This window comes from Talpa europaea (assembly GCF_964194135.1).
Source record: "Talpa europaea genome assembly, chromosome: 9".
Classification (NCBI taxonomy): domain Eukaryota; kingdom Metazoa; phylum Chordata; class Mammalia; order Eulipotyphla; family Talpidae; genus Talpa; species Talpa europaea.
The window spans coordinates 115,446,204-115,518,292 of NC_140076.1; the positions used below are offsets into that span (position 1 = coordinate 115,446,204).

Here is a 72,089-nt window from a genome sequence, read left to right on the forward strand (position 1 = left end):
CCTCAGACATCATATGGGTATTGTGTACTTGTTTGGAAAATTCTCCAGTTAACATGTCACGCTGGTCCTCAGTGCTGTCCGAGAACGTGTTTGAGTAATAGACCTGCTTGTGGGTCATCCCATGAGGCAGGCAAGAGCAGCCAGGAGCGAGAGTCTGGCACACTAGGCTGCATGACTAGGTTGGGCTGAAGTAACTACTCAACTTCTTTTTGTTTTTTCGTTTTTTTTTTAAAGATTTATTTATTTATTTATACAAGAACCAGGGTATAGGCCAGATGTGTGTAGGGTGAGAGGATTCACCAGAGACAGAGCGGGGAGCAGAACAGGCAGATGGACCAAAAGCACTGCTGAGGGGAGCAGCGGGCGCAACAGGAGAGGTCTGCTGCGCCATGTGGGACCCTCACCAGCCAGCCAGGATTGAACCCGCAGTGCAGAGGCTGCGGACAGTTTCACAGTGCAGGGCTCAACTGCCTGCGCCAACAGGGGAGGCTCTCAACTTCTTCTTTTTGATGTAATGGAATTGTTTCCTTAACATCAGTCGGTTCATTGTTACTGTACAGAAATAAAATTTATTTTGTATATTGATCTCATACCTTGCAACTTTGCTGAGTTCATCTATGCATTCCTATAGTTTTTCAGTTATTATTTTTAAAATTTTCTATATATGTTGTTGTCATCTGCAAAAACATAGTATCTTTTCCTTGTCAAATTTATGTCAAGTCTCAGGAAATCAAATCTCTAGTTTATAAATGTCAGGGTGAAGGACTATGTTCTTGGCATCCTTGGACAAACTTAGCTTTTCAGTGTTGTGAAGACGGTTAATGACTCATTCAGGCTTTTCAGCAGCAGAAGAGTTTGGTCAAGAGGATAGTGACCAGGGCCTCCCCGGTGGCGCAGCGGTTGAGCGCTGGGTTGCGAAGCTGCCCGCGGCCTCTGCGGCGCCGGTTCGATCCCTGGCTGCTCCCCAGCCACCGGAGGAGGGTCCCACATGGCGCGCAGACCTCTCCTGCCGCCCGCTGCTCCCCTCAGCAGTGTACTTCGGTCCTTCTGCCTGCTCTGCTCCCCACTCTGGCTCTGTTGAATTCTCTCGCCCGCCCGCGCTTCTGACTGTACCCAGTGCATGTATAAACAAAACAAACAAACAAATAAATAAATAAATAAAAACATGCCTCTATTAAAAAAAAAAAAAAAAAGAGGATAGTGACCAGATAGGCCTCTTTCAGTAAGTGTCACACTGGAGCGCTTAGGTCATTTGAGGCCCTGTGGGCCTCAGGAAGTCTGTTACCATAACTTAATGTATTTTTTTTAAAGATTTATTTTATTTATTTATACAAGAACTAGGGTACAGGCCAGATGCACGGGAGGGTAAAAGGATTCACCAGAGACAGAGTGGGGAACAGAACAGGCAGACTGACGAAATACACTGCTGAGGGGAGCAGCGGGCGACGCAGAAGAGGTCTGTCGTGCACATGAGGTCCTTCAGGATCTACCTCCAACCTACTTTTCCTCTTTTTTTTTTTAAATAATAAATTTTATTTTTATATTCCCCATACAATTGCAACCCCCCCATTTTGACCCCAATCCCTCCCCTCCCGCCCCCCACCCCCCAAAAAGTGTCTCTGGTTCATAGTTGTTTGTTGATTTTGATTTTCACTTTCTTATAGTTATTCATTTTCCTGGTCCCTTATTTAAGTTTTCTAGATTCCTGCTATGAGTGAGACCATCCGGTATTTTTCTTTTTCTTTCTGGCTTATTTCGCTGAGCATGATCCCTTCCAGCGCCATCCATGTTGCTGCAAATTGCATGTGTTTATCTTTTTTGAATGCTGAGTAATATTCCATGGTGTATATGGACCACATCTTCTTGATCCAGTCATCTATTTTTGGGCATTTGGGTTGTTTCCAAAGCTTAGCTATTGTAAACAGTGGTGCTATAAACATAGGGGTGCAGGTGCTCTTTGGAATTGATGTTTCTGTGTCCTTTGGGTAAATACCTAGAAGTGGAATTGCTGGATCCTATGGAAGCTCTATGTTTAGTAGGTCCAGACATCTCCACACAGCTCTCCATAGTGTCCAACCTACTTTTCTAACCTCAGCTCTGACATGTGTGCCGTTGCACCCTATACTGGAGCCACTCCAGCCCTCACCACCCCCCATCCCACACACACAGCCCTTTCTGTGCCTCTGTTTACCTAAAATCTTCAGTCTGATATCCCTCCTTGCCCCCCTTCCTCCCATTCATCATTTCTGCCCATTCAGATCTTTCAAAGCTCTTTTCTCAGGGAAGCCTTATCTAAAATCCCACTAAGAATTGCCATGTGGGGCCTGCCCTGGTGGCACAGCGGTTGAGCGCTGGGTTGCGAAGCTGCCCACAGCCTCTGCAGCACCAGTTCGATTCCCGGCCACCGGCGAGGGTCCCACATGGCACGCAGACCTCTCCTGCCGCACCCGCTGCTCCCCTCAGCAGTGTGCTTCGGTCCTTCTGCTTGCTCTGCTCCCCACTCTGCCTCTGGTGAATTCTCTCATCCTCCCACGCTTCTGACTGTACCCAGTGCTTGTATAAATAAATAAATAAATAAATCTTAAAAAAAAAAAAAAGAAGAAGAATTGTCATGTGGTTGGTGTTACAGGCTGCTCATAGGTCTGTCATTAGTCTAGAACATTCTTGAAGTCAGGATCAAGTCTTAGTATCTTCCTAGTCTTAAATGCAATACTTAATATGTGGTAACAAAAATTTACATGCAAAAAAACCCTTTTACATAGAATGAAATAAAATAGTACCTGATACATGGCAAACGTTCAATAAATGACATTATAGGTGCCCAACAAATATTTTGTGTAAATGCCCAAATAGCTTATACTGATTTATTATTAGCATGCTAAGTTCTTTTAGAATGAACACTGCTTGAAAACCATCACAAAGAGTTTCAACCTACTGTCTTGGTGACAGCAAAAGGTGAGGTTGTGGAGCCTCAGAAAGGGCCACAAGATATTTACAAAGACCCAGGTTCATGTGTCACTTAATCCAGCTTCCCTATGGGTAGATTTAAATATTGAAATCTCTTTATATCCATTTAACCCCTGAAACCTAGTACCGTCTTAGTACAGAGTAAGCACTTAACAAATAGGTTGAAGGAATTAAAAAAGGAATGAGTTAGGACAAACTGCTCCCGTGTCAGGCTTTCCAAATAAACTGTGAGCACAGCAAGAACAGGCTGCATGTTTCATTCCTCTTTTTGTCTCCAGCACATAAGAGTATCTGACACGAAATGAATGTTTACTAAACAGCTATTTATTAAATTATAGATAAGAGGTAAATATTTGGTTTACTTTAAAGATGCAAAGAAGGAAAAGGAAAACACATTTCTTGCTTCATATACTTGCACCAAAGATACATGAGTAACTTCATGAATTGGGGTGGAGAAGAGAAATCTTTGAGGATATCAAAGTGAACTTGGAGACTGAGGTCACCTGAGTCCTCCAGCATGGTGCGAGCTGGCCAGCCCCTGTGGCTGAGAGTCTAGCCCAGCTGAGATCTCCAGTCCCCAACTGTCAGCTCAGCCTCAGTCTCCAACAGGAGAAACACAGCCAGGGCAGGCTGTGGTCAGATCTCTTAGACCAAGAATCCGCACCTGTTAGGGAGATTGCCAGTGTGTCCACAGTGAAAAACAATGGTCTTATTTGGAAGGACAGCAGTGTCACCCAGAGCATAAACAAATGTGGGAATGGAACGGACAATCTCTGTATCACATCTGCTTCAAGAGAGGCACATGAGCTCCCTTCCAAAATACACTAGCACGTTGCATCACGGTGGAAAGAATGGAAAAGCCAGACTGGGTTTGCGGGTGAGGTCACATCTTGGGGAAGCTGGCCAGGTTGGCAATGCCACAGGTGTTGTTCTTATTCCGAGCCATGAGGATGTAGCCTTTGTTTCCCCAGTTCTCTCCCCAGCTGTGGAGGAATCAAGGGAAAATACTTAGTACCTTCATTTTACTTAGTCACCAAAACACTGAGTGCTGTGCTGGTTTATACAAAAATGAGTTTTTACTTAAAAATGTTTAAAGTCAGAAGTGGTGAGAGGCATAGGTGCTGTGGGTCTCCAAGGTGACAGAGATTGCTTCTGATCAAGGGGACTGAAACAGGCTTCATATAAGAGGCAGCACTTGAGCTGAGCACCAAGACTGGGCAGAATTAGGTCTTGTGGCCATGGGATGTTAGCAGCGGAGTGTGAAGTGAGTAACAGAGGCAGGAAGGCACTGGACATATGTTGGGGCCATGGGGCTAAATATAGGGTGTCTGAGCTATTTTTCATGTAGTGGGAGATGTGTCCGGAAAGTAGATTGAGGTCAAGTTGGATCATCTTTGCCGCCACTGTGGTGGGCCAGAGTGACCCGAGTGCCCATCAGTGCAGCAGCCACTGGCGTCTGAGCGTGCGAAGAGTTTACGAAGAGTAATCTTGAAAATATGAGTCTGGAGCATAAGTGGCCAGAGAGGCTGACCCTGGTGGTCGTGACTGGGGAGCACACCAGTAGACGCTCTGGCAGGGAGGAGAGCGCTAAGGAAACCAAGAGGGCAGAAGACTAGAGAGGGAGGGAGGGAGAGACTGGAGAGGAGAGGCTGGTGTACAGATCTTCTTAAGTTGTTTCCGTTAGTATCCCGGCCTTTGTCCCTGAGGAGCAAATTCTCCAATTCATTCCCCTTAGGACCGAGCAAGCTCTCCCCCTGCTTCCCTCCCTGGGGGGCCTCAATGACCAGCTCCCGCCTGGGGGCTTCCCTCCCTCCTCCCAGTCTCTTGGATGTGGATTCCACTCTTGGCACCTAACAGGGCAAGCTCGGGGCTGGGAGTGAGAAAGGAGGAGCCAGGACAGGAGCGGGGAAGGGGAGCACTGTCTCAGAGGGTGCTGGTGTCACCTGCAATTTGGGCTGTGATAGGAGAGGCTGCTTCGGGGCAACCTCACATTTGGTCCTGCCTGCCCTCCAGCAGCAGCCCAGCTGTTTCCACCATGTACCCGCCTGTCCACTCCCCAGAGAGCAGGACTGCAGCGCGGGGAGGAACCAAGTACGGGAAACTTAAGCAGTGCTCCAGCCAGATGGTGCTGCCCTACAAGGAAGAGTCTCATTCTTATGAATCTGCGCCCCCAGAGTCAGAGGAAACTGAAGAGAAATGGAGAGTCATGGCAACCTGTCATTACTGTCCCCAAGAACAGGGAAGGAAACGCTTCCAGACAGTGTTTCTCTTCACAGACCTCATGTCTTGGCGAGTTACTACATCTCTATCCAAAGTGCAGCCGGCGGAACCAAAAGCGGCCCAGGGGAATGCCAAGGGGGAACGGGAAAATGATATATGTATATTTCCCGAAGTTCCTGCTGGTTCTTTGTGCTACTTTACATTCCGGATAGCGAGGCCTGTCTTTCTTGGGCCGTGAGACCACAGAAGGCGGACCCCGCTCCTTCGTGTACAGGACTGAGCCTGCTCCAGGAGCAGCTCCTGGCACACTTGAGTACTGTTGTCTGGCTGTTAAACATCAGAATTCAGAGCCTCTGATGGGGTAAGCAGGACTGTGAAGTCTGAGACAATTTTCTGACGCGGTAGAGAAAGGAATATAGAGACACTGAAGATGAGGCTGAGTGCTAACAGGGTAGTTTGGAGGCGGAAAAAAAGTTCCCATTGTCACCTGTTTTTAATTATCCAGTGCTTGCTTCCCCTCTGGGCCCCGTACCCCACGGCCAGCACCGCGTGGTTCAGGTTATCGCTGTTGCAGTTTTCATCGTAATACACGCCTAGGAAACAAGCACCAGCATGAGCTTCGTGCAGCGCCGGGGAGGGCCTGCGGGGTCTCTGAGGAGGCTGCAGAGCTCTGTCCCCGTGGGGAGGCTGAGACAGAAGCGCCTGCACCGTGGCAGCTGCTAGTTTCTCCCCGGGCTACTCAGTCAGGACATGGACACCCTGAAAAGACTGAGCGCCCTTGCGGGCCGCCTGACTGAGCGCCACCGGAGCCCCTTACCTTTGCTGTAAAACTGGAAGGAGGTGAGACTCGCGTCAATGGCCACAGAGATGGGTCCTACCCGGGCCACTGCCCTCTTCAGGGCTTTCTCACTCCCCTCAGGGATCTCCCTGTACCCTCTGCATTTCGCTGCCTTGCCCGTCGGGGTGTACATACAGCTCTCGTCCTGCAAGACACAGGGTGAAACAGGACTAGGGAGAAACAGGACGAGGGCAAAGCCATGGGCAGTGGCTCCGTGAGTGATGCCAGGGAACTAAGAGGGGGCACACCACCTCTCGAGGGGGTGTCTTCTCTCCTCACCATTTTAGAAAATGATAAACAAGTAGAAAAGCGGGTATGTCGCGCCATATACAAAGCTAACCCCAGGGACTTTTCAGACTAAACTGGGGAAAGGAGTACTGTAAAACTTTGAAGAGCGAGAGAGAGCAAATATTGTAATTAACACAGGGTAGGAGGAGATTTCTGGGATAAACATTTTTATGAAGCACAAATGACTTTCGGTCATGTGGTCTAAATGAGCCTCCGAAGGCAGGAAGACAAGGGCTGCCGTGTGAGGAGGAGGCCGAGGCCCAGGCCCGCCCGGCATGCACACAGAGGGCAGTGAGCGCCAGGCAGTTCCATTGGACTTGTCTCTAGCCAGGGCGGGAGGTAAAGCACATAATGGGACACCGGAGCAAATTAATAAAGAACTTAGCAATTGACCACGTGAGCTTCACAATAAGCTTCACAGACTTAGTTAGCAATTATCTGTTTCATTGGCCACCCCAGGAAATGGAGCCAGGTCAAGGAGGTACTCTCCCTGGCAATGCGTTTTCCGAACCACTACCCCGTCAAAGCCCTAAAGTCGCATCCACGAGAACACATTACTGTAATGTTAACAATGGCAGCGTGTCCTAAAGTTACAGAGGTTGCCTGTCTTAGTTTCTCAAGCAGTTTGTTCTCTGCTACATGATCCAAACCCCTGATTGTGCCAAAACCTGCACAATCAACACGTGAAATAAAGGATCTTGGGAGTGACTTTAGAAATGCACCTGCACTAATACTTTACAGCAGAGTAACTTGCATTTTGGTGCTGTATTATCTGGAAGTAGCCAGAGATCAGTTTCTTCATTTTTAAATTTTATTTTTCTTTACCTCCCTTCATTTATTCATTCACATGTTTATATGAAAAACTCTTTCTGTTTCATACAATAGCTACTTTTTAAAAGTGTAAAGTAGATAAAAGAGAACAGCTGCCAGATTCAGAATGTTAAAAATCAAACATGCATTACATGGCTAATTCTTCTTTTTCATTAATTTTGAGAACAGAAACATTGCAGGTTGCTCTGAAATGATGAAGAGACCATTTGAGGGGGCAGGAAAGCAGAAATGAGAAGTCAAATGTTTCTTCTATTTTAAGAGTTTCAAATATTATGTGATTTTCATTTAAATTATTCAGAATCTCTGAACTATTGAACCCTCTACAAGGCTGGTAACTATAGTACTTTAAAAATGATATAAGCTATCGGTAGATGCATAATAAATGAATAGTTCTGTCATATTTAATTTATTTTTCTTTAATATACCTATGCAAGCCTTTAAATCAGCTACTTAGATTAATGAATATGAAATCATAAATATCTGTTTTTTTTTAATATACCATTGGAATTTGTTTCATTTTTTACTATTGTGCAACAACAGAAAGTTGTTGAAAGACTACATGACAATTTAAAAAACTCATTGCCATGTTCAGGTTATCTCAGTGATGGATCTGATGTTTTTAGAATTTTAAAGTGCAGAGTGGTGTCAGCACGCTCTGCCTTGGCAGCAGCCCCAGAAATGTTCGGACCCAACATTTCCAAAAATTGCACACAGATGAAGGGGATTTTTTTTCCAGATACCACCTCCTATTTCTTTCCCTTGTATACCTGACAGCTAAGAAGTCATAAGATGGAATAACAATGGGATGAAATTTACAAAGCAAATCCCTGTTTTGAAGTGACCCCTTGATGAGGGTGTGCTGAAGTAACCTGACCATGTGGGTTGCTGAACCCCGGATTGGTGGATCTGTGTGGTTGTGAACACTGATGAGCACTTTACTGTCGCAGGTATTTCAAGTGACTAAACAGGAATGAGCAAAACTCATTGCTGCCGGACTTTGAAGTCATCAAATGCAAAGGGAAAATAATTTTACATTGAAAAAATTTCTGGATTGAAAGATCACAAAAACAAACATTGGGGCCTCCCCCGGTGGCGCAGCAGGTTGAGCGCTGCGCTGTGAAGCTGTCTGCAGCCTCTGCAGCGCCGGTTCGATTCCCGGCCGGCCAGGGAGCGTCCCACATGGCATGGCAGACCTCTCCTGCCTTGCCCGCTGCTCCCCTCAGCAGTGTCTTCGGTCCGTCTGCCTGTTCTGTTCCCCACTCTGCCTACAGTGAATCCTCTCACCCTCCCACGCCTCTGACCTATACCCCCATTCTTGTATAAATAAATCTTTAAAAAAAAGACCCATAATGTAGAGTATCAACATCAAGCATCTTTAAAATTCTTAAAAATCCGTAAGAGAAAAACAACCTAGTTAAAAATGGACAAAAGACATAAACAATCAATTATCAATTCTATGAAGAACGACAGACGGCCAACACACAGATAAATCTATAGAATTTCTCATTCACAACAGGTGGGAGCATAAAATTCTCCAGATACAATGATGAACAACTTGACATCTAGAAAAGTTAGAGGTCACGTACCCTAAGACTCTGACCATCCTGTTCCAAGGCTTTGGTCTAGTAAAGAAATTCTTGCTCGTGAATCTTTGTAGCAGATAAACTACTTTGTAGGCAAATCTTGGCTCTGCCAAATAACTAGTGGTATTAATTTGAGTAGGTCTTATTTCCTGAAGTGTCAGTTCCCTTACATATAAAGTGGGGTAGCCAACAGGGCTAGTGAGGATTAAACAAGAAAAATCCACTTGGCACATAATAGCCATCATTTTTATCACTCAAACGTGCTATCCCTGTTTCACAGACCATCACTGTAAAGACCATAATATCTATTACCCCCATGCACATAGAAAGTCCTCAGATCGTCTTCCTTTTAAATAAGAATGATCTCTTTCCTATTAGTAAAGGATCACACGGGAGGAAATTACTTGATCTCTAAAAATCACAGTGTGAAGTATGAAGCAACGTGCTATTTTCTCTCATAGTATGTACATGTTAGCACATTAACTTACATAATTTGCTTAAACATGCCCAATACCCACATGGAGATCACACAAAACAAAGCCATGTGGTTTATGAAATCAGCAAGGCGGGCTGGGGTATGCTGCGAGTGGAGAAGTGTGTAGAGGGGTGTAGGGACCCCCACAAAGGCCCGTGGGCCAACCTGTGCTCTGCCTGTTCTGAGGGGCAGAGAGGAGCCAGCCTAAGCGCCCCAGATTGAGGGGCTCTTCATCTTTTGTGAGAGTTCACCCCATCAAGAAAGCAGGACAGGGTAACAGAAAATAAGATTTCTGTTACTGATTCCAGAACAAAATGATCCTGCCGGGGAGGCAGGAGCCACCGCGGGCCGTGTAACCGTGCGGGCAGCCTCACCTGGCCCACGTATGGGTAGGCGTCCTCCGAGTCAATGCCCCGGTTCTTCTGCACGTACTGGAAGGCGTTGGTCATGTACCCGCCGCCGCAGCCGTCGTTCTCGGACACACAGTCCACCAGGTTCTGAGGACTGAGGTTTAAGAGTTTGCCGGTTTTCTTCTTGAGCTGGCCCTCCAGGGCGCCCACAGAGCTGAAGGCCCAGCAGGAGCCACACTGGCCCTGCGGGGCAGAACAGAGAGACTCTGAGGTGCCGCTGTCCACATCCGTCCCTTCTCGCTAACTGCCTGACAGAGTTACACGCGCTTATAAACCCGGCCGGGTCCTCTCTTGTGGATTCTTCCCGGCCCCCACCTCTCTCTGTCTGTCTCTCTCTCCATGTCACTTTGCTGCGTCCTACTGTGCGGCTGCTGCTGCTGAAAACTGTTGTCAGCACTGGCTACAGCAGGGCACAGAGCGCTTAGGAGGTCCACTTGAGTCCTCCACGGGTTCGTGAAAGCCATAATGTACGGTAACAGTGGGTCTGCCATCAAGCTGTCTTGCTCCAAGTCGGCTGGGACTGATCTTCCCTCATCAGTGTTCTCATGAACCATGCTGCCCTGGCTCTCATGCTGTCCTGGCTTTGCAAGTCACTACGTATGTGATCTTGGGGCAGAGAGTAAACCGTAGAGTCTTCGTTTCCTTAGGTGTAAAATGTGGATAATAATAATAATGCACTTAAATTGAATTATGAAGGTTTGAAAAGTTAATTGATTTAAAGTACATGCATTTTTGACACATAACAATCTCTAAAAAAAGTGCTAGCTACTATTAGTGTTTAGCTAGTTTACAAATTTTCCTTTTCTGTTCTATTTTTTAAGATTGTGGGTTTCTGGAGGATAAAGGCTCTATCTCGGCAGCCTGAATACCTGTGCTTAGCACCACATAGAGCGGACAGGTTCTGGAAAAAAAAAAATGTGTTTGTTGAATTGTCAGAACAAATGTTAAATGTCTATCTGGTTGATACATTCTATGCTGGTGAGGTTGTAGGAAACCCGGCAAAAACTTTTTTGGAAAAGGGCCCCAGGGACCTAGCAACTCCAACGTTAGGATTTACTCTGCACACACATTTTTACAAGCACACAAAAATACATGCACCAGGGTGCGTCCAGCAACACTCTGAAAGAGGAAAAGCAGAAACCACCTACATGCAGAAAAATGGGTGATGTGTTCAATGAACATAATAGACATAGTCTCTTAGCAAACAGGGAGGTACCTAAATTCCTTGCCCGCTTCTGGTGCCCTCCCACCTTAAGAACAAAGAAACACAGAAAGGAAGAGGTCATGTCAGACGACGTGCGCGCACCCAGGAGGAAGAGTACCTGGTTTTTGACAGGAGTGACATATCCCTTCTTTCGATAATCGATGGCATCTGGGACTCTCCCTTCCCAGTCCGGGATGTAGAGGGTGTCGTTACCACGGGGACGCGAGGGTGGCACTTTGAGCCCAGTCATCTTCTGGACCACCTCTTCGCTGGTCTGCAGCAAGGAAGAAATGAGCCAGGCATCAGGAGAGAACTGAGTAAACAGGGCGAGCAGCTGGGAGTTGAGATTTAACTCACCATGTCCCCCAAGTGGTTCATGGCCAGCTCATAAGTATGGACACCCAGAGAGGCCTCCAGATTATGGGTGGAGATATGCTTCAGGTTTTTTTCCCAAATCAGACGCCGAGAGATGTCTTCCTCCTAAACAGAGCATAATCAGTACTAGCACAGACTGTGTCCTGCGTGCAAAGCTACATCTGTAAGCCTGGAGGGCTTTAGAAGATAAAACTTAAATCACAGAGAATTAAAAAATATATTGTTGGGAACTGACCATGGGGTTATTAGCATGCAAAAAGAAATACATAAATAAAAAACAAATTAATAGGTGAAGTCCTGGAGAGAATATAGAAAAATTGTTTATGGAGGAATAGTATTAATCTAATGTTTCTCCCAAAGAGAAATATGTTATAAAGAAAAAAAGGATAGAACTTGAGGGCCAAGTTGAAAACCAGGAACAAAAACTATGTTAAGAAATAGGGCACATGGCCTCTCTGGTGGCACAAGGGGTTAAGCGCAGCGCTGTGAAGCTGTCCACAGCCTCTGCATCCCAGGTCAGCTGGGGAGCTACCCACATGGCACGGCAGACCTCCCCTGACTCACCGCTGCTCCCCTCAGCAGTGTACTTGGGTCTATCTGCCTGTTCTGTTCCCCGCTCTGTATCTGGTGAATCCTCTCACCTCCCACACTTCTGGCCTGTGCCCCAGTTCTTGTATGCATAAATAAGTAAATCTTAAAAAAGAATTAGGGCACAGGTACAACTCTGCTTTGCGGGAGCAGCTAAAGGGTTTGCACTGAGGGAGGCGGTCTGGGCCTTGGGGCTTGTGGTCTTGAGGGGTCCCCATGCCCTCCCCCCTGGGCACCTTGCTGGTGTACTGCTTCTGGTGGGTCTTCTTCCATAGCTCCCAATGAGAGTCCAGCATCTCCTCAGGATACAGAGCAGAGCTCACCACGGGCAGGAGCAGCAGAACCTTGAGCCACCACATCCTGAGGAAGGGGATACTTAGGGGAGATTCTTTGATTTGCCAAGGGGCTCAGAGCCTGGCTTGGGATGAGGAAAGAGCCAGAACCATAGTCCCTGGTGGGCAGTTCTTAACTTTTGGGAGCAGCCACAGGTTCCTTTAAGAAGCTAATAAAATTTTTCAACACTAATTCCGGAGTGTGCACCCAGAAGTTAAAAACCCCTCTCTCCAGACCATGAGGCAAAAGAAAACTAGGCTTTGTAAAGCAGGCAGCCAAAGAATCGAGGGCGATTTCCCTGTACACAGCCAGTCAGCGGGCGTCGGGTTGGATGGGCTGCTGATACACTTGAATGCATGTATTTTAAGCTAGGGAGACTGAACACACGCATGTGCGCGTGCGTGCGTGCACGCACACACACACATACACACACACCTTGCACAACCAGAAACAGAGTAGAAAATGGACAATCTGGATGATCTCAGCACCTGCCTCCTCCATTGTCCCCAGCAGACATGGAGACAGATAAACTAGGAGCAGGTGGGGCCAGCGGGGCTGGAGAATACACAAGGGACAAATTTCCAGCTAAATTCTATATCCTGGTCACCCGAGGCATTCTTTCTTCCTTGCGTAAATCCTAATACTTCTCCAGTTCTTGCCAGGAGAGAACAAGGGAAACACTGACAGAACTTCCAATCCACTATATGAGCTATTTACTTTCTCTTCCGAATTCTTATAAACTCTCCCTGCTCCCTCCTCAGGCAGGAAACCGTACTAATCTCAACCAGCTGCTGAGGTTTTCTTTTTCTGATCAACCAAAACACGTCACTGCCTCTGAGGACAAAACACCTCAAAACCAAAGTTTGTTAGAAGAATGTAAGAGAAAAATCAATGTTCTGTTATCATTGAATTCACAGCACTCAGAAGTTTACTCTGGCTTTTCTTCTTGCCCAGTGGCTTTACGGTATCCTCCATTTTAAGAACAACTTGCACCCTGTAGCAGGTCAGACAGCTTGCGAACATTTTTGTTACAGTCCTTTTTCTGGGTAACCTTTGCAAACTGGCTGAATGTCCGGGACATAAATGCCTGGAGCATTAAGGGCTTGGAAATGTCTCAAGCAGTACGAGGTTCTGAGCTCCCTGCACGCCTCCTCCCCACTGGTAAGTTAACGCCTTTGGTATCCTTGACCAAAACCAAAAATCCTAGACATTCTGAGGGACCGGAAGGTAGAGGATTCCCGACAATCACAGATACATCCCAAAGGCAGGACTCCTGATCAAGCAGATTTTATTTTGCCTAAGAAGGCATCACTGTTTTCATCCATACAACCTAACAGTTCATGTGATCCCCAAGTCACTCTCTAATACTTGGGCGGTGGAGACCTGCAGGAAGGAAAAGCTAAAAGATCCAGTAAGTCAAAGATGTTACCTGCCGTCAGGGAGCTGCTCTCGGGCTGGTTTCCGCATGAGTGGCTAATGTGGGCGGACGGCTGCAGGGCTGGATTTATTCCATCAGAATTGAGGAAGTCAACTCCAGCTGTTGGCTGGAAAATTTGGATAGGGAAGGAGGCGGGGAAAGAAATGCTGAAAAAAAGGGGGTAAGGGAGGAGGCGTGTGGCGACAGGAGGGACTGTTCGCCAGAGAGAAGCTGCTGGGAATCTAGTTTCACATGACGGCTTTGAGGAAACACAGAGACCTCAAAACACGTCACTCTCTTTGATGGATAAATAGGACACAGCTCTGGTCGTCTTCTATTAGGGGGCATTACATATTTTCCCTGCTTTTCCTGATATTACTCATCTCTCTAGCCTTGAAACCTGTTTTCAAATGTTTGATCCTCACATGAAAAGCTAGAAAAGTATGGTAAAGGTGGCCATAGGCTAAAAATCATTTGTATTTGGAAACTTGTTGGCTAAAAGTTATCGCCTTGAGGCAGGGAACAGTTGTACCCCCTAACATGGCTTGCTGAGGGAGGACATGACCAGATGGAACCAGTTCTAGAAGTAACCAAAAACAGCATCGCTAACTATTTAGGACAGCACTTTAATCAGTGCCATGAGGGAGCCGCACGTGACAGCTGCTGTCCTGGGACTGGGCCGGCAGGACGCCTGACGACCATTTCCCCATCTGCCCTTAAAATCCCTAGCGCAGGTCCAGTCATATGAGCGTGGCCAAGTGCTTCCCTACCATCCAGCCATGTGACAGATCATAAGAGTCCAGTTCAGTCCCTAAGCCACATGCCCAAACTCCTGTTTTCTTCCATAAACAGATGTCATGGAAGAAAAGAGGGGGTGCCAGGAGTAGGATGGGCAATACGTGGCATCTAAATTCAGTTTCTAGCTGGATTACACACACAGACCCTCAAGCACAAAGGTTTTAAGATTCTCTAATGAGGACCTCCCCTGGTGGCACAGCGGTTGAGCGCTGGGCTGCGAAGCTGCCCGCAGCCTCTGCAGCACCAGTTCGATCCCCGTGATCCCCGGTCGCTGGCGAGGGTCCCACATGGCATGACAGACCTCTCCTGCCGCGCCCGCTGCTCCCCTCAGCGGTGTATGTCGTTGGTCTGCCTGTTCTGTTTTCTGCTCTGGCTTTGGTGAGTTCTCTCACCCTCCCGCGCTTCTGACTGTACCCAGTGCTTGTGTAAATAAATAAACAAATCTTTAAAAAAAAAAAAATCGCTAACAAATCACGTGGTCTAAGAGGGAAGCCAAGTTCGAAACTGAATTCAGTTCAAATTTCCACATTCCTGATTGCTTGTCCTTCAAGAGGACGTGCTGGGGAAGGAACCCGAACATGCCTCACTGGTCTCAGGGGCCAAAGCTCCCCTCTGAGGACTCGGGCAAACCCAGCCCCACCCCACGGCCAGCCGTCTCTGCGGACACTGTCCATGAGTCACGATCAGGAGGACGAGTAAAGAAGGGGCGCTGGGCGATCAGAGCCCTGTGGTTTCTGATTCCTGACATCAGAGACACGCGGGCTGTGCGTGTGTATGAGAAGCTCGAAGTGTGGACCCAACTGGCTGTGCTTGTCGTCTGTGAGCTGGAAAGGAATGATAAAGCCGCAATCAAGGTCACACAACACAAGGAAGATTACAAAAGGAAAAAAAATATTTTGTTTTAAAATCTTTGCTACATGTCATTGTTTTTGCCACTGTAAGGCTGAGCACAGATGCTAGCAGTACAGAAACGGCCAACAAGAAACAAACAAAACAATCAAAAATAAAACCCTGAAGGAAAAGCAGAAACCCCCAGAGCATCTTCCCACCTTCCCTTCCCCAAAGTCCTAAAACAACTGTACAATATTATAGTCCTGATCACATTTTAAAACAGTTGATTATTAAAAAACAAGGATTCCATTGGAAACTCAACTTTTTGGTTTCTTAAACTGTGATATAAATATATAGGTATACTGTATGTGTGCACAGAGAATAAAAAAATAAACTGTCTCCTTTCCCACGGCACTACGTGGCACCAGACTAGAGACAGAGGGAGGGAAACCCAGCAACAACACCCTCTCAACCTCTCCAAGGTCACCCGTGCTCCTCAGTTCCCCTATGGCTACATTTAATGATGTCTTACTTAGTTTTACACTTAAGATACTGGCCTGAGCCAATTAAAACCAAAACATGGCTGGTACACATGACCGTTACCTGAGGAAGGGCAGCATTCATATGGCTATAGTTACTACGTGACCCTGTCAGGAGGGGAGGCCAGGCCCCAGCGATCCCAGGGATTCACTACATTTGCACGAGGATGCAAAGTCCATCCTCAAGACTGGAGATGAAGCAGAGGAAAGGCCTCAGAAAATACTCAATTCTGTTTGCTGAGAGACTACTACACTTTGAGAATGGGATAAAAGAGGCTACTTCGCAAGAAGGCTTGGTATCTGGTCTAACCTCCAGAAGGAAGGATTTTCACTGAGACTGTGACTCCAAGAAGTTGAGTTTCCATACAGAAACAACCTCCATAGAAAATACATTGTACGTGAATCTGACAGAAAAACGCAGCATCCTTATGGCCATGTCTGGGCTATTTTTCGTAAAAGTGTTTATCTTGCCGGCCTATTTCTGTAATGTCTGCAGATCTTCCATTCAAGGGGAGAGCACCGAAAGCAGGAATGAACCAGCTTGATCACTTATTATGTTCAATGAGATCGATCACATCAACAGAAGACTGCATCTGTCACAGCTGCGTGCTGGCTGGGCACAGACTGAGTGCAGCAAAGACATTCATTTAAATACTCCTTGGCTGCAGTACTACATGGAAAATACTTGGGAAGATTAAACTCCCTGGGACTCTTTGAAAAACATACAGAAAGACAAAGATAAATTCTGTAACACGTTTTGCATAACTCCCAAATAGGGAGAAACAAACAGAAAAGCACACACTCACTCCTAGCATATTCTCTCTCGCTCACTCTCCCTCACGCACATTTCTTTCCAGAGGAGCTGCTCACAGGCACCAGGAAGAGCCTATGTTCACTTCCTAAAGCCCCATGTAAAGCTACCAAGTCTCACGGTCCTCATATAAGAGGACATTTCTTTTCTCTCCTGTCTTATTCAGAATTTCTTTCCAAAAGCAAGCCACTGCATCCAAGGCGAACGGTGTGGATGTCCGGTGCTCGACTCTGTCCCTGACCCAGCACAAGTCATCTCGGCACACGGCTCTGGCCACGGGGCCTCGGAAAGGCTTTCTTCACCTTACCCAGCCTCAGTCATCCAAAGGGCTCCGAAGCCTTGAGGATTCACTCCATTTCTTCTACAAATGTTATTTCAAAGAGGCAAGAGGGCAAGGAAAAGGCCAGAGGGGACAGGGGTACACAATAGGGGTGAGGGAAGGGAAGGGAGACAAACTTTATTCTGTTTACAGAAAGATTTGCTTTTTAAAAACAAATGGTTGATTTTTCTCCCCCACCCCTTATCCTCACCCCAACAGTTCTATTCTGAAAAGGAGGGAAACATAGTTAGATCAGGGAACTCTTCATTGTTGTAGCTGTTGCTCTGGTCCCCCAACATGGACAGCATCTCCTAGTATGAGAGAAGAATAACAGGGTCACACACCTGGATCCTTTCCACCTGCAGAGCTGTGGCTCAACACCGCCCTGCGCCTCCCCCGCCCCAGTGTGCCTGTGGCTGGGCTCTTAGCCTTCTTTCGTTTCAGTCACTCTGACTCCTTTAGAGGACAGTTGTTTTTCCTAGCGCCTTCTCCTATAAGCCCACCTTTCCTCTATCTCCTGGTCCTCGATATTTCCAAACAAGGAGGAATCTGCTTGCCGCAGCTCATGTGCCCCACCCCCCACACACGGGCACAGCTGTCCTCCTATTCGTTTTCCATCAAAACCCGTTTAGCCGTCATTCAGTGTTTAAATTTAGCTCTTCCTTTATCCTGCCTGAGATGACTCCATCTACCCCTGCACCCCCCCCCCCGTCCCCCCACCCCCCTCCCCACTATGTAAACAGCCTATAATCAGGGTCATTGCACCCAACTGACTTTGAGGTGGGGATGTGGGTCCCCTGGAGTAGACTACAATCACCTTTTCTATCATCTTTGCAAGGCTCTTCATGTCTTCACCGATGGTCTGGTTAAAGCACACCAAGCTCACACTTAGTCAGCAATCTTCCAAGCAATGGTGTGCACCCTCACATGTTCCCACTGCCTTTCCCCCCACAGGCCCAATCACGGACTTCAGTCCACATATTCGTCCTTCTCTGTCTCTCCTCCCTGACCCTCTCTACTCCAGTTTCTGATTTCCTGAAGCCTTTTCTCACCCTTACCTGGAAGACCTCAGGTTGGCCGGGCTGCTGTGCTGATGGCTGTTGAACATGTTGCTCATTAGAACCTGAGCGATGATGAGGCTGCTGGCTCTGCCACTGAGGCCAGACACCTACACCCTCTGCTGTCCGTGTCTGGAACTGTCCTGCAGTCTGCCCAGCCTCAGGAGCTAGAAATAAGGCAAAGAAGAATAAACAACTTCAATCTACTAACTGCAGTGCAGAGGAGAAGTTAGCACATAACAACATGCAAGTCGTTAATTCTGCCTAGAGGCCTGCTATCCTTTTCTCTCAATTAATGCCTTTTTTATTTCAAAAGCCAGTCCCAAATTAATTTTTTCTGCTCTGGGTAGCCTTTCTAAAGAGTCCTTTGCTCATTTAAATGAAATGTGCATATTGTACAACTTATAATACTTTTCATGCTTCTTATATGATATGTGGTTGCCTTTTTCATGTGGGTAGGTTTAAAATCCCAAATGGACTGTCACCTTCCATTTCCCAATAATTAGGTCAGTGCAACCATTTGAGCTACCAAATTCTTTCTCTTTAGTGGTGTGAGCTTCCTGTTTCCCTTCTTCTGGGTCTGAACTCACCAAAGCTGGAGCCACGGCTGGTGAGACCAGGGTAAGCAGCAGTGCCAGGAGATGCAGCAGAAGCACCAGGGAGGGACATGGGGCTGAAAGAGGATGGAGTCTGAAAGTTGCCAACGCCGAACTGGGAAGAACGAGTCTTGGCTGTCACTTGGGCAGCCACCTGCTAAGAGGGAAGGGACGAAGAACAACAAATGGAACATTAACACCGTGGCACGCACACAGTGAGCATCACCCCTGTTAGTCACCGGCTTCTGTGAGCCAAGATGGTTACTTCTTTCCAACTGTATATTCTTCCAATGAACTCCCCACCTCCCCTGACACTATTTCCAGGCAGCCGAGATAGGGTGCAAAAGGCAAAGAACTGGGCCTCCCCAGTGGCACAGCGGTTGAGCGCTGGGTTGCAAGGCTGCCTGCAGCCTTTGCAGCGCCAGTTCGATCCCCGGCTGCTCCCCGGCCACCGGAGGAGGGTTCCACACGGTGTGCAGACCTCTCCTGCCGCCCGCTGCTCCCCTCAGCAGTGTCCTTCGGTCCCTCTGCCTGCTCTGCTCCCCGCTCTGGCTCTGGTGAATTCTCTCGCCCTCCCCGCGCTTCTGGCTGTGCCCAGTGCTTGTATAGATAAATGAATAAATAAATCTTAAAAAAAAAAAAAAAGGCAAAGAACTATGGGATTAATAAAGGTATACATTCAGAGTTATGAGAATTAAGCGAAAAATTACTGAAAGTATTCTATAAACTGTAATGTTATATAAAAACTAAAGGCGTTAATAACAGTATGGTGTGATACAGAGAGAAAAAAACTGCGTAATTTCAAAATTCAGTCTGTGCTGATATCTTTCTTTTTGTAACGAAACATTTTTCTCACATTATTAGTAACCCATATGCACTGTCAAACATTTGGAAAGTGAAGGAAAATGAAAAAGAATCACTTGTAATTCTACCACAAAGACCCATGGTTAATATATATATATATTTTTTTAAGATAATGAATTTTTTTTAAAGATTTATTTATTTATTTATGCAAGCACTGGGTACAGTCAGAAGTGCGGGAGGGTGAGAGAACTCACCAGAGCCAGAGCAGGGAGCAGAGCAGGCAGAAGGACTGAAGTACACTGCTGAGGGGAGCAGCGGGCGGCAGGAGAGATCTGAGAGCCATGTGGGCCCCTCCTCCAGTGGCCGGGGAGCAGCTGGGCATCAAACAGGCTCTGCAGAAGCTGCTGGCAGCTTCGCAACCCAGAGCTCAACCGCTGCGCCACCAGGGAGGCCCGGTTAATATTTTTTTTTTTTTTTTAAAGATTTATTTATTTATTATTTATACAAGCACCGGGTACAGTCAGAAGCGCGGGAGGGTGAGAGAATTCACCAGAGCCAGAGCGGGGAGCAGAGCAGGCAGAAGGACCGAAGTACACTGCTGAGGGGAGCAGCGGGCGGCAGGAGAGGTCTGCGCGCCATGCGGGACCCTCCTCCGGTGGCCGGGGAGCAGCCGGGGATTGAACCAGCACTACAGAGGCTGCGGGCAGGTTCGCAACCCAGCGCTCAACCGCTGCGCCACCGGGGAGGCCCACCGGTTAATATTTTTTTTTTTAATAATTTCTTCTAGCTTTTATTTCCTAAGCTTTTTTTAAAAAATACAATTGAGATCATACTGCATGTAATAATTCTGGAACCAGCTTTGGGTTTTAGCTTTTTTTAAACTATTACTTAATGTAATATTAGTACATGTTAATGCAAGAAAAATAACTTGCTTTAGGTTTAACATATTCTGTATCATACACACACATACATTATACAGGATTTTTCAACACATTGTTTTAAATAGACATCACTGTGTATAATTTAGCAATTAATTTCCCCCTTTTTTCCTGTATTATATATTCCTAACCAAAAGAGAGACTTCTTACAATTTATTCCCAAAGCAGATCTGAAAATCAAACCTGTTCAAGATGTTCTATCTGAGCAAAGACGATCTAAAGTGCATATGGAAAACCATGTGCTGAGATTTTGGATTATTTGTGGCTTTGAGTTATCCAACTGCTCTTAAAACATAAAAAAAGCAGCAGCAAGAGAATGGGTGAGAGGACAGGTGTATTCAGATCAACAGTAATTTTTCACATGGAAAAAAGCTGAACCAACCAAACAAAAACAGCACCCCAACAAAAGACAGAGACGAGGAGTTTTACCTGGGCAGAGAAACCTGGGCGGGTGCTAGGAGTCCAAGTTGGGGCTGCTCCCTGGGTGGGGTTGGAGTGGCGGGAAATCTGGGCCAACATCTGCCCCGCTGAGGCTGACGGTTGGACGATGGTTACAGGAGGGGCCAGATTACTATTTCTAGGAGGGAAGAGACAGAGAGGGAAAGAATTACGAGGATGGCTTTCATGCTGGATTCTAGGAACCACAGGACAATCTGGTGAGATCCCTAGATTCTCTTGACTTCCCTTGGATTAAGGAAAACTTGGTAACAACTTGGAAAAGACAGAAAGACTGACAGTCACACACTGATCAGGACACATAGGAATGGAACCTAGACCATAGCAGTAAGACAGGTGCAAAGAAACAGGAGAGGAAAAGCAGCTTGTCCCATCCTAGGTCCTACAAGTTCTCTGCTTTGTCTGAAATAACCAGAGAAAGCTAGGGAAGAATAAAACTTGGATACAGCAAGCGAATCCCTCAGTCGCCCTGTAAAGCAGCACACACATATGGGGCTCACCTGAAATTCTCTGCCAGCCGGGGGGTAGGAGGGAATGTGGTGCCCTGGGAGAATAGCTGTTGGGTGGCAGGGACAGTGCTGGAGGAGATGCCTTTACTCTGATCTGTGGACCAAAAGGAGTGGGGGGAGGGCCAGTCAAGGGGCTGTAGTATAGTAGTTCAGCAAGTTCCTATTTACTCATGAGGGATAATGATTAAGTGGAAATATGTTGGGAGACTACTGACCAGGCAGTAGCAGGCCACTCAGTAAGTGATCTAAATGAGAACTTCAAAAGAGAATGAGGAAGAGCCATACCTGCATTAATACTGGAGTAGATTTCTGAAAATCGTGGATCTCTATCCTGAGCAAAAAGACCATCTCCCTTCTCCAGGGGCTTATTGTGTTCTGGCCCTGTGGTTGTTACAGGCTGAACAGAAACCTGTAGTGCACGATGATAAAAAATAAAATGAAAAGTTTAACATGATATTCAATCACCCAAAACGCACAGAAAGATGCATACATATAAAGTACACACATACAATCTAACCGGCACTGCGGGACATTTCTTATGGAAATGCTTCTCTTCTTCAAAGAAGCCACACTAACCTGGGAATGACTGTAGCTGGCCAGTGCTTCTCTTCCTGTTACCACATCCAACTCTGTCTGCTGTTGCTGCTGCCTATATTTTGAAGGCCAGTGAAGAAACAAAGAGGAAAAGCAAATTTTTAAAAAAGAATCTGGGGAAAGGGCTTAAAAAAATTAACAAATAAGATGGCCACTTCCCCAGGCTAGTCATTGCTCAATAAATGATCTTGCCATCATTTCTCACCTGGGTGCAAGCTGTCCTGAGGCCATCTCCAAGGGTAAGTTAGATGGGGGACCCAGCTGTGGTCTCTGAATTGTGCTGGACAGTGTAGGCCGTGGTTCCTGGCTGGAGTTCCTGAAGAAATGGAGAGCAGACAGAACAGAGTAAAAAAAACATCTAAAGTGCCTGTGTGAACATCAGTCCCTATAGATTAACCTGCAGACGGGACAGGTCTGTTGTCCCTTGTAGGTCCAGCCCTGTAGGTGACCTATGACTTCAGAGTCAGCAAATCACTGTAAAATGCACAATATGTTACAAATAGAGGGCCTCCCAGGTGGCGCAGTGGTTGAGCGCTGGGTAGCGAAGCAGCCCCGCAGCCTCTGCAGCGCCGGTTCGATCCCCGGCTGCTCCCCGGCCACCGGAGGAGGATCCCACATGGCGGGCAGACCTCTCCTGCCGCCCGCTGCTCCCCTCAGCAGTGTACTTCAGTGCTTCTGCCTGCTCTGCTCCCCGCTCTGGCTCTGGTGAATTCTCTCACCCTCCCGTGCTTCTGACTGTACCCGGTGCTTGCATAAATAAATAAATAAATCTTAAAAAAAAAAAAAAAAAAACTATGTCCTATGGTGCGAGGGTTCTGACTGCACCTGGATATTTAAGACCGAGCTGCTGAAGATGTAATGTATGCATGCTTATCCACAGAATGAATTTAAAAAAGTATCAGTAAAAAACTGAAAGTACATCAAACGAAACAGCAACAAAGACTATTTCTGAATAGCGAGAATTTTTTTCCTTCTCTCGCTAGTTTTCAAAATATCTTCTAAATTTTCAATAAATATTTAAAAATTAAAGGGATTAAGAATTAAAGTTAGGGCCTCCCCAGTGACGCAGAGGTTGAGCGCTGGGTTGCAAAGCTGCCCGTGGCCTCTGCAGCGCCAGTTCGATCCCCGGCTGCTCCCCGGCCACCGGAGGAGGGTCCCACATGGCACGCAGACCTCTCCTGCCGCCCGCTGCTCCCCTCAGCAGTGTACTTTGGTCCTTCTGCCTGCTCTGCTCCCTGCTCTGGCTCTGGTGAATTCTCTCACCCTCCCGTGCTTCTGACTGTACCCAGTGCATGTATAAACAAACAAACAAATAAATAAAAACATGCCTCTATAAAAAAAAAAAGAATTAAAGTTAATTATCATGGGAAAAACTATATAAAAATGGGTAATAATTATTTCCAGATCTTCATAATAAGTATTTCCAGTCCTTAAAAGGACTCTGTTCTGTAAATGGGACCACAAAGCCTGGGTAACAGTGTATCTATTTCCAATATGGTTCACTGACCAGTCATGGCTGTGGTTGAGACCCAGTGCATAGGAAAAAAGATTTTTTCCAAAATATCACTACTTATTGACAGTACACCTGGTCAACCAAGAGTTCTGATGGAGATAAATAAGGTTAATAAATAAGGAAGTTTAATACTTTCATGCCTGCAACTACAACATCTATTCTGCAGCCCAGGGCTCAAGGAGTAATTACAACTTTTAAGTCTTAGTAAGAAATACAGTTCTTAAATCTATAGATGGGGATTCCACTGATGGATATGAGAATAGGAAGCTGAAAACCTTTTGGAAAGGCTTCACCATTCTGGGAGCCATTAAGAGCACTTATGATGGAAGGTCGAAATAGCGACACTAACAGCAGTTTGGAAGAAGCTGACTGCAGACTACTTTAGGGACTGGAGACGTCAGTGGAGGAAGTAACTGCAGATGTGGTGAAAACAAGAGAACAAGGATTAGAGGTGGATTCTGAGGCTGTGACAGAACTACTGCAATCCATGATAAAATGTAAAGAATGTGGATTGCTTAGTTGTTTCTTGAGACAGAATGTACTCCAGCAAAGATGTCGGGAACACTGTTGAAAGGACAATAAAGGATTCAGAATATAATAAGAACTCAGCTGACAAAACAGTGGCAGGTTGGAGAGGATTGACTCCAATTTTCAAAGAAGTTCTACTGCGGGGAAATGCTACCAAACAGCATGGCAAGCCACAGAGAACTTTTCTGTGAAGGGAAGAGTTAAAGAATACAGTAAATTTCATTGTTGTCCTATTTTAAGAAATTGCAAAAAAAAAAAGGGAAAAGGGAAAAGGAATTGACACAGCCTACCCAGTCTTCCTTGACAACACCCTGTCAGTCACCAGTTTTCAACATCAAGACCCTCCATAGGCAAAAAAGATCACAATTCAGTGATGCTTAGCAATAAAGTGTTTTAAAATTAAGGTATAGGGGGCCTCCCCGGTGGCGCAGCAGTTGAGCGCTGGGTTGCGATGCTGCCCGCAGCCTCTGCAGCGCGGGTTCGATCCCCGGCTGCTCCCCGGCACCGGAGGAGGGTCCCACATGGCCCGCAGACCTCTCCTGCCCCCCGCTGCTCCCCCAGCAGTGTCCTTCGGTCCTTCTGCCTGCTCTGCTCCCCGCTCTGGCTCTGGTGAATTCTCTCACCCTCCGTGCTTCTGACTGTACCCAGTGCTTGTATAAATAAATAAAAATAAATCTTTAAAAAAAATAATAATAAAATAAAATTAAGGTAAACATTGGGCCTCCCTGGTGGCGCAGCGGTTGAGTGCTGGGTTGTAAAGCTGCCCTCAGCCTCTGCAGCGCCGGTTCAATCCCTGGCTGCTCCCCGGCCACCAGAGGAGGGTCCCACATGGCGCGCAGACCTCTCCTGCCGCCCGCTGCTCCCCTCAGCAGTGTACTTTGGTCCTTCTGCCTGCTCTGCTCCCCGCTCTGGCTCTGGTGAATTCTCTCGCCCTCCGTGCTTCTGACTGTACCCAGTGCTTGTATAAATAAATAAATTAATATAAAAAAAAAAAAGAAAGAAAAGAAACTAGACTCTTAAAAAAAAATTAAAGTATACAAACTATATTTTTAGACATAATGCTATCACTGCACAATTAAGACTGCAGTATGGTGTAAATATAACTTGTATATATGCACTAGAAATCAAAAAAATCCATTTGACTCCTGTTTTACTGTGGATATCTATTGCTTGGAACTGAATCCACAATGTCTCTAAGATGTCTACAGTTGTAATAGACACCAGGTGCTCCACAAAACAAAAATATTTACTATGAGACCTTTTACAGAAAGAGCTGGCAGACACCTGCTCCACAGGAAAGCAAGGCTAAAGCAAGAAACTGCTGAATAAAACAATTCTTTCCATAAAGAGCTGAAACAAAAAATTGAAATACAAACCCTTCACATCTCAGAAGCTAGTCCCTAAACTACTGTTTGTTAAAATCTTATTTTACTTGGATGAACTATGCCGAATTCTGTAAGCTGAAAGATGGGGAGTGTCAAACTAGTTGGTGTTTAAAAGTAGAAAAGAATGGGCCTCCCCTGGTGGTGCAGCGGTTAAGCGCTGGGCTGTGAAGCTGCCCACAGCCTCTGCAGTGCCAGTTAGATCCCCGGCCACTGGCGAGGGTCCCACATGGCGCACAGACCTCTCCTGCCATGCCCGCTGCTCCCCTCAGCAGTGTATTTTGTCAGTCTGCCTGTTCTGTTCCCCGCTCTGGCTCTGGTGAATTCTCTCACCCTCCTGCGCTTCTGACTGTACCCAGTGATTGTATAAATAAATCTTTAAAAAAAAAAAAAAGTAGAAAAGAATGAAGTAACTTGCTAGGGCTAAGCAGACTTGACCCACAAGAGGCCCCAACACTGGAAAGGTTTCTATGGCACATACTTCACGTTGGTGTTGGTACAGATGATGTACTCAATTTCATCCGAGTAAGGGTTTTGGAAAGTAAAGGAGCTGGTTCTCGTCCACAGCCATTCTCGGTTCTTGGACCGGAACCGGAACATGACAGACAGCACCTGGCCTTTTAACTTCACCACCTAGAAAAGTTTTCATTCTATCAGTGAAACCCACAAAACATTTTAAAAAGATTCCCATTTCTACTACCCAAAGTCTTGTGTCACTGTCCATGAAGTACCAGTCTCTTTCAATGTTACAACAAGAGAGAAATGTCAGTTACTAAACAGATATATTTATCATATTTCTTCTCAGAGTCCCAAGCTATTGGACCACAAGTCAAAATCAAATAGGAGTAATAACTATTTCCAAGACAGGAAAGACTATATTTTCCCATTTGTTCTGGAAAAGCCCTTAAAATTATGCTGATCTGCCATTATAAGTCTATGCTAAAAATTTTTATTTTTATTTTTTTTAAATAATAAATTTTATTTTTATATTCCCCATACAATTGCAACCCCCCCATCCTGACCCCAATTCCTCCCCTCCCGCCCCTCACCCCCCAAAAAGTGTCTCTAGTTCATAGTTTTTTGTTGATTTTGATTTTCACTTTCTTATAGTTATTCATTTTTCTGGTTAGCTATTGTCAATAGTGCTGCTATAAACATAGGGGTGCAGGTGTTCTTTGGAATTGATGTTTCTGTGTCCTTTGGGTAAATACCTAGGAGTGGAATTGCTGGATCCTATGGAAGCTCTATGTTTAGTAGGTCCAGACATCTCCACACAGCTCTCCATAGTGGTTGGACCAGTTTGCACTCCCACCAACAGTGCAGAAGAGTTCCTTTTTCTCCACACCCTCGCCAACACTTGTTGTTGCTAGTTTTTTTAATATGTGCCATTCTCACTGGTGTAAGATGGTATCTCATGGTAGTCTTGATTTGCATTTCCCTGATGACAAGTGATGTTGAACATTTTTTCATATGCCTGTTGGCATTTGCATTTCCTCTTCAGAGAAGTTTCTTTTTTATGCTAAAAATTTTTAATTTAATTTTTATTTTATTTTTTAAAAGATAGATTTATTTATTTATTTATTTATTTATACATACAAGCACTGGGTACAGTCAGAAGCGCAGGAGGGTGAGAAGATTCACCAGAGCCAGAGCGGGGAACAGAACAGGCAGACTGATGAAGCACACTGGTGAGGCGAGCAGCAGGCGTGGCAGGAGAGGTCTGTCACGCCATGTGGGACCCTCACCCACGGCCGGGGATCGAACCGGCGCTGCAGAGGCTGCGGGCAGCTTCGCAGCCCAGCGCTCAACCGCTGCGCCACCAGGGGAGACCCTAAAATTTTTTAATTTTAAAGATAAGTTTACATATTGCTCTTTCAGTTCCCCTCACACCCTTGAAGGTGTCTAAGCTGGCCTTACCTTAATGTGCTTTTAAAAAGAAAGTAATTTTAGATAATTTTAGTTTCTAGTCTCATAAAAAAATCATCTTTCAGGGCCTCCCTGGTGGTGCAAGAGGTTAAGACGCAACCTATGAAGCTGTCCGCGGCCTCCGCAGCATGGGTTTGATCCCGGCCATCCAAAGAGTATTCCACATGGCGAAGCCGACCTCTCCTGTCTCACCCGCTGCTCCCCTCAGCAGTGTATTTCAGTCAGTTTGCCTATTCTGTTCCCCACTCTGTCTCTGGTGAATCCTCTCACCCCCACACCTCTGGCCTGTACCCCAGTTCTTGTATACATAAATAAATAATTCTTTAAAAAAATAATAATCAGGGCCTCCCCGGTGGCGCAGCGGTTGAGCGCTGGGTTGCGAAGCTGCCCGCGGCCTCTGCGGCGCCGGTTCGATCCCCGGCTGCTCCCCGGCCACCGGAGGAGGGTCCCACATGGCGCGCAGACCTCTCCTGCCGCCCGTTGCTCCCCTCAGCAGTGTCCTTCGGTCCTTCTGCCTGCTCTGCTCCCTGCTCTGGCTCTGGTGAATTCTCTCACCCTCCCGCGCTTCTGACTGTACCCAGTGCGTGTATAAACAAAAACAAACAAACAAACAAACAAATAAAAACATGCCTCTATAAAAAAAAAAATTCTTTAAAAAAAAAATAATAATCTTTCAACTTGCCATCCCTCATAAAAAATATGAGCGACCGACATTTACATCATAGTTACCCTGTGTTGAGCATGGGCTGTGTGCCTTTCCTTTTTCTTTTTTTAAGAATATCAACATATATTAAACAGTTTAAAAAATGATATATGAACATGTGCCTTTGAAACAGTAGTAAGCTGTCTTAAGCCTTTAATACTTACGATGATATATACACAAAAAACCATAATTGCATCTGTATACAAACTGGATTTGAAAACCTGTTTACTGGTGTATATTATCCATTCAAATGAAACATGAGCCCAGTACTTCAAAATATTTATGTTTTAAATTTTTTTAAGAGTTAAACATTTGTGTTTAAGCTGACAAGTATGTGGCAATAATGCTGATGTTACAATCTGAGAAATAATTATAAGGGAAATGGGACATACTTCACTTAGCAATAATAAAAGGGCACATTGTAAATATATACACCTATACCGTGTGTGACATGTGCGTATGCGTGTGTGTAAAGCCTTTAGAAATCAAGAGTGGAAATGAAGCATTGCAGTAACTAAATGGGAAGAAAAAAAATAAATTGAACAGAGCTTTTCTGAAACCTGCATACTGGAACCACATTGCAAATATGCTTTATTTCCAAGCTGCATGTAAATAATAACTAGATTTTTGTACTTAGAGCCAAAAGAAAAAATAAGAAGAGCCAAATAAAGAGTAAATTCACCTAGACATAAGAAACATCAAAATGTGGAAATCAACAACTAAATAAGCAGCTGTGACCACACCTTAAAAAGCACATTGGCTTATATACTCAAATACATAGCAGTAGCTGAAGCTTGAAAAACTTTGAGGTATATATGGGCCACACAAACTATTTTGCAATAAACATTCTCCTGAAGTGTTAAAATGCTACATGCTGTTGGCCCAAAGCATCACAGTTATAAATTTCATGGACTGAAGATATACTATACGATAATTTCACAGGCTGTCAAAAGTCCATATTCTCAGCTTTGAATGGTTTCATAAAGTCAGAACCCTCTTCCTGAGATTGCACAGATAGGTATGGTGATCCCTCTGTGAGCTACAGCTAAGAGGATACACTGGTGATGCAGAAGACTCAGGACTCACAGACTTTTCTGCTACTGTCTGCTTCCCTTTAAAAGATGGGTTATGTACCTTAAATGCATTATCTGATTTATTAATTTTTGCTACAGCCCTCTAAATTTAAGTACTGTTGTTATACCACTAGATCACAAGGACACCACTGAGCTTTAAAAAGGGAAAGTAAGTAGTAAAAACTACTACTTAAAACCAAGTCTGTCCAGAAATCAAATATACTAGATATTTTCAGAAGCTAGGGCCCAAAAATTAAGTTAAAAGTCACCTTATAAATGAGAGTCAACTCTCAATTATAAAAGAACTCTGTAAAAAGAATTTTTCTACTATTATCCACTGGTCAGTGAGGCCTACCATGTTTTAAGTAGTTCAGGACAGCCAGTTAGATACAAGACTGAATAGTAAAAGCTAAACAAAAATACTCTGGACATTATCTGTAGTTTCAAAGTATTGGTCCTTTTCTGTTCTTTAAAAACACAGATTAAAATGCACAACTTTAATGACTGCCACAGCAACATATGTTTCTATAATGAATGCTGTAATAGGTAAAAATATTATTCAAACCCAACCAAGGAAAAAAGTCACCTGTTGGAAGCTGTCTCTTAGAAGCTGCTGGTCTTCAGGATGGCAGAATTCTACAATATTCTTTCCTAAAAGTTCCTATTAGGAAAAAGTAGGGTAGAGTCAGCACTTTTATGATCATCGAACTTTCTAGGCCCATCACAAGGGACTTGGATTTTATTTCTCCTGCCTTTTTCCTAAGATTATCAGTAAATGTGGAAAAAGAAAAAAGAAGAGATGGAATCTGCTAAGCAACTTATCTCCCAGCATTTTCCTTTTTTAAAGACACTATGTACCTATTTGACTGCATTTTTTTTTTCACAGATTTCACTCATTTTAAGTATCAAACTTGATGTGCCTTTCAAATCTCGTGTAATTTTTTTTTACTATTTGTCTTAATGAGCTGTAAGAGTTCTTTATATATTCTAGATACAAATCCTTTTTCAGATACATGATTTGCAAATTTTGTGGCTGGTCTTTTCACCTTCTTAGGACTGTCCTCTGGGCAAATTTTGATTTTGATGAAATCTAATTTATTAATTATTTTCTTTTATGAATTATGCTTGGCTTCACAATTCATATTTTTCTAGATGGGATGACAACATTGGTAGGAAGCCAAAAATAAATTTAGCTACAAATAGAATAGGATCATCTTTTTTTCTTTTCTGAGTTGGGGCCTATATGTTTTGGCTAGCTTTGGAATTATGTGACTGCAAAACCTCACGTAGCCAAGGGAAAACAGAGGCCTACTATCAGTGGCGAAAGAGCTCCAGCTCCTCACCTGTGGCTGGTAGCCAACAGTGGCCACACAGCGGTGATCCACGAAAGTGAAGAGTCCCTCTATGTTGTGTCGAGAGATGAACTCTGTTGGTTGGCAAACATTACTCATGTCTGTGCAGTTAGGAGAACTAGTTACCTAGAAGCAAGGAGATAAAAGTGAGATAAACTAACAGCATTCTTTACAAATGGCTTTCCCCAGCTCCCATGGCCACTTACATATAAACTTGAATATCCCAGTTTTAGAAGTTTTTAGATTTTCACTTATCATTCAGAAAAAAATAACAATCACAATCAGAAAGGGCATGAGTATAGCAACACTAGCACACAAGTGCTTTACCAATTTTGTGGGGAAAAAAAAAAAGATAAAAATTCATTCAACCGCAAAAAAAAAAAATTCATTCCACCTCAATCCCATCTGTCTTCACTTGGTTAGGTTGTGTTCATCGTTCAGACTGGAAAATGACAGCCCCAAGTAGTCAAGAAACTTAACTCATGAAAAGAATCAAAATTAGCTTCACTTCTCTATTGTGAGTTATATAATGATAAAATTAAAAAGATCTCTCTTCTTTTGTAAAAGAGCAAATGAGTTAGTTAGAAACAGAAAATTCTGCACTGTAAAGCTCTGAACTGTGAATAAGTGAAAAAGACCCCCCTCCCTCCTTCAACATCTTAAACTCCTATATCCCTGAGAATGTCATATTCCTCCAACTTTTTGGTTTTATAAAATTCTTCATTTGTACTCAGAGAGTAAAAGAAAAATAACATGAGTAAATTCTAAAGGAGATTTTCTTCTTAACAGTAAAGGAATAATACTGGAAAATTCATACTTGCCTGCAGCCTACCAATGGCTACTAGGCAGAACTTGCTCCCCTGGCCAGCCTCTGGGTCATCATCCGGGAGGGAGACACCTTGAGGAAGGTAAAGGTGAAAGTGTAACACAATCAAAACACCTTCAAAATTCAGATAGGAAAAGATTTAAATTACACCAGGTGAGAGCCTCCCCTGGTGGCGCAGCAGTTGAGCGCTGGGCTGCTAAGCTGCCTGCAGCCTCTGCAGCGCCGGTTCGATCCCCCACCACCAGCGAGGGTTCCACATGGCACGCAGACCTCTCCTGCCGCGCCCGCTGCTCCCCTCAGCAGTGTATTTCGTCGGTCTGCCTGTTCTGTTCCCCGCTCTGGATCTGGTGAATTCTCTCACCCTCCCGCGCTTCTGACTGTACCCAGTGTTTGCATAAATTAATTAAAAAAAAATACACCAGGCTAGATACTTTTCTTACATTCAATCTAATCTTCACAATAACTATATGGAATATATTATTTCCAAATATAGGTGAGAAAACAGGTATTTTATGAATCAAGCAACTTCCCTTAGGTTAAAAACTTAGTAAATAACAATGCCAGGACAAACCCGGGTTTTTCCAAATCCAATGTGTAATCTCTTACCAAAATATACCGCCTTGCCTCTCTCTTCTCTTCGTTTTTGTCTCCCTACAACACCCACTTCTCAATCATACCCAGCCGGCACAGAATAAAGTTGCTAACACTGTAAATTCTGACAAGTCAGTTTAAAAAGCTGATCCTTGCACCCAGTCACCTTTCTCAACATCCATTTTGATTTCAAATTCCAGTAAAGCTAAACTGCTCATATCCTAATTTAAAAACTTTATAGAGAATACTCGTTTATAAATTGCCACAATCAAGACATTTCCCCCGTCTCCCTCAAATTCTTTAGAAAGATTTCCTAAATTAACTGCATTCAATGCCAACTGCTTGGCACACAAATACTTGGGACATAGGTATTCAATATACACTAATAAGAATTTTCACATTTATAAGCTACCTTCTGTGATAAGAGTCCATACTGAGTCATTTTAAAGTCTGAGTAACCTATCTCCCCAACTGGAAAGTCATCGCCTCTGTAAAGAGGAGTTGTCTTTGTCTTCCTATTTTCTTAGTTTATACCAAAGTACTTTTCACATACAAGGTACATAAGAAATGTCAGCTCGCTGTCTTAGACTGTAAGGAAGCTGCTGCACCAAGGTTTAAGAGTCACCACTCAGTGGCCCCACCTGCTGGAGGCCAGGCCTTGATGTAGCCTGTGCAGTGCACCACCACGAAGTGAGGTTCCCCATCCTTCACAGAGCCGAGTCCGTTTCTAGAAGAATTACAGGTGTGAGAAGAAAAACCATACCCAGTAACACTTTAAGGGCAATTCTGTCTTCCCATCTTTAACTTGAGACTCTTGGACGCTGGAAAAGAGGGTAACTGATACTTGGGCCTTTCCCACCTAAAGCGGCCACCCTGGTTTTGACCCTTACCAAAGTAAAACAAATGAAAGGCACTCAGCAGGGTGAGAATAGGTAAAGTGTAGGTAGAGAGAGGACTAGGGTAACGTCTTTGAACAGGATGCACAAAAGCAGCTTTATTAGTTGAGAAAAGTATTGCCAGAAAAAAGAGGCAACCAGGAGGTAGAGGATGAGTGTGAAGGCTGCTGAGGGAAGTATTACAGTAAGATAGCTGAGAGTGGTGATCTCTAGCAGTAGTTGGCCAGCCGTTTGGTGTTTTGCTGCTTAAGCTCTCACCTGCATCTGTTCCTCACGAAGCTCAATCTGCTCATGGAGACTGGGTCCACAGAATTACTGCCGCACCTGTTTCAAGGAACACAGCAATTAAAAGCAATTAAGCTGCACGTCAGAGAACTTTCCATCCACTAATAGCCAGATAATAGGTTCTGGATACAACTAGACACGGAAAATTGGTAGCAACACTCTTAACAAAGGATAGAGAAGTTACATTCAGTATTTCTAAAACCTATTATATGTTTAGAATTAGAAACCAAGATGTTCCATGTGCTTTTCAAATGCAGAGATTCTCTATGCCAGGGAGCCAGCAGGCTCTGTCTGTAAACCACCAGACAGTAAATACCCCAGCTCTGTGCGGCACACAAACTGTTGCAAGCAGTTAACTCTACAATGACTGCAATAAAACAGCCTCAGATGCTCTGGGAACAAGTGAGCACAGCTGTACTCCCCATCAAGCCAAGAGACAAGGTTTGTGGGCTCCAGCTCTATCCCCCACATTTCACTATCTTGCTCTGCCTCTGTCTTGGCATCAGTGTGTCCACACACGGTGCTCCCACCCAACCACTCCACTTCTTCTCCATTTCTTTACAATAACAGATAAAGCAGGGAAGTTAATGTATGCTGTATACTAGATAAAGGCTCTTTACATACATCTATTCTTCTAATCCTCAAAATAACTTTATGAGGTTGATGTTACTATAAACCCCCCTCATTAGATAATGAAATCAAAACACAAAGTAGTCATTGAATGTGCTAAAGGTCTCAGAAGATAGTATGAGGCAAAGCCAGTCTTCTGGGTCCAGAAGCTGCTCTAAAGCACTAAACTACATAGTATTCAATGTTGCTATTCTCCCAGGAAACCTCTACTAACACCCTACTAGTGGACTCTACTAAGAATCCTCAGTACAATGTAGTCAATTTCCATTAAACAACCTGATCTTATGGGGTTGTCAGAAAAGTCATGACATAATTTTTACATTTTTCTTTTTTTTTAAAGATTTATTTATTTATGCATACAAGAGCAGGGGTACAGGCCAGAGATTTGGGGGGGCGTTGTGAGAGGATAGACAGAGTGGGGAACAGAACAGGCAGATCGACTGAAGTACACTTGCTGAGGGGAGAAGCAGGCAAGTCAGGAGAGGTCTGCTGCACTATGTGGGTTTCTCCCTGACCGGCTGGGGATCAAACTCGAGCTGCAGAGGTTGCAGACAGATTCGCAGGCTGTGTCTTAACCTCTTGCGCTTACCAGGGAGGCCCCCTAATTTTTCTGTTTTTCAAGAAACGCCTTATGACTTTTACGACAACCCAACATTATGTGACTTTACAATGTGTTTTTTCTACCTGTATAGAAAATACCACTGTCCTTTCTGTAGAATCCTAAAATGTACAGTATATAATTTATGAACACTGAATACTGGGCCTCCCTTGGTGGCTCAGGCAGTTGAGCACAGCACTGTGAAGCAGAGCCTCTGCAGCACTGGTTCAATCCTGGCCAGCCAGCGAGGATCCCACATGGTGCGGCAGACCTCTCCTATCGCGCCTGCAGCTCCCCTCAGCAGTGTATTTCGTCAGTCTGCCTGTTCTGCTCCCCACTCTGTCTCTGGTGAATCCTCTCACCCTCCTGCGAATCTGGCCTGTACCCCAGTTCTTGTATAAATAAATACATCTTAAAAAAAATAAAAATAAACACTGAACACTATCTGAAAAATACAAGAAAATCTCAAATTTCTACCCCCAAAATGCAGAAATGGTCAGAATATATGGATGTGATCTCAGGACATACTGGGAAAAAAATAGGTTTTGGAATCTGATTATGGATTAAACTAAACTCCTGTATCAGACATTATCTATGTCTAGGAAGTGAATTTCTTTGAATCTGTTTTTTTAATCAAAAATAGTAACCATGAATTCTATCCTTTAAGAGCAGGTGGGAACTGAGCTGACATACACATAGTGCCTGGTACAGAAAAGCTCCCTTGTCAAACACAAGTCAGTGTGACAACTCATGTGGGACTTAAAAGTTAAATTTAATCCAACTTTATGATGTTGGGTTTAAGTTTAACTCGAACCTCCAGTTCTCAATTTTTCTAATTCAAATCACTCACCTCATTCGGCAAATAAATGACCTCCTTGAGCCCATACACATCCTCATGGAAGACTGCTGACCTTCCTTCTTCACAGTTCCAGTCTTCAGGTCAAGGATACGCCCTAGAAAAGGTTGTGAAGAGCTGGAGTATGTTATTGTGTCCAGGGAAGAGAAGGAGAGACACTGGAGGCAAAGAAAATATTCATGTCCTGGGCCTCCCCGGTGGCGCAGCAGTTGAGCGCTGGGTTGCGAAGCTGCCCACAGCCTCTGCGGCGCCGGTTCGATCCCCGGTTGCTCCCCGGCCACCAGAGGAGGGTCCCACATGGCGTGCAGACCTCTCCTGCCGCCCGCTGCTCCCCTCAGCAGTGTACTTCGGTCCTTCTGCCTGCTCTGCTCCCCGCTCTGGCTCTGGTGAATTCTCTCACCCTCCCGCGCTTCTGACTGTACCCAGTGCATGTATCAACAAACAAACAAATAAATAAATAAATGAAAAACATGCCTCTATATAAAAAAAAAGTCCTGTTTAAAAAAAAAAAAAAAGAAAATATTCATGTCCTCCCATCTCTTTGCTTATAACAGAATAGGCCAAGGAGACAGATATTTTGAAATTCTGAAATACCTTATTCTCTTCAATGAATCTCACCCTTAAATAAAAAGGCAGCACTGGAAATAACCTTGCACAAGAAATGTAGGAGTGGAAAGTAGAGCCGGCAAGTAGAGACAGTACTGCATCCCAGGGTACTTACGTGCACGGGCGTGTGCGCGCATACACGTGGCACTGGGTTAAAAATAATTTTACATGCTATAGAAAAACACACATATGTTTCAAGCCGAAATTGTTCCTCCTCTTTATTATACAGGAAATAATGGTGAATTTTGGAAAAAGAACTAGAAAATAGAATCTATTAAACATAAAAGAGGGAGAAACTAAATACCAACATTAACCAACATTACTATGACCATAATGAACTTCCTTGCATTTTAATTACCAGTTTTGATCTGTTTCCACTTGTTTCCTTTAGCCAAACTCTGGCAAAAGGACTGAACAGCACTGAAATGGGGATGGTCACGGGGGACGAAAATTCTAGAAGCACTGACAGAGTCCATGAACCAATTTAAGAGCTAAAACACCTCATATAGGGCCTCCCTAGCGGCACAGCGGGTTGAGCGCAGCGCTGTGAAGCTGTCTGCAGCCTCTGCAGCGCGGGTTCAAGTCCCTGCCAGCCAGGGAGATTCCCACATGGCGTGCTGCTCCCCTCAGCAGTGTGTTTCAGTCTGTCTGCCTGTTCTGCTCCCCACTGTGTCTCTGGTGAATCCTTTCACCCTCCCGTGCCTCTGGCCTGTACCCCAGCTCTTGTATAAAAATAAATAAATCTTTAAAAGGAAAAGTAAAACACCTCATCTAGCTCAGGATAAAAAAACAAAAAGGAAAATACATCCTATTTATTTCCTATCCACATAATTCATACCTGTCAGGGCATTTTCTGAAGTAGAAAGTTGCTCACGGAGTTTGTCCACGTCATCTGGGTGTGCCTGGTCATAGAGTGTACTGCCGAACCATTCAGACTGTGGTTGGTTCAAAACCGGGGTCACTGAGTCAGAGACATATACCACCCGGCCTGTCTCACATGAGACAATAAACAGAAAGCCATCTGCTGCCTCTAAGATCAAATGTTTCAGTTCCTGCCAAGAAAAAAAATAAAAGTTAATACTGAATTCTGAAAAACCAAGTATTATTATTATTATTCATAAAAAGACGTATGGCATTACAAGTAATAGGTGTCTCTTCACAAGCAACTGCTGGCTCCTGCCTTGTCCATAGGTTTGTAACCTAAATATAATTAACTTCACTAACAAGGTAATTTATTCCAATAAATATTAACTCAATGTATCTGTGTCTCTATCCACCTATTCCTCTCAATCTCAGAACTCAGGATAGGGAGTAAATAAAAAGGCTTTTACTAACTCCCTCAGGTCTCCTTTAAGAACCTTGCTCTTAAAATATTAATATTTTCCCTCTTTTGCCTCAGGTCTAGAAATACAATCAAGTACATATCTTCCCCAGAATTTACTCAACTTTTTCGCTGTCAAATGTATACTAAGAATAGTCCTTATTAACTCATGCTTTTCTCTTGCTTTCATTTATTTCTCAATCCCACAATCTTCACTTAAACCACTGTATTAATGTTTCTCTAACATAGTGTTAATGGTAATTCTCTCATTAACATAACATTAATTAAATTAATAAATTTAGTTAACATGAGCATAATGCGAATGTTACTAATGCCCTCCTAACTACTCATTTAAGAGCCGTTTGCTGGTCTGTATCATTTGATTCAACCTCTCAGCTGAATGTGACAATGTGTCCTTCCATCCTTCAAATTTTATTTCCCCGAGCTTGTGTGGCACCATCCCCCAACTTGCGCTTCCTTTTTAAATGTCCCTTCTATGCTTCAGGTTCCCTTTGTTCATGTTTTAAATGTGAGCATTTCGAATCTTCTATCTTAAGTTCTCTAGCTACACCACACTCTTATTTTTTTATTTCTTTTTATTGTTACAGTACACCTTACTCTCTTATCAATAACACCCATGCCACCCACCATGACACAATCCCCCTCTTTACATCCCTGGACTTGCTTCATTTTTTCCCTTGGGTTTTAAGCAGAACAGAATTACAAGTAACAAACATTTTCAAGTAGGTAATCTACCAGCAACTCAATTTCAACTTCTCAAGGGTTGTCACTTCCCCCTCAAAAAAACGATCCTCTGTGCTTTTCTAGCATTTCCTTTTTTAACAGTACCACCTTCCTCTCAGGCTATGCACCTCCAACTACTGTCTTTCATACTCCAGTGGTAACTCAGTGGTATCAATCCTAACTTTCAATACTATTCACCATGCCAGTCATCTTATGCCCAAACTAATGGTCTCCCTGTTTTCACTTTCTCCAATCCATCCTTAACATGCTGCCACATCTACTAATATGTTTTTGATGACTCCCCACTGTCTAAACATTAAAATTTAACTTCTTTAACACAGTAGCTCAATATTCCATATCAGATCCCAGCCTGTCATCTGAAAGAGCTGTGCACCCCAGAGACCTGATCAGTAAGGAAAGACGGCTTGTAGGTGCCATCAGTGGACGTGTTGCCGGTTCCTCGCAAGGACTTCATGTGAGAAACTGCCATGCGTAAGATGGTGAGCTTGTCTGGTTTCCGAGCCAGGGCACTGCAGGTGGGCACCATATCCGACAGTTCCGTAATGTAGGCGGTCATCTTGTTTCGTCGGCGCCGTTCAATTTCACTGTGATTTTCCCTGCATGGAGAGAGAAGATGCCCCAACCAGGTAGGTGGTCACACTTTGCCATCAGGAGAAGGGAAACTGATAGAGATGCCAACTGAGCTGCTAAAGAAATGTGGTATTTAGATTTAGTCTCAGAACCTAGAATCAGGTTTGCCAACCTTCTCATGCAGAGCAAGCATGGAATAGAAACTAATAAGGCAGACAGAAAACAAGCAGATAACAGCAAATTCCCTCTATTTCCTGGAAATTTTACTTCCAATGTAAATTATCACTTTCTCAGAACAAAAAAATGTTTTAGGAAATGAGTCTTACAAAACAATGACTTAATTGACTTAAGATCCAGAGAGACAAATAATCTCAGACTGGCTGACTCCATTTTTACTTTGATTTTTTAAAAGACTGAAAATATAAAATGACTGATGTTTTCTAACACAATTACGTTACTCGACAGCAGATACTAAAATGGATAGTATAAGTTCTATTGGTCTATAAAATGTCTGTTCTAAGCTTCTCTTCCTAATTTGGATGATTGAGGAGTTTCATTTGTCCAACTAACGCCCAAAGTCCCACCTTCTCTACTGAGTGTGGTGCTAATGCACTGAGATCACAGAAGGTCCGATGCCATTTGCCAGGAGTATCTTATGGATCCCTAATTTGGGACAAAGTGATTTGGGAACAGAAGTGGAGTGGGGAGGAAGAGGCTTAAAGGCCTGAAACAAACATCTGGATCTCCCCGGGATAAGCAGATCACATCTCTAGTGTTGACTTCCTCAAAATCAAGACGCAGTATCAATGTTAAAAGTCGTGATCCAGCAGTTTTCAAATTGGATTTCTGAAAAGAGCAGAGTTACTCTGTCCTTACAAGGATGCCTCAAGGAGACTCAGACAACACGCTGCACTTCTGCTTTACTTGAGCAGCTTTATCTTTGTGCTTTGCTTCCACTACCAAATACTCTATTTGAACAAAAGTTCTTTGTGAAAACAAAAAGAAAACAACTAATCTGATATAGACCCCTAGTGTGTGAGAACAGCAAACGAAGGCCTAGTAGTTAATAAGTGACGTTTCAAGGGCTGCCCCCACTGGCAACCAATGCAACACTCTTACCCATATCATGCTAAGTCAGTTTTCTGAAGAGTGAAAGTGTTAGTAGGAGGCTTGAAAAGGCAGCAGAAAGAGCTTGTGGCCCAGGGACAAGAAAGGTGGGGAGGGAGAACTGCAAGTATCAGTGCTGTCAGCGCTCTCTCTCCTCCTGAGCTGTCCCACATCACAGAGACCAGGGAAAAGGAAAATTGCGCCCAGCATTTCTTCTGCAGTACGTCTACATTATTAACAACAGTCTCCTTTCCTGGTGGTAAAATGGTATCACCACATTGGTCCATTTTGGGTTACTTTGGCTGAAAAGCATGAAATTCTGCTCTCAGACTTAAAGCACCCATCTTCCCAGTATGAGATTTCTGACACTTAGCACCAGGAGATGATCTCTTAAACAGCCACAAAAAGTTGCTAAAATTTTTCTGGGAAGCCACAAAGAGTCACTCACCAAAGCAACACCAGACCATTTGTGACAAACAATCCAGGCCATGATCTACATAGGAAATAGGGGCAGGCTTTCTAGAGTGGGCGGAGTAAATGCTGAGGCAGAGACCAGGAGCTAATTGCAAACACAGATACATTTGTAAGTTTTCCGTTAAGAGTATTCTCTTACATAAAAGTACCAAGTTGCACAGCTGCATTATTTATAAAGCTTTTTATTCTGTGTAACTTAGTGCTGAGATGAGGAGGAAAAAGGAAAACTAGAAGACTAATAGCAATTTCTTAAATGCCTAAGTAAAGTTTCCTCAACACGCCCACTTTCTGATGGGGGAAGCCAAAGTTCCTGTTACATACAAATTTCTAAAAAATTCTGTCTTCCCTCTCTCGGCACAGGTAAGGAAAAACACAAAGAGAAGGGAGAAGAAAAGAGCAGGTGAGAAAAAGGATAGAAAAGGCAGCAGCAACTGCTTCATCATGCTAAAGACACTGTTCTCCTACCTGGCGAGTCTCTCTTTATCCGCAGAGCTCTGCTCATCATCCGACCTAAAAATAAAATCAGTGAACTAAGCTAAAATTAAAATAAAAAGGAAAGGAAAAGGAAAAGAAAGGAAAGGAAAGGAAAGGAAAAGAAAGGATGCAGAGAAGAGAGGAGAAAATGGAAATACGAACAGGAACCTTGCCTATAGCTCCACAAAGCCATCTGCTAGGAGGAAGAAAAAGTAACTTACGGAGCTAAAGGACAACATACAAGCAAGGTCAAAATTCTTTATGAATTACCACCATCTGAATACAGAAAGCATCTTGCCATCAATCTCTGCAGAGAGCAAGGATATACAGTTTGAACAAGCACCACACAAGGGAATACCGTTCTCACACTACTTCCCATCTGGAAAGAAAATGATATCCACATATGCTTTTCTATAATGAAAAAAATCAAAGGGTAAATCGTAAGAATGCCAAACAAGTGACCACAAATACAGTCTCCCCCCAACACACACACGCACATGCACGCACACTCAGACAAAATTATCAACCAGGTTTCACTAGGGAAACTAAGAGCTAGGTTTCTGGCACATCCCCTATCACAGATTGGATCCTGAAGTAGTTAGTTTCTATTAATTCACTTTCCCATTTTTCTGCAACAAAGGCACAACACTACTACATCCTAGTGACAACTCCCCATGCCCTGGGGACAGCTACAAAGGATTACCACTGTGTGTTTTTAGAACATGGAGATACTGTAAGAATTGGTAGCAACAGAAGAAATAAAGGAATTGGCAGACCAGTATCAGCAATCAATTCCATTTTAAATATACACATAAAGAAGTCTCAAAATATCTAAGTATGACATGTTAACAGGCTAAAAGACTGCTAGCTATTTAACAATGACAAGTACAGTTACTTAAGAATACATGGGAGGGCCTTCCTGGTGGCACAGTGGGTTGAGTAATGTGCTGTGAAGCTGTCCGTAGCCTCTGCAGCATCGGTTCGATTCCCCGCCGGCCAGGGAGCTATCCACATGGTGCGGCAGACCTCTCCTGTCTCACCTGTTGCTCCCCTCAACAGTGTCTTCAGTCTGTCTGCCTGTTCTGCTCCCCGCTCTGTCTCTGGTAGAATTCTCTCACCCTCCCGCACATCTGGCCTATACTCCAGTTCTTGTATAAATAAATAAATCTTTAAAAATATATATATAGGAAAATTTCTATAAAACTGTCAGCAGGAAGGAGCAAAATAACAGTAATGACAGAACCACATAAAAACTTGTGTATCTGAAGAAAAAGAGAACTGACTGATATTAAACAGTTTAAACTTATGTGTTCATTGGGAACTATAGTTCCTGAGCAAATTACAAATTATAACTTTTATCAAAAGCTACATTTTCAGTTTTTGAAGAGACCCTCCTAAAACTCCAAGAAGGATGTGTGGTAGACCAGCTTAACAAAGTATACCTTAAAGGACTGAAATCTCTCTTTTTTTTTTAAAGAGAGACTGATGAAATACACTGCTGAGGGGAGCAGCGGGCGCGGCAGGAGAGGTCTGTGCACCTTGTGGGACCCTCGCTGGCGGCAAGGGATTGAATCGGCGCTGCAGAGGCTGCAGGCAGCCTCGCAGACCAGCGCTCAACTGCTGCACCACCATGGGAGGCCCTAAAGGACTGAAATCTCTTATTGAAAGAAATTTAAATATCTAAAATTCCCATTACTACTACTCCCACTGCTACAGACACAATTCCTTAGCCACTCCTGTATTTCTGAGTGAAATATATGAATGCATAAACATTTACATTATGCAGGTCACATTTTCATAGCTTTTTGGAACCTTGGACAAGGGACTAAACCTGCACCGTCACGGCTATCTGATGGCCATACTTCCTGATGCCGCCTAAAGAAATATCCCCCAAATGCACATGACAAACCTCCCACTTCAGAGGTGGGTCACATTCTAAAGAATTTACAGACATGTACTCTGATAAACAAATCCTTCAAAAACCTCTGAAATCCATTCCTCTCCTATTGCCACTCTAGCCCTGGGCCTTGTGACTTTATGGCCGTCTTACCTCAACAGCCTCCTACCCATTTCACTGACTGAAAGTGTTTCTCTTTAATCGACCCTATACAGTTAATAGGGGGAAATCCTGTATTCTTTTATATGTTATCCTCTCATTCAAAGCCTCTGCTTGCATCTTGTTGCTTCAAAGTAGTTTTATATTACTCTGATATTTCTTAGCTGAATTAAAAAAAAAAACATACAATTTACTGTTTAATGTATAGAATGAACTTTCTAATAAACAGTACCTGAGAATTTGTTTAAAAAACCACAAAGTATTTTTTATCTTGACAGATAAATTAAGCAAATTTATTTCAATCAAAATTGTCTCCAACAAAAATTGTTTCCATTTTTAAAAGAATTAAAACCATTATCTGCATAGATTTTGTATGCCCCTTTAATAACAAATGCAACCAAGAGAAATCCATATTACTGTGTTTCTGTGGACATCTTGCACACACCTGTATAGCTCTCTATCGTACACATAAAACACACCATTAGTTTGAAGCCATAGTTTGAAGCCATGTTACCTAGATATAAACAATAATTATAATACTAAGTTTTACCAGCTTTCAGACCAGGACAGAGAAAAGACAGAGAAACTAAACTCTCACTGAGGTAAAATTAAAACTCAGTGAGCGTGAAGTGCAAAATGCTCTACTATGTTACCTGGCAAACCGCTCCTTATCATTAGACATCTGATCGTCATCACACCTGAAGGAGAAGAAAGAGGTTAGTCCAAACTACTGTACTTGTCGCAGCTATTTCACTTGGAAATGCAAACTAGAAAGGGATGAAAATACTCAACAAGAAAAAAAAGTCAATGGCAAAGCATCACACATCTCACACATATCTCATAGCGTCAGCGATCATGACGACAGCATCCCACAGGGCTTGTTAGGCTCTGGTGTCTCCTTCACACCTACCTGTCAGACACTGCGAACCAAAGAAGGTGATTTGGGGGGGGCACAACTGACTGCTTCTCTCGTTCAGAGATATGTTTTTGTTTTTCCTAGTTGTTTAAAAAAAAAAAAACCTAACAGAATTTATTATCTTGGCCATTTTGAAAAGTACAGTTTAAGAGTGCTAACTATGGGCCTCCCCGGTGGCGCAGCGGTTGAGCGCTGGGTTGCAAAGCTGCCCGCAGCCTCTGCAGCACCAGTTCGATCCCCGGCTGCTCCCCGGCCACCAGAGGAGGGTCCCACATGGTGCGCAGACCTCTCCTGCCGCCCACTGCTCCCCTCAGCAGTGTCCTTCGGTCCTTCTGCCTGCTCTGCAGCCCGGTCTGGCTCTGGTGAATTCTCTCACCCTCCCGCACTTCTGACTGTACCCAGTGCATGTATAAACAAAACAAACAAACAAATAAATAAATAAAATATGCCTCTATAAAAAATAAATAAATAAATAAATAAATAAAATAAGAGTGCTAACTATATTCGTATTGTTGTGCAAAAGGTCTCTAGAACCTTTTTGTCTTGCAAAACCGAAGTTCTATACCCACTGAACACCATCTCCCACCCGGACTCCACTCTCTGTCCCTCGGATGCCGACTACTTGAGATACCTCGTGTAAATAAGTGGAATCAGACAGCATGTTATCTCTTTGTGATTGGTGTATTTCACTTAGTTTGTAATATCCTTAAGACTCATCAATGTTGTAGCATGTACCAGGATTTTCTTCTTTTTAAGTTGAGTAGTATCCCATTGGATGCACACATCACAGTTTATCTGCTCATCTCTCAATGGCTATCTGGGTTGTTTCCACCTCCTGGCTACTATGAAAATGGGGCAATGAACATAAGTATGCAAGTATCTTTCTAAGAGTCTACTAATTATTTTCGCTATATTAAGTGGGGCTGCTGGATTACATGGTAATTCTAATTCTTAGCACTATGAAGCTATCCACAGCCACTGCAGCAAAAGTTCGATCCACGGCCAGGGAGCTGACCCACATGGCAGAGCAGACCTCTCCTGTCTCCCTGCTACTCCCCTCAGCAGTGTATTTCAGTCAATCTGCCTGTTCTGCTCCCCCCTCTGTCTCTGGTGAATCCTTTCACCCCCCACCCCACACACACCTCTGGCCTATACCCCAGTCTTGTATGTATAAATAAATAAAATACATCTTTAAAATACACACACACACACACACACACACACAACTTTGTAACACCTAAGTAAGTGAAGTTAAATCTGGCCACTAACATAGTAAACTATTTAATAGAGTTCCTGTACTGATTTCTCAAATATATTATTCTGCAATGCAGACACCAATTAAGCAACATTTTCAACTTTGGAAATAAAAAAAGGCAGACTGTAGTCAAGGTTATCTTCCTTTCTTGACTCACTGCTTTTCTTTCTTAAAAACAAAGCTAAGTTACTGATCTTCAGCAAGAATAAATACTGGGCCTCCCCGGTGGAGCAGTGGTTGAGCGCTGGGCTGCGAAGTTCTGCAGCGCCGGTTTGATCCCCGGCTGCTGGGCGAGGGGCCCACATGGCGCGCAGACCTCTCCTGCCGCCCGCTGCTCCCCTCAGCAGTGTACTTCGTCACTCTGCCTGCTCTGCTCTCCCCTCTGGCTCTGGTGAATTCTCTCACCCTCCCAACCCACGCTTCTGACTGTACCCAGTGCTTGTATAAATAAATAAATCTTTAAAAATAAATAAATAAATAAAACAAATCTTTAAAAAAAAAAAAAAGAATAAATACTGCCCCTCTACAAAAGAACTCCATCACTTACTAAAGGTTCATTTTTAGCACTCTGAAAGATTCAATACTCAAGGATACAAATTCCAATTTGTGATCTACAACAATCAACCGGTATCAGAGGACACAATACAGTACATGCTACCGACTCCCCAACAATTAAATCTCCCAGCAGTTACTGCCATGTGTACCCCCCCTCCCCCCGCACTGACTCAGGACAGTGTACACACGGGCCATGTACATATGTCAGTACAAGCAAGGTCTGATAAACATTTGCAGACTAGAACTTGCCCTTTGGAATGCAGTCATCACCAGGTAAAGAAATGCAGTCTTGCTTCCTTAAGGCAAAAGACCAAAAGAAAGAGACAGCAAGCCTTATCAGCGGAGTCCGGCTGCCAGCTGAACCCAGCCTTATGAGTGCGCCTAGGCTAGATCAGCAGAGGAACAACCCAGTCAACCCACAAAATTGTATAAAATAATAAATCACTGTTTCTAGGCCACACCACAGTAGATAACTGGTCGTGTAAATTCTCTTCCCTCTCCTCACTAGAGCCCCTTCCTCTACTAAGAGAATGCTTGAAATTTTTATGGGTACAACATAATATGTACATTTAGTTTTAAGATGAAGCACCGTCCTTAAATCTAAGGACAAAAATACTGTAAATCGGCCTCCCTGGTGGAGCAGGGGTTAAACACAGTGCTATCAAGCTATCGGCAGCCACTACAGCAAGAGTTCGATCCCTGGCCAGCCAGGGAGTTGACCCACAGGGCGCAGCAGACCTCTCCTGTATCCCCGCTGCTCCCCTCAGCAGTGTGTTTCAGCAGATCTCCCTGTTCTGCTCCCCCCCTCTCTCTAATGACTCCTCTCATCCTCTGCACTACTGGTCTACACCCCAGTTCTTATATGCATAAATAAATAAATCTTTAAAAAAAAATACTATAAGTCAGAAAATATAAAATCATCAACTTTGCTTTTTAATATCAGAAATCTAAAGTTTTTCAAACTCTTACCTCAAAAATTTACTGTTCCCTTCTCCATCATCATCAAAATCCAACCTGGGGAAAGCCAACAATAAATATGGTAAGCTTACTGACAATGCAGAGCACTAAGAAATTACTAATTCGCAACTCACAAGTTACCTGACACCCACCCAAATGGAAGAAAGAAAAGAGGAAGTGGATTAAGCCAAGCAAAGCTATATTACCTCTTCCTTTCTATGCCAAAGTGAGCAAAGAAACTGGGTGACTGAAAAAGAGAAAAACTTATCATTTTCCTAGGGTAGCAGTCCACCGTCACCAAAATTTTACATCATAGTATAACCTCTACAAAAAAAAAAAAAAAAAAAAGCAGGAGTCTACTCAAAATGAGTAAGAAAAATTAAATGTGAACAATTCAGGTTAATTTTTCATTTCTATAGTCTAAGTTATGTTACCAGCTTTATAATGTCATCCTTCATTCTTTATATGATCTTCCAAAACAGTGATTTAAGGCTTCAGAAGATCATTAAATAATACTTCTGTCCTTCATTCATCTAATATGTGTTGTATTCAGGATGAGGTGGAAACAAACACCTTGCCCTCACGGAACTCTTTTCCTAGACAAGTACAAATATAAAGTAAATGCGAATAGCCAAGTTCCATGTAAGGAGTCTAATCAATCTGCTACAGACATTTAGTGGAAGGAGAGGTAACTTTCACTTCAGGAAGGTTACAGTAACAAGGTAGACCAACCTCCTACCACTCCCTGTACTCCATTCAGCTAACATAATCCATGTTTCGACCATAACCCATTGATCATGCTCCCATCTCTGCTAGTATAATATAACCTGATATTATGAGCCGCTAAGTGGGTGACGTAGGAAGCATGCGTCAACCCTGAGGTGTTCATTCTTCTCCCTCCTTATAGCCCCTCATCACTTGTCAAAATCCTACCCATATAACTAATAACTCTGCTTCTAAAAATTCATTCTAAAGAAATAAATTGAAAATGAACTGAACAGAACATAACAAAAGTATCTTAAGCTCTGAGAAAGAAAGGGAGAGAGAAAGAGGTAGAGGGCGTCAACCTGATAATGCGATTGGCCTAGTAGCACTTTGCTGGTAGGCACAGGGAGGTATATACACACAACAGTGTGTGACACAGTATTCCCGAAACGTACACAGTCTTGTAAACCAATGTAAATAATAGAATTTTATTTTCAAAAAAAGACCTCAAAAATTATGTAAAAGATGTTCATTTCAGCATTACATATAGCAGTAAAATATTCAAAACAATTTGAAAGTTAAGGAATTAAATGCAGCCCCTTAAGTTAGTATGAAATTATGTTTATGCAGAATATGTAACAAAAAGAAAGATTATTATATATTAGGAGACAAGGCCAGGCTATATAAAATTATATAATTATCATTTTTAAATTTACATATAAAGAATGAAGGATGACATTAAAAAAATTCATGAGAGTTGACTTTGGGCAGAGGCACTACTGCTATTTTATTCTTTTTTCTGTCTATATTTTCCAGTCTTTCTATAACAGAATTGCACTATTCTTCTAACATATGTTCCTGATTACCAATAATAACCGTATCAGAAAATCCAGAATTAAAAAGAAAAAAAAAAAAAACTCTCTAATTTCATCACCCAGAAATCTGATAAACATCATTTTAGTTTTTTGATATTGCACATAAGTTACATTTATCTTCCTCTGATACAGTGATATACTACATACACCGTGACTTCATCTATCTTAATATACTATGAACATTTTCCTGTACATATACTTGACACTTCTAATAACCCTACAGTATCCCATTTTCAAATACAAATATTTACTCAACCAATCCCCTAATTTTGATATTGATATTATTTCTAATTGTTTGCTATTGTATATAAAACCGTAACACTGTGATTTAAAAGAGTGGATTTTAAAGCTAAATTCCTAAGGTTCATATTCTACATCTTCCACTTAGTAACCTTAGAAATTTGGGTAAATTGGGCCTCCCCTGTGGCGCAGCGGTTGAGCGCTGGGTTGCGAAGCTGCCTGCGGCCTCTGCGGCGCCAGTTTGATCCCCGGCTGCTCCCCGGCCACAGGAGGAGGGTCCCACATGGCGCGCAGACCTCTCCTGCCGCCCTCTGCTCCTCTCAGCAGTGTCCTTCGGTCCTTCTGCCTGCTCTGCTCCCCGCTCTGGCTTTGGTGAATTCTCTCACCCTCCCACGCTTCTGACTGTACCCAGTGCATGTATAAACAAAACAAACAAACAAATAAAATAAATAAAGCATGCCTCTATAAAATAAAAAAAATAAATAAATAAAAATTATAAAAAAAATTATAAAAAAAAAAAAGAAATTTGGGTAAATTATTTATTCACCACATCTCAGTAAATGAGTTAAAAAGGTGGAGATCGGGGCCTCCCCAGTAGCACAGCAGGTTGAGTGCTAAGCTGTGAAGCTGTCTGCAGCCTCTGCAGCGCGGGTTCAGTTCCCGGCCGGCCAGGGAGAAACCCCCATGGTGTGGTAGACTGCTCCGGCCTCACCCGCTGTTCCCCTCAGTAATGTCTTCAGTCCATCTTCTTGTTCTGCGCCCCTATCTCTCTGGTGAATTCTCTCACCTTCCCGCACCTCTGACCTGTACCCCAGTTCTGGTATAAATAAATAAATCTTAAAAAAAAAAAAAAAAAAGTTGAGATCTTGGAGACATAGCAAGTCTTAATGTTAACCCAGGGATCACTTTGAATTATCATGGTGGGAGGAAACTTAAAAACTAGTTATAATGTTAGATACATAAGTTTAAAAAAGGGAAATTAATACCAAAAAATGGATAAAACACTCCCCATTCTTTCAGGCCTTTCTCTAACAATTTCCTTTCTGAAGCATTTCCCAGTCTTTACCAACCAATTGTAGTATTTCCATGCTAAAATACATAGCACAGTATTTGTTTCTTCTTAGCAAATGTGACATATTCTATTTTACATTATTGTTACATATGAATGCTTCTTCCTGCCAGAATATAAAGACAAGTACTGTGTGCCTTACTTATCTCTGCATCCTACTAGCAGTCGGCACAATGTGTCACACTAACTAGGCACTGAATACTTTTGGAACTGAATGAACTCTGCATCCCAAATCAAGTACCATATCAATACTTAGAGCAGAAACATTCCTGTGTTCAGCACTTCCTAAATTCAGAAAAGTAAGAAGCTTACCAAAAAGATATTGAGAATGCACACACAAAGATTACGAAAGAGCATACAGTTTTCTCAGCAACAGTGAAATCTTTGGGTTTAGTGATAGTCCTTTATCTTGTATTTTTGGTTTAAAAAAAATACAAGAAACGCAGAGAGAGACAGCAATTCTATATAAGGAAAAATACAGGGACTAAAGAAAGCTATGTGACAGCAGCATAGTAAGGGAGAGTGAGGAAGAGCCAAGAGGGCATAGCCACTAACTACATCAGACTGATTTACAGGAGAAACGTTTGTGACACCTAAACTCACCCTGGCCGACGCTTAATAGCCCTCTGGACAATGGCTCCTCCACCTTGAATTCCAGGCCCTGGGTTCCCAGAAGCAATGGCTGAACCCAGTGATGGCACATCTGATGTCATTTCTGTCAGAGAAAAATGCAACACACTATTACAAGGCATGGTCCTTGGTTATTATTACCATCCTGGCTAGAAGGAAGGTGCAAGCCAGCAGTTTACCCTGGAGAAAGAGTAAAAATAAAAACTAAGTTCCTGCCACTTCATGGAGTTTGAAAGAGGAGTAGGACACTTGCAGCCTTCACTTTTAGAAATGTTTAACAGTAACATAGTAAGCTGAAACACACACATACCAAATTGGTTTATACATTTCACTCATGAAACAAATATTTGTAAGTTATCTGTTAATTTTATTTGGAAAATACAGAAAAATCCCAAAATAAAAAATCACCTAAATTTCAACATTAAAAAAAATGATAAAAAGTAAACTATATCTCTTCTTTACCTACCTTCTAGACCTCCCCTCTCCTTCAATATAAGCATTTACGAATTTATAGTCACACTTTCCTTTAGCTTATGCTATAAATTATATAGGTCTTTTCAAGTTGACCAACTTTTGATTTCCTGGAATAAACACACACTTGATAACCACAGTGGACTGAACAGTGTAAAAATGCTTGTTTACATAAAACCTCAGAATTTTACCTTAACTGGAAACAGGGTTTCTGGAGGTATTAGTTACAAGTGAGACGGGATTAATTACAACTGGATTAGGGTGGGGCCTAAATCCAAGAAGCTCTGTTTTTATCACAGCCAGGAGAGGGGTATTTGGACAGAGATTAGAATGATTCATCTGTAGACAGGAAAAGAGAGAGGTTTCTCCCTCAGGGACTCCAGAAGGAACCTTGTCTGCTCACATCTTCGTTTTAGACATAAAGTCTCCAGAAGTACAAGAGAATATATTTCTGTTTTCAGCCTTCCACTTTGTAGTAATTTATCATAGTCGGTCTGGTAAACTAACACAATAATGATACAAGATTCTTTTAATATACTCTGGATTTGATTTACTAATATTAGCTCCTCTTAAATGGAAAAACCTAGTGTGGTGCGAGGGTCATACAGTTAAGGAAAATTCTAAGTGCACTTTCCTTATATACAAAAAATTCAAAATGAATCAAAAACCTAAGTGTAAGAGCTAAGGGTATGACATAGAAGACACCATAGGGGAAAAGCTTCATGATATTGGCAAAATCTTGAATATATCAAAAGCATAAGAAAAATAAAAATTAGATAAATTAGATCTCATCAAATTTAGAAAATTCTGTGCATTAAAGGACACTATCAACAGTTAAAAGGCAACCCATATAATGGGATAAAATATTTGCAAATCATGTATCTGATATAGGATTAATATCCAGAATATATAAAAAACCCCTACAACTCAACAATAACCAAAAAACCAAAACCCTATTTAAAAATGAGTAAAGGGTCCCATGTACTTTGCAACTGATTGTATGTGCTTTGTCCTGCACTGGTAGAAGAATCAAAATTTGAATTTTAGGGCCTCCCCGGTGGCGCAGCGGTTGAGCGCTGGGTTGCAAAGCTGCCCGCGGCCGCTGCGGCACCAGTTCGATCCCCGGCTGCTCCCCGGCCACCGGAGGAGGGTCCCCCATGGCGCGCAGACCTCTCCTGCCGCCCGCTGCTCCCCTCAGCAGTGTACTTTGGTCCTTCTGCCTGCTCTGCTCCCCGCTCTGGCTCTGGTGAATTCTCTCACCCTCCCGCGCTTCTGACTGTACCCAGTGCTTGTATAAATAAATAAATAAATACATGTTAAAAAATAATAATAAATAAAAAAAAACAGGCCTTCTTTAAAAGAAAAAAAAGTATAAAAAAAATTTGAATTTTAAATCTGAATAAATATGGGCCTCCCTTGTGGCACAAGGGGTTAAATCTCAGCACTATGAAGCTATCCGCAGCCTCTGCAGCATAAGTTCCATTCCCAGCTGGCCAGGGAGCAACCCACATGGTGAGGCAGACCTCTCCTGACACACCCGCTGCTCCCCTCAGCAGTGTACTTCAGTCAATTTGCCTGTTATGTTCCCCACTCTTGTCTCTGGTAAATCCTCTCACCCTCCCACATCTCTGCCTGTACCCCAGCGCTTGTATGCATAAATGAATAAATCTTCAAAAAAAAATTTTTTAAAGTGTTGACGTGGATATGTGAGAATGAGAACTCTTGGGCCCCGCTGGTGGGACTGTAAAATGGTGCAGCCACCATGGAAAACAGGATAGAGATTCTTTATGCTACTGTAATTTCACATTTTTTTTTTTAAGATTTATATATTTTTATTCATACAAGCACTGGGTATCAGAAGCGTGGGAGAGTGAGAGAATTCACCAGAGCCAGAACGGGGAGCAGAGCAGGCAGAAGGACAGAAGTACACTGCTGAGGGGAGCAGTGGGGGACAGGAGAGGTCTGCGCGCCATGTGGGACCCTCCTCCGGTGGCCGGGGAGCAGCTGGGGATCGAACCAGCGCTGCAGAGGCTGCGGGCAGCTTCGCAACCCAGCGCTCAACCTCTGCGCCACCGGGAAGGCCCTGTAATTTCACTTCTAGGAATACACTCAAAAGAAGTGAAAGTTGGGTCTTGAAGAGACACTTGTACAATATCCACATTCATAGCAGCATTATTCAGAATAGCCAAGTCTACTGACAAAGAATGGATATAGATGATATGTACCCACACCCAACAGGATACTATACAGTTTTAAAAATGAAAGACACGCTACAATACAGATGAACCCTGGAGATATGCTAAATGAAATCTAAGTTACAAAAGGCCAAACACTACTATGATTCCACTTAATTAAGGTACCTAGAAATCAAATTTCTAAGACAGAGTATAGAATGGTGGTTGTCTAGGGCTAAAAGAAATGTGGATTAAGAAACTGTTTATTACAGAATTTTAGTTTTCCATGATGGTAAAAGTTTTGGAGGATTTACAACAATGTAAATGTACTACGGAACTGAACATTTTCAAATGGTTAAAATGGCAGATTTTATTTTGCCACAATAAAAAAATTAATACAAAGAAAAACGTTTGAGGAAAAACTGTATCCTTGAAATTAAAAGTATCCCCCACTGGGGCCTCCCCTGGTGGCACAGCAGTTGAGTGCTGGGCTGCGAAGCTGCTGGCAGCCTCTTCAGCGCCAGTTCGATTCCCGGGAGAGTCCCACATGGCGTGCAGACCTCTCCTGCCGCGCCTGCTGCTCCCCTCAGCAGTGTATTTTGTCAGTCTGCCTGTTCTGTTCCCCGCTCTGGCTCTGGTGAATTCTCTCACCTTCCGGTGCTTCTGACTGTACCCAGTGCTTGTATAAATAAATAAATAAACCTTAAAAAAAAAAAAGTATCCCCCATAAATGAGTGTGGAAACTAAGCTATAAAAAGTCTATATAGTGGGCCTTCCTGGTGGCGCAATGGGTTAAATACTGCACTATGAAGCAATCTGAAGCCTCTGCAACACGAGTTTGATCCATGGCCCGCCAGGGAGCAACCCACATGGCAAAGCAGACCTCTCCTGTCTCGCCCACTGCTCCCCTCAGCAGTGTATTTCAGTCAGTCTGCCTGTTCTGTTCCCCACTCGGTCTCTGGTGAATCCTTTCACCCCTCCTACCCCCACATCTCTGGCCTGTGCCCCAGCTCTTGTATGCACAAATAAATCTTAAAAAAAAAAAGTATATATAGTATACTCCTCCTTAAAGTTTATATGCATTAAGAAAAGCTGGGAAGAATTAATTTAATATTTATTGCATGTCTACCATATACCAGAGGCTGTTACAGAACCTAGAGATAAAGAGATAATTGTAACAGACAAAATCCTAACCCTTATGAATGTTACATGTTAGTAAAAGATATAAACAAAAGAAGCAATTAAAATATAAATTGAGTTAACAATATGAAATTGACATTTTATAGGTTGAAAAGGACAAATATCATTAATTTGAAATGGGTCAACCAAGCAATGTCATACAGTGATAAATGCAGAAAGATACACTGGGGAGTCCACATCAGAAGTTAAGGATAGCAATTTTATAGAGTGAGGGAATATCTCACTAAAAAGGTAACATTTAAGGAAAGATCAAAGGAGGTAAAGGAACTAACGAGGCAGGTGGTGAGAGAAATGCATTCTAGAAAAAGTAAAAACACCTGCAGGGGACAGTAAGCCTGTTAAATGTTAGAAATAATGTGAAAATCTGGAGCCTCCCCTAGTGGCGCAGCGGTTGAGCGCTGGGTTCGATCCCTAGCCACCAGCGAGGGTCCCATATGGCGTGACAGAGCTCTCCTGCCGTGCCCACTGCTCCCCCCAGCAGTGTATTTCGTCAGTCTGCCTGTTCCATTCCCCGCTCTGGCTCTGGTGAATTCTCTCACCCTCCCGCATTTCTGACTGTACCCAGTGCTTATATAAATAAATAAACAGATCTTTAAAAAAAAAAAAAGAATGTAAAAATCTTAGCTAGAATAGAATGAGCAAACATTACACAACAATTTCACCCACGATGGGTGACCACTATTAGTATTTTGATATGACTCCTTCCAGATAGTTTTCAGTATATATACCATAGGGCTCTGGGGCGGAAGGGTTACACTGTATTTATTCTGAACCTATTATTTTTTTCCACTCTTAAAAGGTATGTCTTGGTAATACAGATTTAGCTCATTCTTTTAATATTTATATAACACTTCACAGTACAAATATATATATTTGTGGTATTCAAATGATCATTATAATAAACGTTTCGCGATTATCTGTGTATCTTCATGCACTTGTACCAGTCATTCTCTACAACCAGTCAGGGAGGTTCAAAAAGTTAGGTGAAACTGGCCTTCGAAAAAGGAAATGAAAGGAAATATTTCACACAGACAAAAAGATATGAGCAAATCCTAACAGGAGGTATGAAGCAGGCCCATGTAAGCACAGTGTCTGCATCTGGGAGAAAAGGTAAGACGTAGAGTGCTATCCAGTTGTGAGAAGGCCTTAAAGGCTAAGATGAAATCTTAGATCTGATTCAACAAATAAGTGAAAGACAAAACATACCTTTTATGTCAGAGTGACAAAAAGATCACACAAATTAAATATTGATCTCAGAAATTTAAAGTTTAAATTCAGAGAAGCAGAAAGACAAATCACAAATGAAGTGACAAAGGCCTAAAGCTGTATGCTGGCAAGGTGAAATATGTAAAGGAATCTTTAAAATTTTAAACCATGCAACTGGTGAATAAGGATACAGTGTTAAATGGGGCCTCCCCGGTGGCGCAGCGGTTGAGCGCTGGGTTGCGAAGCTGCCCGCGGCCTCTGCGCACCGGTTAGATCCCCGGCTGCTCCCCGGCCACCGGAGGAGGGTCCCACATGGCGCGCAGACCTCTCCTGCCGCCCGCTGCTCCCCTCAGCAGTGTACTTCGGTCCTTCTGCCTGCTCTGCTGCCTGCTCTGCTCCCCGCTCTGGCTCTGGTGAAGTCTCTCACCCTCCCGTGCTTCTGACTGTACCCAGTGCATGTATAAACAAACAAACAGATTGCAATTGTATGGGGAATATAAAAATAAAATTTATTAATTAAAAAAAAAAACAAACAAATAAATAAATAAAGCATGCCTCTATTTAAAAAAAAAAAAAAAGGACACAGTGTTAAATGTATTTGACTTTCCTTCCTCCCCCCCCAAAAAAAATTTGAAAGGAGAAAAATAATTTTATTTTTTTTTTTTTTAAATTTTCTAGAGGCATGTCTTTATTTATTTATTTATTATTTGTTTGTTTGTTTGGTTTATACATGTACTGGGTACAGTCAGAAGCGCGGGAGGGTGAGAGAATTCACCAGAGCCAGAGCAGGGAGCAGAGCAGGCAGAAGGACCGAGGTACACTGCTGAGGGGAGCAGCGGGCGGCAGGAGAGGTCTGCGCGCCATGTGGGACCCTCCTCCGGTGGCCGGGGAGCAGCCGGGGATCGAACCGGCGCCGCAGAGGCTGCAGGCAGCTTCGCAACCCAGCGCTCAACCGCTGCGCCACCGGGGAGGCCCGAAAAAAATAATTTTATATAAGACATAAAATCACATGGATGGGAAAAATGAGAGGAAGAAAAGAGCAATCAATGATTGGAAACTGAAACTACTGCCTTAACAGGCAAAGAACTAAATTCTAAGCCGGCAAGGAAAAAAATAGAAAACCAACCCAATTTACACATTGGAATCCCCCTAAGTATTAGGAACTGGTGATTCCAGATATGGGGGGCGGGGGAGGGTAAACAGATGGGGAGAATGAGGGGAAGAGGGGATGTGAGTGAAACCTAAAAGAAGGATTGGTTCAACATGTTTCAGTGGCAGGTGGCTAATGAGACCCTCTCCCCCCTGACTTTAAGAGAGAAATTGCCCCTCTTCTTCCCTGTCCAAAGACTGAGCACCAGAAAACGTTGAAACTGAGGTTACCTTCCTGAATGCAGGAAGTTATAACCAATGAATGTATAATGGATGCTTCACTTTCCCCTTGTTGTCCTACCTCGTTCCTGCAGTCCACGTTTCCTCATCCTTGGTTTACTCTCGCCTACCAGTAAAGCATATTCTCTAGTAAAATCCCTCAGAAAAGGGCATAAGGCAGACCCTGGATGTATGAAAACATCTTTCTTCTATTTCATTAAGTGATAGTTTGCCCAGATACAGAATTCAAAGTTGGAAATTATTTTCTCTCTGTATTTTGAAGACACTGCTCCATTGTCGTCTACTTCAGCAAGGCTACTGAAAAACAAAGCCAATCTGATTCGTTTGAACTGGCCCATTTTTTTTTTTCCCTTTCTGGAAGTTTTTAGGATATTCTTTTTGTGTCTGATGCTGAAATTTCATGATAATGTACCTTGATTCTGTGTGAGTTCATTCACTGGTTTGTTCCCTTAAATTTGAAAACTTGCATCTTTTATTCTGGGACATCTTATTTAAACAGAAACAAAAAAAATTGATTAAAAGAGATAAAAATGTTCAGTACTGGAGAGAAGGAACTGAGAAAAGAGGTTAGAGAACTGCTGTTTTTATATCAAATATAAAACTATGGAAGTGTTTAAATGTGTGAATAATTTTGATTACACTAACTTTAACCATGTGTTTAAATGTTTATATTTTTATATATGTATATGTCTAAACACACATATATACACACAAACATTTTATGAACTATAAAGAACAAGAATGTGGGCCTCCCTGGTGGCCTAGGGGTTGAGCCAGCCCTATTGCTGCTGAGGCCTGAGTTTGATTCCTGGCCAGGGAGCTGACCCACACATGGCGCAGCAGACCTCTCCTGTCGCACCCTCTGCTCCCCTCAGCATTATATTTCAGTAAATCTGCCTGTTCTGCTCCCCACTCAGTCTCTGGTGAGTACCCCCCCTCCCCCACACTCCTCCCTTCCTGATATCTCTGGCCTATACCCCAGTTCTTCTATGCAAAAAAATAAATAAATAAATATAAAAATTTAAAATATTAAAAAAAAAAAAAATGATACCCAACCAGATAAATACAGAAAAGAATCCAAACACTTCTAATTGCTTAGCCCGGATAGGTGGAAAAAGTGACAGTCATAAAAGTCAAAGAGAAGTTAGGAAAGGCAGCAGATTTGAAGGAAATCTGGTGAGAGTGAGGGTGTGTGTGTATATGTATGCATGGTTAAAGATTATTCCAAGAAGCTTATGTAAAAAGACAAAAATGAAAGTTTTAGTCTCCAGTATATAAAAGACAAATGAAAGAAATGGGACACAGCAGTCACCAAATAAATGTTTAGTTGAGGCAGGAAGGTAACCAGGTGGGAGGGCAGGTAGGTAGGCATATACAGAAATAAAGGAAGGTTGACTGGCTTAGTGATTAGTTGAGATTTCTAGCCCCAGGAGTGAGAGTAGAAAAGGAGAACTATAATGAACAAGACAAAATCAACCCGCAAAAGGAACAAAGAGGGAACAGTAAGTCAGAATCAGCAAGGCCATGTCATGTCTCTGACATGAAGTTCAAGGAGACACTCACCAAAAAGGCACAATTATGGGTGTAGAAAGAACTAGAAGGACTCCCATAAAGACCCTAAAAGTTATTTAAAGAGGTGAAAAACAACACTGAAAAAAAGAATACAGAGTGTTATAGAAAAGATTTAAGGAACTGCAACACTTTCAGTCCTTTTTCAGCACCTTACACTCACCTCTCCTTCTAAGCCACCTGAGGCTGCCTGATGTAGTGTTTCACCTTCTTCATTTACAAAAGAAGACAATGCCCCATTCTCTTCCTTCTCAAAAGATACTGCACATTTCAGTGTGAAGTAACTCTAAGTCAAAATGGGTAAAGTCTCATAACTTAATTAAGAATGTTGACTGTGTAGACAGACTGCCAGCAATCAAATTGTCTCCACCCTCTATAAACTATGTGACTTCACTTATTCACTCTATGCCTTAAGTTTCCTCGTCTGTAAAACAAGGCTATTAATTCATACCTCACAGACTTTTGGTAAAGATTAAATGAGATAATACACTGAGGACTGAGATGATAAAAGCTAGCATGAAATGTTAGTTTTATAAATTAATTCACAATGTCAATGGCTTAATACAGTTCCACTTTCAAAGGTATTGTCATGTTAACAGTACACATAGATATGAACTTCCAGTGCTGAGTTTTCTAGTCATTCATTCAACAAGCATTAGCTGAACTCTAGTCCTATATACTAGGCATCCCTGCAAGCACTGGGATGCTGTGGTGAACAAGGAAAGAACATAAAGTCTAGTTACATTGTTAAAGTCATTAACTGAATTTATCCATTTAATTACAATGAGAAAGATACAAAATGAAGGAATTTATTCAAAAAGTGAGATATAGTTTCTAACACGGAATCAACAAAACCAGCAAAGTATAGCTTGGCATACAGAGGAACTTAATGTTTCTTCCTTTGTTATGTGTAAAATGATAGAAGTTATCTTGATTTCAACCCCAACATTCACTAGTGTCCATTCACTCAAGTCGTCAGGGCATATTAGCAGTGCTCTTTAAAACAGATGGTTCTACAAGCAGGACGTATCAATGGCCATGGATGATGGGCCAAGCAGAATCCAGTAAGTCTTGCATTTCAGAAGGGCCTGTAATGTCTTCTTTTGTTGTTACATAAACAGAAGTCAGTTTAACTACAGCCACAGAGACACTGGTGAACATTCACAGTAATGTCCACCTTGCACCCCTTTAAAGAACTATACCACCAAGGAATTAACATTTAAAATAAGTACTGTAAAGAGCCTAAAGAGAAAGAGAAGACATCTAGAGTCTCCAAAGACAGGGAGGCTACAAATTTTACTGGTTTTGGAATTAAATGTCCCTCAGAAGTCATGGTCTAACTAAAATCAAGTAAAAAGGGTTTAGTTTCCTTGAGTGTTGCAATTTAGTTTTTGAAAGTCAACCACCACTTGGCACTGTGGAAATCATATTGTGTCCGCCTTAAAAGAAAGTTATCCATAACAGAGAACCACAAAAGATTTCAATAAAACATCCATTAAACAACACAATATTCTCATGCTTAGTCGACTGAGTAAAGGGATAAAGCAGAAATGCCGAAATCACTATTTCAAAACAAGAAAACTAGAGTTTCAAGAAAATGCAGAAGTATCTACTTATTAATCCCTAAGAAAATATCTAAGATTCAGATTGGCACAACAGATCTAATAGGATTTTTAAAAATGCGGATTGAGATTATTTTTCAAAAATGTTAATTGAAAACAATTAGAAAGTAAACATTGGAAAGCAATTTTCATAACAGAACATAACTTTTTAAAGTATCTTGCCATCTTAATTTTATACTGCATAAATTCCAACTGCCCTGTATCCAAAAAAGTAAATAGATAAGAATTTTGTTAATTAATACTCTCAAAACTGTAATTTATAAAGATGAAAATTATGTGAAAAGAAAATGTTTTTTTTAAATGTCAGCCTTAACAATTCTACATGGCATTCCCTCTTCTGCCTTCTACTGCATTCTCCACCCACAGTAAATTGTACCTAATAGCACAAACTGAGATCCCGACAAAACAGAATGCCAGAATCAATGGAGGAAAAACCTACACACTCCTACAAACTCATCTGTCGCTGGTCTGAAGAGTGACCAGTCTTACTTTACACTCACACATATCACTTAAAAAGGTTTCCTCAATGGGGCCTCCCCGGTGGCGCAGTGGTTGAGCGCTGGGTTGCGAAGCTGCCTGCAGCCTCTGCAGCCGGTTCGATCCCCGGCTGCTCCCCGGCCACCAGAGGAGGGTCCCACATGGCGCGCAGACCTCTCCTGCCGCCCGCTGCTCCCCTCAGCAGTGTACTTCGGTCCTTCTGCCTGCTCTGCTCCCCGCTCTGGCTCTGGTGAATTCTCTCACCCTCCCGCGCTTCTGACTGTACCCAGTGCATGTATAAACCAAACAAACAAACAAATAATAAATAAATAAATAAGACATGCCTCTAGAAAATTAAAAAAAAAAAAAAAAAAAGGTTTCCTCAAAACTCAGTATTCCATAGGCAAGAAAAATCTAGCCTAAGATTTCATAAACTGCCTTAGCCACCCACTTCTACCTGCCAATGGGAAGTAGAATTAGTGATAAAGACTACAAAGAATTACCAACTCATGGGAAGGGGGGGGGCATAAACACATTAGAAAACTACTTCAAAACAACTCAGAGAGCAGAGTATAAACCAAATCTTTTTTTTTAAGATATATTTGTTTATTTATACAAGAACTGGGGTACAGGCCAGATGTGCGGGAGGGTGAGAAGATTCACCAGAGACAGAGCGGGGAACAGAACAGGCAGACTGACGAAATACACTGCTGAGGGGAGCAGCGGTGCAACAGAAGAGGTCTGCCACGCCATGTGGGACACTCCACAGCAAACCAGCGCTGCAGAGGCTGCAGGACAGCTTCACAGCTGCGTTCAACTGCCTGTGCCACCAGGGAGGCCCTATAAACCAAATCTTACTCTTCTTTTGACCCAGCAGCATGTTAAGACATAGTGAAGAGTGCAAAAGAACCAAACTCCCTCAAAGACACTGAGGAGCCACCAACTCTTTGTATCATATTCTACATCAATTAACATGATCATCAAGCTTTGTTATTAACTCTAAGGATTAACTTAAATAAAGATTGAAGAGGGGCCTCCTCGGTGGTGCAGCGGTTGAGCGCTGGGCTGCGAAGCTGCCCTCAGCCTCTGCAGCACCAGTTTGATCCCTGGCCGCTGGGCGAGGGTCCCACATGGGGCGCAGACCTCTCCTGCCACCCGCTGCTCCCCTCAGCAGTGTATTTCATGAGTGTCAGTCTGCCTTTTCTGCCCTCCACTCTGGCTCTGGTGAATTCTCTCACCCTCCTGGGCCTCTGACTGTACCCAGTGCTTGTATAAATAAATAAATAAATCTTAAAAAAAAAAAAAGATTAAAGAGAAGAGTTAAATTATTACCAAAATCCTCTACAGACATATGTGAAGAAGGAACTAACAAGAACCATGCGAACATCTAAGGGCAGCAAAAAAAAACAGCAGAAAAATCTCAAGGAAAGTATGATGTCTTCAGTCCCTAAAATGGCTCTAAGGAATGAAGGTCTGACCATGCAACAAAAAATTGTGACCCCAAAACGATTTACTTTCTTTTCACTGAGTATAGTTTCAGCCTGTCCCTCCATTTATGGTTCTCATTTCCCAAAATGCCCAGGCTGCAGCAGTTCACAATGTATCTATGTGCTCTTCCTTTTGATATAAAGCAGCAAAAGGAGAAATGAAAGGAAGAAAATTAATTTTTTAATTTAATTACTACGTGGTGATCATGGCTTCAATAACTCAGAAGAGGGCCTCCCTGGTGGCACAGCGGTTGAGCGCTGGGTTGCGAAGCTGCCTGTGGCCTCTGCGGCGCCGGTTCGATCCCCGGCTGCTCCCCAGCCACCGGAGGACGGTCCCCCATGGCGCGCAGACCTCTCCTGCTGCCCGCTGCTCCCCTCAGCAGTGTCCTTCGGTCCTTCTGCCTGCTCTGCTCCCCGCTCTGGCTCTGGTGAATTCTCTCACCCTCCCGCGCTTCTGACTGTACCCAGTGCTTGTATAAACAAAACAAAACAAACAAACAAATAAATAAAACATGCCTCTATAAAAAAAAATTAAAAAAAAAAAACTCAGAAGAGATGAAAGAATTTCAAATCATCAAAAAAGAAATCTAACAATTGCAGAAGCAGGTCACCAAAGGACAATAAACAAAATCAACTGTTTCATTAACAAGGATTTTGCACAAATGCTATTTTATGCTTAATAACTTAATATTGATCAGCTAATGAAAATGTGGCCAAGAGATTGTCATTCTGGTTATTTACTGTTACTTAAAAAAACAAAACAGAATAAAGCAACCGCACCCATACTACTGGAAAAAAACTTCTTAATTTGTTTACCCAGGCAATCTCTTACTAAGAGAAATGCTTTGCAACGGATTAGGGGTCTGTAAGTATTTTGCAGTGTGTTATCAGTCTCAAATCAGTTTATTTTCTCCTTAGTGAACAGACTATTTCACTACAAAGTCAGGCTTGCCATAATAACAGCATCTTTCCCATCGTATTCCCTCACTCACCACTTCCTGCAATGCAATTACAGTCATCACTTCTAATACTTTTACCTCTAAAACATTTTTTGAGATTTTTAAATATTGATAAGTGACGAATTAATCATTTCTTTAAATAGTTTTATTCCCAGAAACGGGGAAGAAAAGACGGTAGATTTCAGGGATTCAACTGTAATAGCAAAACCTGGGTATTGCAAAATAATATTGTCTTTCAGAGTCACGCAACAACCCATTTTAAATCTCAGCGTGGGGACATACGTGAATCCCTCTCACAGCTTTATTTGGAAGAAATTCACACACACACACACACACTCACCTTTTTTTAAGAATACGGATTTGGGATTTAAGAATACGGGAAAGGATTTTATCTTTCAAGAAATGCCCAGGGTTTGCAAAGCAAACTAGGGCCCCTGGAATGAAACATTTCCTCGGGGAGCAACTGCAACCCCGTGGAGAGGCGCTGGCACCGGGAATCTGAGACCTACTCTGTCCACGCCTGTGACCCCCCCATCGGCCTGGCTAGATTTTGGGGGGAAACGTCAAGCTGCCCCCTTTAAAGAGACGTTCCTCGAGAAATGGTGTGAAACGAGACTTTCCTGAAGCGGCGAGAACGGCCTCCACGCGCACCTAACAAGCCCAAAACCCGGGGCTCTGGAGCTCGCGGAGGCGAACCCCGACCCCCGCGCCCCCGGCCCCCAGGACACGCCGCCGCTCGGGCTCGCGCGCGGGCCGGGGCGCCCCGGGCTGTCCGGCTTCACGTGAAGTGTAAAGACTAGAGCTTCGGAAGGAAAGTTCCAGCCAACAGCGGCGCGGTCCGGCGTCCACGGACCAACGACTTTCAGAGTGAAACGAGCCGCTCCGTGGGCGCTCGCCGGGCCCCGCCGCCGCGGCCGGGGGTGGGGGGGGCTGCGCGCCCCCCGCGCCCCGCGCCCCGCAGCCCACGGGGCCGCGCCTCCCGCAAGCCCCGCCCCTCCCCCACCGCCCCGGCCTCGCGTCAGGCCCGGCGCCCCCAGCCCGAGCGCGGCCCCCCGGCCCCCGGTCTCCTCAGCTGCCAACCTCCTCGGCCCCTCCCCCTCAGAGGCGCCCCGTCCCCCGTCTCCTCACCCGGGGTAGCAGTAGACGCCGCCATGGCCGTAGGTGCCACCGCCGTCGCGCCACCCCCCAGTGGGAGGAGCCGCCGCCACCGGACCGGGGGGAGGGGGAGGGGAGGGCCACTCCCCAGACGCGGCGCCGGCCGCCGCCACCGCTACCGCGAAATCCAAGATGGCGGCCGCAGCAACCCCCTCCGTACCCAGAGCCGTCGACGGGCAGGCCACGCCCCTGTGGGCGGGGTCACACCACGGCCCGCCTCCGGGAGGAAACGGGCCAATCGAGACCCCGAACCCGCCGGGGGCGGGGCTGGCCCCCGCGCCCGCGGGTCCCGGGGAGGAGGCGGGCGAGGGAGCGGTCCAGCTGTCTGCTTACACCCGCCTCCCGCGCGTCAGAGGTCAGTGGCCGAGGCTGGAGGAAAACAGTTTTGCTAAAAAGCCTTGCTGGCTTGTTCTTTGCCCGGTGGACGGCTCTGCATACGATCTGTTTTGCAATTCCTCTGTAGGTGCGCTAATGCTTGAACTTGACACGGTGATTTCTAAGACTTTCTAGAGTTTTTAACCTCTGTTAAGGACTTTTGACCCTGGTGAAAAAGATCAATAACTAATTTTTGAATGCCAGCTGTGGAACTGGTAGTGGAGAGGGTCTGGCACTTAGTCTGGTAAGGGAGATGGCGACTACCCGCCCAGCAGGCGATGTCTACACACCCTTTTTCTTTTTTCTGCTGTTACTTTTATTTGCTTTTATTTTATGCGGAATTTATTCCTGGGAAATCAGGTTTTGTTTCTTCGGTTTCTTCTGGGATATTTTTTCCTGCTGTGCTCCCCCTCCTCATCTGGCTTAGAAACAATCTGCTGTTTTTCAGATCAGTCTTTTCAGAATCAATCTGCTGTTGATTCGGAGTGGGGTAATTTTTTTGGTTAATGACAAGGACGTGGTGAGAGTTTTTAGTAGGACATTGATAGCATGAGGGCTGCACAGATTTACTTTCTAATAACAGGTACCATCGAGCACTTCAGATCAGACACTGTCCAAAGTGCTTTGTGTGTATTTATCCACTTAATCCTCATGAGAACACTGTGATGTCGATTCTATTACTTTACCCATTTTTCAGGTAGAGAAGCTGGAACTAAGAGATTATGCAAGGGACACTAGGTCAGTAAATTGGTGTGGGAGGTACGAAGTCTGACCCCGGGGACAGTTCACTCATCCCCAGTTCTGGCACTGGGGGATACTAGCCTACCTTTTAAGATCTTGCACAATTAATATAAATTTAATTAGAATTTTAGCGGAAATCGCATCATGCTAGTAAATTTTTTTTTCTGCTTTCACTATTATTAGCTTTTTATTTTATGCAGAATTTATTCCTGGGAAATCAGTTTTTGTTTCTTCGGTTTCTTGTGGGGTATTTTTTCTGCTGTGCAACCTCCTCTTCTGGTTTAAGAACAATCTGCTCTTTTTCAATAAGAATCAGCTCAGTGTGGCAGGGAGAGCACATCCATGGGTTAACTCAGCGGTGAGCTCTGTGAATTCTGTGCTAAGTCTTGGGGTCTTTGTACCTGCATGTACCTGCATGACAGAGAATCTATAGCTAGACCTTAAGTTTGACTTTAATCTCTGCATTTTTAAGTTTGTGCACTGAAAGTTCTGTACTCCTTTTGGGTCACCGACCCAGGGTCTAGCCCCAGCATGTGGTCTGGGCACACGTACCAGCTCCACCATCGCAATGACAGAGGAACACAGAGGAACATGTCACCTCCATAAAGTGACAATCTTCAGGTTTTTGATGGCTCCTCAGCTCTGCACGCCGTTTATGGCCTGGGCAGTTTGGCGGATGTTTTAAAAATGAACACAAAGATTTTAATCTCTTGGTTTGCGTGATTTTGTAGAGTTTTCTGGATCCAGTAATATGGCACCATATTTTCAAGAGATCAAAGATCACTTGCAGGAAGAACTCTTTTCATTCTTATAGGTTGTATGTGGACCCCAAAGACTATATTTATCCATTTCTTTCACTTAGTCAGCAATAAATACAGTTTATCTCAGTAGATATTTTAACATAATTTGTATATTATTCTTTACCTTTGTTGAAACTTTTCTTCATTTCCGTTTTGTTGTGTTACATTTTCAATTTGCTAAGAAGAGGAAAAAAATCATCCCCTCAAAAAAATGTCTGCTGAAGCATAAGAAGGAGTGATGAAAAAAGTAACAAGTACTTCCATTCAAAATTATGTGGTAAAGCTAACAAACAAAACTGCAGCAGTGCAAATATATAATGTGAACTATTATGTCTTTAAATGTAATTCATCCAAGCAACAAAAAAAGAAAATGTAAACAGGAAGTACAACTATGAATAACTAAAAATTTAATTTTATTGGTCCATCTGTCCCATGCCCACTACATCTTTTTTTTAAAAGATTTATTTTACTTATTTATGCATACAACAGCTAGGGTACAGGCCAGAGGTGCAGGGGCTGAGAGGATTTACCAGAGCCAGAGCGGGGAGCAGAACAGGCAGATTGACTGAAATACACTGCTGAGGGGAGCAGCAGGGAGAAGGAGAGGTCTGCTACGCCATGTGGTTCAGCTCCCTGGCCAGGGATGGAAGTCATGCTACAGTGGCTGCAGATAGCTTCATAGTGCTGCATCTTCCCCTTGCGCCACCAGGGAAACTCCTGCCAACTATATCTTAACTGTTAGAAAATGTTGTCAAACAGTGACTTGGAAAGCCATTGAAGCTTTTAAGTCATCTTTTTTTTTTTAGCAAATCACAATAAGCTTATTGACAAGTAAAATACAATTTTCTAAAATGAAGGTAACAAGTCTGAAATAGATGAATTTATGGATTAAAAAAAGATGAAATGACATCCCTCAAAAGAGAATGCTAAAACTCATTTTGTCTCAGAGACGTTTGCACAACTACAAAGTTAATGACAAACAATTTGCTTAGAGAAAGTGTAACAAGCTATTGGCAAAATTTCCTCATCAAAAATCACACTGATTCATAGCACGTGACATGTAAGGGCAATATCAACCCTGTACTTGCTGACAAATATTTGCCTTCCAAATGGGCACCACGCCAGGACCTCTCCTGTCTCAACTGCTGTTCCCCTCAGCAGTGTATTTCAGTAGATGTACCTGTTCTGCTCCCCACTCTGTCTCTGGCAAATCCTTGCACCCCCCACACCTCTGGCCTCCACCCCAGATCTTGTATGTAGAAATAAATAAAATCTTAAATATATATATATATATGTTTTGATGTAAGGCCTGACACCACAAAATACATACATGAAAACATAAGGAAAACACTTCATGACATTGGCTTCAGGGATGTCTTTGGGTATTCAACTACAATAGCAAGGACAACAGAAATAAAAATTAGCAAATGCAGTTACATCAAACTAAAAAGCTTCAACACAGTGAAAGGAACTATCATTAAAACAAAGATGCCCTACTAGAAAATATTTGTACATCATATATCTAACAAAGGGCAAAGAACACATACAACTCAACAAAAAGAAAACGAATAACCCAAGTCATGGATAGAAGAGCTAAGTAGACACTTTTCCAAAAAAGATGTACGGATGGTCAACAGTTTCATGAAAAAATAATCATTATCACTTATTGTCAGGGAAATGCAATCAAAATCACAATGAGATGCCACCTCACATCTGTGAGAATGGCCCATATTTTAAAAAAAACAAACCTGGAAACAGAAAGTGCTGCCTAGGATGTGGGGGAAACGGAGTCCTGGTTTCCTGCTGGGGGGATGTAGATAGGCCCAGCCCCCATGGAAAACAGTGTGGAGGTTTCGCAAAATATTAAAAGTAGATCTACCATGTGATCTGGCAATCTCACTCCTGTGTATCTCCCCAAAGCATGCAGTAACTCTAATTTTCAGGGATATATGCATTCCTGTGTTCATTGCAACACTGTGTCATAGCAAGTTCCGGAAACCACCTAAGTGCCAAAGGACACATGAGTCGTCTAAGAAAATATGCAACACTACTCAGCAAAAAGTAAAAGATGAAATCTTGCCATTTATGACAACGTGGATGGAACTGGAGGGAATTATGCTACATGAAATACGTTAGAAGGAGAAAGACAGATACTGGATGATTTTGTTACAGAGAGATCTCCATAAGAGGGGGAGGTTCCATTTCCCCACGCCCACTTAGCTCAGGGTGGAGCTGAGCAGCCCTGGGGAAGCCATGCAACATGGAGGGCAGGTGGTCTCCGGAAGAATAGAACTTCTGCACCCTGGGGCTGCTGGGAAGGAGATGTGGAAGGAGAGACACAGAGACTCTCGAAGAGTCATGTGCATGAGAGGCATCCAGAGGCTGACAATGGCAGCCGTTATCTTGATGTGGTACCTCCTTTGTCCCAGCTTTCTGGGGCCTGCAAGGTACCTCAGACTATAGCAAGCTGTCAGGTCTCAGTGGCCTCAATTCGGACCGACCTTCTTTGGGCATTTGCCCACGAAGGAAATATAAGTTGCTATCACCTTTTAATTGTGTAATTTGGCAATTCCTATTAAAATTCTTAATGTTCAGGGCCTCCCTTGGTGGCGCAGGCGGTTGAGCGCCGCGCTGTGAAGCTGTCCGCAGCCTCAGTCTGCCTGTTCTGGTCCCACTCTGTCTCTGGTGCATCCTCTCAGCCCCCACACCTCTGGCCTATACCCCAGTTCTTGTATGCATAAACAAATCTTTAAAAATAAATGAATGGGCCTCCCCTGGTGGTGCAGCGGTTGAGCACCGCGCTGTGAAGCTGTCCATGGTTCAATCCCCACCAGCCGGGGAGGGTCCCACATGGTGCAGCAGACCTCACCTGTCTCCCCGCTGCTCCCCTCAGCAGCGTATTTCATCAGTCTGCCTGTTCTGTTCCCCTCTCTGTCTCTGGTGAATCCTTTCACCTTACCGCGCATCTGGCCTGTACCCCAGCTCTTGTATACATAAATAAATAAATCTTTAAAAAAAATTCTTAATGTTCATACTCTATAACTCAGCATTTGTATTTTTAATATTCTGGGGAGTTTATCCCACAAAAGCATTTCTATAAGTTCTTAGAGAAATACGTACAAAGATATCCATTGCAATGTTGGTATAATACTATGTTTGAAACATCCCAAATGTCCACTAACAAAGAAAACTGAGCCTGAGACATCTGTGCAATGGAAAAGCCTAGTGTTTGGCAGCCATTAGAAAGAATGAGGTAGATGGGGGGTGAAGAGTTAATAAAATAAAAGAATAAAGGGGATCTTTGTGTATTAATGGAATGATATCCAAGCTATGAAATGAAAGGAAGAATAAAGTATGTATTATTTTGTAAATAATAGTAATTTTAACAAATAGAGAGAGCTAGAGAAACACCCAACTGTTAACAGTGTACCCCTGGAATGTGGCATTAATAGGAGATATCTGTCTCTTGCTATGTATTTCTGTGATGTTTGAATGTAATGTGACTATATATTACATTTATAATTATAAAAAACAAAAATATATTTTAAAGTACATCATTGAGTAAGTGGTAGCTGTTATAATGATCCCCAAAGCCTGGCTTTGTTCAGGCTTCAGTTTGTTCAGTCCTGGGAAGAGATATACCCCTTACCCTCTCATTCTCCCCACCATTTAAGATGTGTCCTCAAGGGCATGAGAAATTTGGGGAGTGATAAATGTTTCATTTCTCTATTTAGTGGAAAATAAAACTTTGAAGTTGGGACTCATCCTCAGTCTCCATTCTGTCCCCAGCACCTGGCACAATAATTGACACATAGTAGGCACTCACTATATATTCATTAATAATATATTAATTATATATAATATCATTGATTAATATTATATATTAATCAATGATATTATATTATATAATTTTATATATTAATTAATAATATTATATATCAACTTTATATATAACATAAAATTATATATAATAATATTATTGAATAATATTGTTATATATAATCTTATGTATTAATTAATAATATTATATATAACATTATATAATTACATGACATTATGTAATGTTATGAACTTCGTTCAGGATGGATACTCTTTTATTTTATTTATTTATTTTTTAGAGATTTATTTATTTATTTATACAAGAACCAGGGTTCAGGCCAGATGTGTGGGAGGGTGAGAGGATTCACCAGAGACACAGCAGGGAACAGAGCAGGCAGACTGACGAAATACACTGCTGAGGGGAGCAGCGGGCTACACAGGAGAGGTCTGCCGTGCCATGTGGGACCCTCACCGGCTGGCCGGGATCAAACTGGCACTGCAGAAGCTGAGGACAGCTTCACAGCACGGAGCTCAACTGCCTGCGCCACCAGGGTAGGCCCTGGATACTTTTTTTTTAAGATTTATTTATTTATGCATACAAGAGCTAGTGCACAGGCCAGAGGTGCCGGTGGGTGAGAGAATTCACCAGAGACAGAGTGGGGAGCAGAACAGGTGGATCTACTGAAGTCCACTGCTGAGGGGAGCAGCAGGGACACAGGAGCGGTCTGCTGCGCCAGGTGGGTATCTCCCTGGCCAGGGATCTAACTCATGTTGCAGTGGCTGGATAGCTTGATAGTACCACCAGGGAGGCCCCCAGGATGATTACTTTTTAAAGATGTGTTCATGGTTTGAAAATTTCTGACTCATGAAGGCTGTGGTAGGGGCCCAGGATTTTGCACATGTAACAACTTCACGGGTGATGCTGTCAATCCAGAGAAACATAAACCAAACCCCTGGCCACCGACCCTCTGCTACTGCCCGTGTGATCCTACTTCCAAGGCATCACTTGAATTTTTAACCTTGGCTGGCCAGCCCTGGCAGTGGTGGAAATACTCCTCTGTTGATCTAGGCTCCAATTTAATCTAGTAGAATCATTTTCTCACTTGCCCTGGGAGTGTCTGAAACTTGATCTGGTTTTAGTTGAACTATTCATGAAGCTTCTGAGTCCAGTGTGGGAGCAAGAGGGGAGAGTGCTACCAACCACTAGCCTTCTGAAAGAGGGATTGATGACTGAGGACAGGCTGCCGAGAGATGAGCTTAGTAGCCCCAGCCAGCCTGCCAGCTGCCAGCCCTGGACGTCACTGCCTCAGAAGGTAAACGCCTGTGTCACCTTGCTGGCCTTTACAGGACTAATTCAACAATTCTTGTGAGTTTAATAGCACCTTTCTACAAGCTTGGGGACTACGAGGGAAATGGTGGTGGGATGCATGGAGATTTTCTTTCTTTGTTTTTTCTGCTAAAAGTGTTATTTTAAAAAGTGACGTCTTGAAGTCAGCATCCCAGGCACAATATGTCTTTGATTTTAGGGATGATGAGAGGAAAGCTCCATTGTATTTCCTTACCATCACAACTCCCTTCAAACTAACTTGATGGCCAGGAGAGAAAAAATGGATATTTTTAGGGTTTGTTTTTTTTTTTTTTTTTTTTCCAATAATATAGGACAGATAGAAAAAGAGAAGTGATTTGGGAGGAGGCCAAATCAAAAGGAAGAGGTGGCCGATGCTTCTAATGAGTCAAGAGAAGGAGGGGCTGCCTCTGCGGGAGGTTTGTAGCTGCTCTTACTCTGGGGTTTCCCTGGCTGGCCAGGGATCGAACTCATGCTGCAGAGGCTGTAGATTGCTGCATAGTGCGGTGCTTAACCCCTTATGCCGCCAGGTAGGCCCTCACTTTACATCTACTGAGAAGCTCATGCCGCCTCCTCTCCCCTGCCTGGCCCTGAGCTGTGTGTTATTCACTTCCCAACAAAACCCTAAGCACCACTTGAAAAGTTCTAGGGCAGGGCCTCCCCAGTGGCGCAGCGGGCTGAGCACAGCGCTGTGAAGCTGTCCTCCTCCTCTGCAGCACAGGTTCAATTCCCAGCTCGCCAGGGAGATTCCCACATGGCGCGGCAGACCTCTCCTGCCTTGCCCATTGCTCCCCTTAGCAATCTACTTCAGTCCTTCTGCCTGTTCTGCTCCCCACTCTGTCTCTGGTGAATTCTCTCACCCTCCCGCACTGCTGGCCCGTACCCCAGTGCTTGTACAAATAAATAAAAAATCTTTTTAAAAAAAAAAGGTCTAGGGCATGGGCCTCCCCGGTGGCGCAGCGGTTGAGCGCTGGGTTGCGAAGCTGCCCGCAGCTTCTGCAGTGACGGTTCGATCCCCGGCTGCTCCCCGGCCACCAGAGGAGGGTCCCACATGGCGCGCAGACCTCTCCTGCCGCCCGCTGCTCCCATCAGCAGTGTCCTTCGGTCCTTCTGCCTGCTCTGCTCCCCGCTCCGGCTCTGGTGAATTCTCTCACCCTCCTGTGCTTCTGACTGTACCCAGTGCATGTATAAACAAACAAACAAACAAATAAATAAATAAAATCCGTGCCTCTTTAAAAAAAAAAAAGTTCTAGGGCAATGATCTCTTTTGTAAAACAGAGCTTGGATCTAGCACTTTATCTGTCAAAAGAAGCTATTTTGCCTAAGAGGTCTCAGAGGAAAAACTGAATAACCAAACCCCCAATAATTTGTTGAGATTTTTTTCCCCCATTCTAAAAAACTTTTTACCAAATTCTGTGTTCGAAATCTTTTTTTTCTTTTCTCGGCCCAGCCGACCTCTCCTGTCTCACCAACTGCTTCTCTTAGCAGTGTAGTTCAATAAATTTGTGTTTTCTTTTCTGCAAAAAATGTATTTTTTTCTTTTTAAAAAATTTTTATTGCAGTAACATTGGTTTATAATGCTATATAAGTTGTAGGTATACAGCATTGTGTTTCAATATCTGTAAATACCACATTATTAGTAACTCAAATGTCTAGTTTCATGGCCACCCTTACCTCCTTTTAACCCACCCTCCTCGTCCCTTCCATTCAGGTATGCTGCTTCTCCCATGCTGCTAACACAGAAACAAAACAAACCAAAAAAAAAAAAAAAACTCTGCTTAGAT

At 43.4% G+C, this 72,089-nt stretch overlaps 2 protein-coding genes across 9 annotated transcripts; both read right to left on the reverse strand.

Annotated features, from left to right (window-relative positions):
• Window positions 1-3,850: 3,850 nt before the first annotated feature.
• CTSK (cathepsin K) lies at window positions 3,851-12,225 on the reverse strand (the record flags this gene model as incomplete). Its single annotated transcript, XM_084241965.1, has 7 exons — window positions 12,016-12,225; window positions 11,174-11,296; window positions 10,935-11,090; window positions 9,577-9,795; window positions 6,005-6,170; window positions 5,675-5,780; window positions 3,851-3,950 (listed from the first exon to the last, which is right to left on the reverse strand). The coding sequence occupies exons 1-7, from the start codon at window positions 12,136-12,138 to the stop codon at window positions 3,851-3,853; spliced, it is 993 nt and encodes a 330-aa protein (XP_084098091.1). The 5' UTR covers window positions 12,139-12,225.
• A 4,678-nt stretch (window positions 12,226-16,903) lies between these two features.
• Window positions 16,904-49,599, reverse strand: ARNT (aryl hydrocarbon receptor nuclear translocator; the record flags this gene model as incomplete). Of its 8 annotated transcripts, none has more annotated exons than XM_084241632.1 (21): window positions 16,904-17,138; window positions 17,886-18,052; window positions 18,476-18,638; window positions 20,653-20,800; window positions 21,180-21,282; window positions 21,474-21,597; window positions 21,765-21,837; window positions 21,988-22,098; window positions 25,687-25,838; window positions 29,494-29,568; window positions 30,251-30,385; window positions 31,081-31,157; window positions 32,318-32,403; window positions 32,831-32,896; window positions 34,936-35,038; window positions 36,386-36,599; window positions 38,016-38,229; window positions 40,250-40,294; window positions 42,968-43,012; window positions 46,010-46,054; window positions 49,490-49,599. In XM_084241632.1, the coding sequence occupies 21 exons, from the start codon at window positions 49,597-49,599 to the stop codon at window positions 17,049-17,051; spliced, it is 2,346 nt and encodes a 781-aa protein (XP_084097758.1). In that variant the 3' UTR covers window positions 16,904-17,048. The 8 variants fall into 8 exon arrangements, with proteins under 8 accessions (XP_084097758.1, XP_084097757.1, XP_084097761.1 ...); XM_084241631.1 differs by having other exon boundaries at window positions 46,010-46,088; window positions 49,490-49,589; XM_084241635.1 differs by lacking the exons at window positions 46,010-46,054; window positions 49,490-49,599 and having other exon boundaries at window positions 20,653-20,794; window positions 42,968-43,011.
• Window positions 49,600-72,089: the final 22,490 nt, after the last annotated feature.